The sequence below is a fragment of the Pipistrellus hanaki genome, assembly GCF_964339955.1.
Source record: "Pipistrellus hanaki genome assembly, chromosome: 1".
Taxonomy (NCBI): Eukaryota; Metazoa; Chordata; class Mammalia; order Chiroptera; family Vespertilionidae; genus Pipistrellus; species Pipistrellus hanaki.
In genome coordinates, this window is record NC_140503.1 from 98,563,227 (window position 1) to 98,633,142 (window position 69,916).

The 69,916-nt window shown below is 49.3% G+C and overlaps 2 protein-coding genes across 3 annotated transcripts; both read left to right on the plus strand.

Annotated features, from left to right (window-relative positions):
* The first annotated feature begins 695 nt into the window (after window positions 1-695).
* On the plus strand, window positions 696-16,389 carry UBL7 (ubiquitin like 7). Of its 2 annotated transcripts, none has more exons than XM_084906164.1 (11): window positions 696-809; window positions 2,406-2,618; window positions 4,148-4,267; window positions 8,444-8,526; window positions 9,800-9,884; window positions 10,668-10,725; window positions 11,444-11,577; window positions 11,833-11,882; window positions 12,096-12,263; window positions 12,806-12,928; window positions 16,148-16,389. In XM_084906164.1, exons 2-11 carry the CDS (start codon window positions 2,435-2,437, stop codon window positions 16,283-16,285), a joined length of 1,143 nt encoding a protein of 380 aa, XP_084762290.1. In that variant the 5' UTR covers window positions 696-809; window positions 2,406-2,434; the 3' UTR covers window positions 16,286-16,389. The 2 variants fall into 2 exon arrangements, with proteins under 2 accessions (XP_084762290.1, XP_084762291.1); XM_084906165.1 differs by having other exon boundaries at window positions 787-1,036.
* A 7,101-nt stretch (window positions 16,390-23,490) lies between these two features.
* Window positions 23,491-52,148, plus strand: SEMA7A (semaphorin 7A (JohnMiltonHagen blood group)). Its single transcript, XM_084905770.1, has 14 exons — window positions 23,491-28,742; window positions 42,003-42,154; window positions 42,656-42,697; window positions 43,049-43,141; window positions 43,340-43,424; window positions 43,536-43,646; window positions 44,266-44,405; window positions 45,035-45,219; window positions 46,085-46,193; window positions 46,276-46,474; window positions 49,494-49,621; window positions 49,836-49,990; window positions 50,207-50,268; window positions 50,559-52,148. The coding sequence occupies exons 1-14, from the start codon at window positions 28,394-28,396 to the stop codon at window positions 50,918-50,920; spliced, it is 2,172 nt and encodes a 723-aa protein (XP_084761896.1). The 5' UTR covers window positions 23,491-28,393; the 3' UTR covers window positions 50,921-52,148.
* Window positions 52,149-69,916: the final 17,768 nt, after the last annotated feature.

Genomic DNA, 69,916 nt, shown 5'->3' on the forward strand with positions numbered 1-69,916 from the left:
GAATATATCCTAAGAAACTGAAAACACTAATAAGAAAGAATATATGCACCCCTATGTTCATAGTAGTACAATTTACAATAAGATTTTTTAAAATATGCATTTTATTGATTTTGTACAGAGAGGAAGGGAGAGAGATAGAGTTAGAAACATCGATGAGAGAGTCATCGATCAGCTGCCTCTTGCACACCCCCTACTGGGGATGTGCCCGCAACCAAGGTACATGCCCTAGTCCGGAATCCAACTTGGGTCCCTTTAGTTTAGTCCCCAAGCCAACGCTCTATCCATTGAGCCAAACCGGTTTCGGCGAGGGCACCCGATTTTAAAGTGAGGATTGCAAAGTACCGTTGTGGGGTGTCCGAAGAAGCCCCTAGGGGAAAGGTTCTCATGGGTCTAAGGGGATTGGGACCCGCCGTCTGGGCTAGGTTCCCATCTGCGGCGCCGTAACCACCGGCGCGACCGACCGGCCGGCTCCGCAGGCTTCCCAAGCCGGCACGGCGGCCGCGGGGCTGTGCCCGCCACCCAGGCGGCTCGCTCGCGACTCGGGCCTGGAACAGGACAAGAAATGGGAGCAGCGGCTAAATCGTCTTGAAAGCCCAGCGAGGAGACGATTCCTAACCGCCCAGAAGCCACGCCCTCCCCGGAACCGGACGTTTGCAGCCAGCACCACTTGTTGGTCTATTAATAAGGGGCGGGGATCAGAGGAAACTGCAACTCCCAGCATGCAGCGCGGAGCTTCCGGTTTCCGGCGGGAGAACCGTAGTGACTGTTTACACCGGCGGCCGTGCGGCCGGGTTCTTTCCGCGGGACGGGTGAGGGCACTGGGCCCCGGGCCGCGTGGGCCTGACTTATGTGACAAGTTAGCTGGTCCCATGGGAGCGGTGGGGTCGTAGCCAAAGAGAGTGTCTTCCCCACTACTAGCTGCTGGTGACCTTGTGCCAGTGAATTTCTGGGTCTTGGTTGCCTGGTCTGTAATAGGTGGACGAGAATGCCTGCCTCAGGGAACGATTGTGAGGATTAAATGAGCTAATACGGTAGGGTATGTAAAAAAATATATTTCCTCCCTGTCATGAATCTGGGGATGGAAGGTACCTTGAGGATGGCTTGGGGCCTGTTGAGCAGCCTGCCAATTTCACAACCTTTTCTTTCCTCTTCCCTACTAGAGCCTTTTGAAGCAATAATCATTATAACAAGGGCCTTTCTTGCCCTACAAGATTATTCCACCCTCAGAATTTCTTTTTAAAAAAATATATTTTATTGATTTTTTACAGAGAGGAAGAGAGAGAGATAGTTAGAAACATCGATGAGAGAGAATCATCGATCAGCTGCCTCTTGCACACCCCTTACTGGGGATGTGCCCACAACCAAGGTACATGCCCTTGGCCGGAATCGAATCTGGGACCTTTCAGTCCGCAGGTCGACGCTCTATCCACTGAGCCAAACCGGTTTCGGCCACCCTCAGAATTTCTGATACATTTTTTTAATACCTATATGTGCCAGGCACTGGGACAGTAATGGAAAAAAAAAAAAAAAATCTAATCTTTGCTTTCAAGGGCCTCCAAGAATGGGTTGGGGTGGTGTGAGATTGGGAAGTAAATAGATATAACTCTTTGCCCTGAAAGAATGTGGGGACAGCGAAGGAAAGGCAGTGAGGATAGAAGAGGTGGTATTTGTATTGGTTTTTATAGGAGTTTGCTGTTTTGCTAAGAGGACAAAGAGAATAGGAATTACAAGGAGAGTTAACAGATGAGTGGGAGTTGTAAAGTGAGGAGTTTTGTTTTGAATGGGGAGTTAGTGGGAGTCGGACAAGGTTCTGTTGGCAGGAAGGCTGGCAGAGGGAATAGATATGATTGTTTTTGTAATGTAAGCCAGGCTGTGGAGTTTAGTCTTATTCATAAAGGTGATTTTGAGTCATTGGAGGATTTCTAAGCAAAGGAGTAACTTGATCAGATCTATGTTTTTAAATGTGTTGGGTGGCAGCATGGATGTTTGATAGCAAGAGGCAAGAGTCAGAGAACTTGTTAAAAAGCTCTTGCAATAGTTCAAGCAAGAGATGTGATGAAAATCAGAGGTGAGGAGTGCACATAAAGGAGAGAAGGTTGGGTGATCTCATTTGAACCTCACACTATTCCTATTAGGTGGGCTAGTGTTTTTTTGTTTTGTTTTGTTTTGTTTTTGTCTACTTTAAAGATGGAGAAACTGAGGCCTAGAGAGCTGAAGTTCCTTGCTGTCCATCATAGAATGAGTAAAGAGAGGGACCCCAGATTCTAGTTCTGGTTTGATGCTGCATCCTGTGCTTTTTCAGCAGTGTCACACTGAATTATCTCTCATTCAGCCTTTAGGTGGGGTGTGGGTGGGGTAGGGTGGTGATCTGTCCTTTAACCACTAAGGGCTCATTTTCTTTACAGGGAGAAAGAGAGAGCGTGAAAGAGAGAGGATGTCTCTCTCAGATTGGCACCTGGCGGTGAAACTGGCTGACCAACCACTTGCCCCAAAGTCTATTCTTCGGTTGCCAGAGACAGAACTGGGAGAATACTCACTGGGGGGCTATAGTATTTCATTTCTGAAGCAGCTTATTGCTGGCAAACTCCAGGAGTCCGTTCCAGATCCTGAGCTGATTGGTGAGTCTTGGTGAACTAGGGATGGGCTGCTGCTTTGATCTCTTTTTGGGGAGGATACTTGTGGAATTACAAGGGTAAATTAAGAATTTGGAATTTGTTGCCTCATAATGTTAATACTTCTGAAAAGTGAATTTTGGGTGAAAAGAAGCACAAATCAAATAATAAAACTAGCCCTGGCCAGTTTTGCTCAGTGGTTAGCATGTTGGCCTAGGGACTAAAGGGTCACAGGTTTGACTCCTGGTCAAAGGCACATGCCTCAGTTGCAGGTTCAACCCCCAGCCCTGGTTGGGGCAAAGGTGCGAGGCAACCAATTGATTTTACTCTCTCATGTGGATGCTTCTCTCTCTCTCTCACCCTCCTGCTTCCCTTCCACTCTGTTAAAAAATCAATGGGAAAAGTACTCCGGTAAGGTTTTAAAAATAAATAAAACTATTGGTTGCCATTTTAGTTGTGTTATTATACTGAACTACTTTATCACAAAGTTTTTGTTTGTTTGTTTTAAAAAATATATATTTTATTGATTTTTTACAGAGAGGAAGAGAGAGGGATAGAGAGTTAGAAACATCAATGAGAGAGAATCATCATCAATCAGCTGCCTCTTGCATACCCCCCACTGGGGATTTGCCTACAACTAAGGTACATGCCCTTGACTGGAATTGAACTTGGGACCTTTTAGTCCGCAGGCCAACGCTCTATCCACTGAGCCAAACCAGTTTTGGCTATCTAATCATGATGTAGAATTCTTTCTCTGAAAGAGCAAGAATTTGGAGTGGGAAAAGGAAGGAGGAGATGGTCAGGGAAAGCCATCAAACGACATTTTGAGTTTGGGCCTAAGGAATTATGAAAAAGATTTTTTGGTTGATTAGTTAGAGGGAAAGCAATAAAAAAGGAAAGGAAGATGGCAAGGCCATTCTAGGTGGAGGAAGAAGGAATTAAATATAACAACTAAATTATATTATAAAAATATATAATCGCTAAGAGATCCAACAGACAAAAAGTGTGTTTTTAGTCATAAAAACACTGGGTTCAGCCCAGCCAGTGTTGCTCAGTGGTTGAGGGTTGGTCCATGAACCAAGAGGTCACAGTTCGCTTCCCGGTAAGGGCACAGGCTTGTGTTGCAGCCAGGCTCAATCCCCAATGCATGCAGGAGGCAGGTGATCCATGATTCCCGCTCATTGATGTTCTTATTTCTCTCCCTCTCCCTTCCACTATGAAATTAATAAAAAAAAACATTTAAAAAGCAAAATACTGGGTTTATCCTTTTTTGTTGTTACATTTTCCCATTTATTAGTATTTAAGTTGAGCAGTCTCCACAATGTTAAGCCCTATAGCTTTCTTGTACATAGAACCTGTATTTTTTGAGTTTGTATTTGCTAACAATTGTTATTAAAATGTATTTATTAAGACTACTTTGTAAGCATTTATCATTCTCCAGCTATTTGTCTAATCAAAATAAGGTTCTTGGGGGACAGAAAACACATAAATTGTTTTGAGGGGCAAAGTATAAATGGACAGTTCTTTTTTTTTAGATCTAATCTACTGTGGCCGGAAGCTAAAAGATGACCAAACCCTTGACTTCTATGGCATTCAACCTGGGTCCACAATCCATGTTCTTCGCAAGTCTTGGCCAGAGCCTGATCAGAAACCAGGTGACTGGCAGTTGGCCCTTAGACAGGCAGAGCTTCCGTAGTATCAAGGGAAGGGTCTAGGTTTTTGAGGCACAGGTCTGGGTGGACAGCCAGGTTGTGTCTCCTTGCTTTTTTATTTCATAATTATTGAAATGGTAATAGAGGATATCTTTATTACCTATTGGGTTGGATGGCATTAATAAAACAAAATGCAGTTTTGATCTTGTGGCCAACACTAACAGATGGGAATTTTGTTTCTCTACTTTTTAAGTTCATCATCCACTGTTTTAATGGGGTGGGAAGTGTGTGCATATTTAAACTACTTTAGGTTAATAGTTTATTTCTTGATGAATTTTGTATCTTTTTGTTATTGTTCTTACTAGAAAAAAGCTGGGGCCCTGGTCAAGGTTTCGGGTTTGATCCCAGGTCAGGGGACATACAAGAATCAATCAAGGAATACATAAATAAGTGGGACAAATTGATGTTTCTCTCTTCCTCTCCCTCTCTCAAACCAATAAATAAAAAAGAGAAAAAGAAAAAAGCTGGGAAATCCTGGCATTCCTCTAATGCAGCAATTTTCAACCAATGTGCCACAAGAATTTTTTAAACATGCAATACCTGACTGACTTCTTTTCTCTTAGATTATCAAATAAAAAAATGACAATAGCTAATACAATAGCCATACAGTTACATGGATCAGTTACACAGGAGTGGGCAAAAGTGGGTTTACAGTTTTCGTGGGGAAAAATATATAGAAATATATAACACAACTGCAAATCTACTTTTGTCCATCTCATACTTTTTTTCCGGATTAGCACAAATACATTTTTGGTGTGCCGCAGAATTTTAGTTTGTGTGCCATCAGATGACACAGGTTGAAAATTGCTGCTCCAAGCCGTAGTTCTCTTGTTGGCAAATTTTCCAGCAAACTGCCTCAGGCAGTGACTTGTTTAGTCAGCTCATTTCCACCTGCTATAGTGGGAATGTATCTTTCTGAAACTTGAAAATATTCTAATAGTATTAAAGAGCTCTTAGAGAAAACATACAGAATCTCTAATGTATTTTGGACTTATTAATAAAAGGTGCTGCTTGGAATTTATAATGTAAATTTTGCATCTGTGTTTTAAAAGCCTCCCCAACAATAAAGCTAGGTTATATAAACTGTTACACTGTCAGTTTGATATTTTTATAATGTTTATGATTGCTATGACTAGTTATCAGCTGAGAATTTACCCTTTTCAATTCTAAACATAAAGGAGAAAGATCTTTTGCAAACTGATGGGAAGTGAGAAAGAGAAAGGTAGTCTTTGATATCCAGAGGTTGGCCTGATCCTCAGTTAGGCCTTGGGACATTAACCATTTCAAATCACCAATATCTACAAGGCCACTCAGGGACCATAGTGGGTCAAGAAAAAAACAACAAATAACATTGTACAGATCACAAAATTACAAAATATCCCTGTATTCTGGCTATTATGAATGATTACTGCTTCTTCCCAATTATACTTTTGCCTTGTTCTAGTTTTCCTTCTAGGTGAGAATTAAGATACCCAATCATAAAATCACCCTATTTCCTGACCGCATCCAATTTAAAGCAAAACCCCACTTCCTTAGTCTTCCCCCAGGGAATCCAAGAGCATTCTCCTCTGTAAGGAGCAGTAAGTTCAATTTGTGCAATTGCAAGTGAGCCCCTCTGGTCTTTGGCGAGAAGGCATTGCCAGAAGGAAAGTAACATTTGTTGCTTCTTCCAGCCAGATTGTGTCTCCTTGCTTTTTCATTTCATAATTACAGTGGCCCTGCAGGATAGGTAACAAAATTAGCATTTTATAGATGAGCAAAAAGAGGATTAAAAGGGCATTTATTCAAGGTCACCTACTTAGAAAATTAATGCAAAGCTGGGATGTTCATGCAGGTTTTCCTGGCTCAAGAGGTCGTGTTCTTTTTACTGGGCTGGCTGCCTCCCACTTCCAAAAAGTGAGATTAGCTCAGAGATGTCATAGAAACAACCATGACTCTTAACCAATTATTGGTTTAAGATATTAAGAGTCCTTTTTCTCTCCCCTCTTCCTGGAGATTTATTTTGGAAACAAGTGGACTTTTTATTAGGAAGTTAACATATACTTTTAGATCTGGAAAAGAAACATTTTAGATACTGTATCTTTGAGTACTTTTCCAAAAGGAAGCACATTTTGTTTCCCTGCCAGATTAGCACCTGTAAGAGGAGAATCTGTCAAACCTTCCTTTCCCTCCTGGATCCCTGGAAGGTTACAAATCTCTTCAGGATCTTCATTAGCTTCCTATTTGAGCAGGGATGTGTACCCCAAGCTCCAGCCACAACAAAAGACTCTGTTTCTTCAGGGCACCTCATATTATTTCTCCATGCCTTCACACATGTTCTTGCTTAAACGTGGACTACCTTCTCTCACTAACAAACATCAGCTCTACCTTAAATACCCTCTCAAATGGTCTCTTCTGGGGAACAACTCTGTCCTAGCTGTCCCTCTCAGTAATGGCTATCTGCCTCCTGTTCCTAGTGCTGGGGACCGCATCTCTGCTGCGGTCCTCAGCATGGTATTTTGTAATAGTGTGGTTTTTGTTTGATCTAGTCTTTCTCCTGCTGTCCTAAGAGTCCACGATGTCAAGGACTCTTATTTTTTACATTCTTGTGCCTTGGCCAAAACCAAGCATGGAGTAAATGCTTAGTATATATTTGTTAAATAAATAAATTAGGTAATTTACTTAAGATAAATATTTTCAGGAGAAATAATTCTCACAATTAGAACTACAGGTAAAGATGTGGTTCTACATGGTGATGCCCTGGCGTTTGACAGTCTACAGTCTACACAGTCACTAGTATCTATCCCAGGTGAGGGTAACCACATTTCTAAAAGTGTGACCCAGAGTGAACTTTTTACATACTCCCCCTTTTTACCTACATTTCTACGCTTATGAAATGGGCTGATGTCCTAGAGCAACCAACTAAAACTAAGACAGCTGCTAAACTTTCCCTTATATATGAACTTTGAGTCCCAGTGAAACATGTGATATCAAGCATGTGATGAAAGTTTGTTAAGAATCCTAGAAGTACAGTGTATATTCTTTGTTCCTCTTGTATTTTTTAAAAAATTCAAAATATTAAGGAAGCCTGAAAGAATATATCAAAGAGAAAACAATATTTTTTTAAACATATTGTGTCAGTGTAGCTCAAGCATGTCAAACTCGCAGTCTGCGGGCCTCAATGAATATTTTTGTGGCCCAGCCAATATAACAGAATGTAAGAAACATTTTAATAAGAATATTGTAACTTAATTTTTACGATATCCTATTATACATAATTATTAATAACAAACTACAACATTTGCTAATGACTGATTACTATAATCGTGCTGCATTTATTTCCCTTATGTGCCTTATGGGCAGGTGCACCATTTCTCCACTAATACTGGCAGCGAATTTTTTAACAGCCTATTGCCATGCCATTGCCTTTGCACTGACTTGTTTGGTGTGCACAACAGGAAATATTTCACTTTCTGAGGACAAAAAAAATAGGTTTATTTGCATTATGCTTATTAATTTGGGCAGTTATTCAGTGTCTGGTAAGTTAATGTTCAAGAAAAAAATTAATTTTTATTAAAAGTTTCTATTATTATATGTTAACAATGACTCATTTAATTCAGCCCTTTTTTTCAGCATGTCTGTATTGAAATAAACCTACATTTCTATGAAAATTGAAGCTTTTGTGTGTTTTTTTTGTTTTTTGTTTTTTTGTGACCCACATAAACTTGAACCTTGTTTATTTGGCCCGTGTTAGCCTTTGAGTTTGACATGCTTTGGTGAAGCTCTGTATTGTTCAAATGACTTGCAGCACTTAGTGTTTTAAAGCATTGTGTAAACTACTGAGTTGGTTATACCTGTGTAAGAAGTCTAGAATTTCTGCAGTGTGGTGTTGATCAGAACAGTTTCTTTCATGTGATAAGATTTCCCTCTCCTGAAACTTGGACTAATTATCAATGACGATGCTTAAAAGGGCAGTTTTTACATTTGTGTCATAAATGGGTTTTCTTGAATGGACATTCACATTCTTAGTGGGATGATGAGGGAGGGAACCTGCAGACCAGGCTGTACCTGGACACGTGTTCTGTGTCTGCAGCACTGGCAGGGCTTGGGCTGTTGGGTAATTGTGTGTCTTATCCACAGAACCTGTGGACAAAGTGGCTGCCCTGCGGGAGTTCCGGGTGCTGCACACTGCCTTGCAAAGCAGCTCTTCCTACAGGGAGGCGGTGAGTTTGCTACAGCCTCCTGCCTGAGATTTGCCAGGCCTGCAAGAGAGAGTGTGAATGCTGTAGACTGGTGTAGAGTGGGAGCTGGGAGCCCGTTGCCATGGCTACAAAGATTTCCTTGAGGAGTTTTTGCCATGTCTGTGGGTCTCTGTAGAGTCCCCCTAACCCTCTTCTTCCCCCAAAGAGGCTGTATCAGCTAGGTATTGTTGATTGCCATCTAATGAAAATGATACAACTTCTGATACTGGCTTCACAGAATGAATATGATTACAGCCAAAGAATCTGCATATGGTTTCTGCTGGGCCTCATTCTTGGAAATAGTCTGAACTGCCTGCCCACTGCTCCTTACCTGGATTTCCTTACTGGGAAATACACTTATGTCTTTCTATACGAGAGTTGATAAGCAAAAAAGTAGTACAGCTGAAACTTCCCAATATATGAATATGAAATGATAACTCTGCAGTGATTAAAAAGAACTTTGGCCCTAGATGGTTTGGCTCAGTGGATAGAGCATTGGCAACCAATTGATGTGTCTTTCTCACATCAATGTTTATCTCTGTCTCTACCCTTCCTTTCCACTCTCAAAAATTAATGGAAAAATATCCTGGGTGAAGATTAACCAAAAAGAAGAAGAAAGCACATACACACACACACACACACACACACACACACACACACACAAAAAAAAAAAAAAAACAAAAAAAAAAACAACAACAACAAAAAAACTTGGGATCAAAGGAAGCTTTGTTATTGGCTTGTAATGAGAACTTTTAATTTTGGAAGCTTTAAAAGTATAGATGGGGGGGCCAAAACTGGTTTGGCCCAGTGGATAGAGCGTCGGCCTGCGGTCGATTCCTAGGTTCGAAAGGTCCCAGGTTCAATTCCAGGCAAGGGCATGTGCCCAGTAGGGGGTGTGCAAGAGACAGCTGATCGATGATTCTCTCTCATCAATGTTTCTAACTCTCTATCCCTCTCTCTTTCTCTCTGTGAAAAATCAATAAAATATACTAAAAAAAAAAAAAAAAAAAAAAAAAAAAGAAGAAGTATAGATGGGGGAAGGACTAGAGATGGAAGGTTTACTGTGATACTGCCTTTAAAAAAAAATGGTTTCCCCTCCAGTAAGCCAAAATCTCAGAGAAGAGGTTCATCTGTTTCCTGAACTGTTGTTTTACTGTGGTGGTGTATGTGCAGCACTTAGAGGGAGGGAGCACTTCAGCGGAGTGTGGGAATTTGCTGAGTGGATTAAGCTCAGTCCTCCCCATTTCTCCTGCAGGTCTTCAAGATGCTCAGCAATAAGGAATCTCTGGATCAGATCATTGTGGCCACCCCAGGCCTCAGCAGTGACCCCATTGCTCTTGGTAAGTACAGAACTGAATTTGAGGCAATAGGAGTTGTTGGAGAAACAGAAACTAGAAGGTGGCAATTGCCCTAAAAAGACTCTGACCATCTTTTGAGGAATCACTGGTCTTGTTGAAGGAGGGGAGAACCAAGATGTGATACATATACCGAGCCTTCCAAGAGCTGTCAGCCCCTCAGAGAAATCATGGCCTGACCAACATCATAAATCATGGCCTGACTAACATCATAAAATAGCCGAAACCGGTTTGGCTCAGTAGATAGAGCATCCGCCTGCAGACTGAAAGGTTCAATTCCGGTCAAGGGCATGGACCTTGGTTGCGGGCACATCCCCGGTGGGGGGGTGTGCAGGAGAAAGCTGGTCGATGATTCTCTCTCATCGATGTTTCTAGCTCTCTATCCCTCTTCCTTCCTCTCTGTAAAAAATTAATAAAAAACATATTTAAAAAAAAATCAGACTCTAAGGATGTCAGATGAGGGCAGCAGTTGGCCCAAACCACAGTAATCAGGGAAGGCTTCCTGCACACACTCCTTGATGGATAAGGAAGAACCCAGAGATATGGGGAAAAGAAGCTGGCATTCAGCACACAGTCTGTGACTTAAGTGCAGGGAGGTAGCAGGCAGGGAACAAGATGGAGACCACTCAGTCGTGCTGCTTGATGTTTTGTTTCTTCCACTTCTTACATGGGTGCTTTGTGTCTCCTTGGAGCCAGTTGCTCTGAGGCTCTTCTCCCTCCTGGATCTGGCTAAGTTTCAGTCTCTGAGATGAACCCTATTCTCCTTAGGGGTTCTCCAGGACAAAGACCTTTTCTCTGTCTTTGCTGATCCCAACATGCTTGATACGTAAGTATACCCTTCTTACTAAAGAGTTCCCTGTTTCTCCTCAAATGGTTGCACCAGAGCCTGATTATTGCCCTGGATTCTGCTCATGGAGCCCAGTCCCTGTCTACCCCTAAACCTACTTTCTAAATATGTCAGGAGGTGAAAAGAGCAGGAATGCTATGTGGGAACCTGTTGTTGTGGAGATGAAGCAGGGTTTGAGGGAGGTGGCCTTGTGGGCTAGGCTCAGATTAGCTCTCACTTAGTAGCTATGAAAGATTCTTTAAAGCACAGGAAGCTGGGAAAGGAAGCAGGTGCATCAATCCTTATTGTTTTAGAGCTGGAAGGGCCGGCAGAGGTTATGTCTCTATTTTGCAAGTGAATAAAACAGCTCTCCCTCTCCTACTCCCCAAGAGAAAAGAAGGGACCTATCAAAGGTTGCCCAGGGAAGTAGTACTAGGGTCGAGACCAGAAACTGACCACTGAGCCTCTCAGGCTGTCCTATCCTATCCTGCCCAAGGGAATGTGAGGCATCTAAAGTGGATCCCAGGACTGAAGGCCTTGCCATTGTTGCTAGGGACAGAGCAGAAGAGGACAAAGTGAACTGAAAGGAGGTGCTGAAGACTGAGAAATTTAGGGGCAGACACAGGCGGCATGATAGTTATGAGGGCCACCCAGACTTTTGTCAAGGCGAGGGTGCCCTCCTTATTCACCCTTGGGTTTCTTCTTGCTCCTGTTCCAGGTTGGTACCTGCTCACCCAGCCCTAGTCAATGCCATTGTCCTGGTTCTGCACTCGGTGGCAGGCAGCACGCCGCTACCGGGGGCGGACTCCTCTTCCCGGAGCACACCCTCCAGCTCTTACCGGGACATGCCAGGTGAGTCAGGAGAGTGTTGTGCAGGCCCCCTCAGGAGCCAGCAGTATCTCAGGAAAATGCTTTAATCAGCAGCTATGTATAGCGCTGGCAGAGGGTGTTCCGTGGGGATTCTCGGTTTGAGTCCGGGAGTGCATCTGTCCTGTCATTTTCCAAGGAGAGAGATGAAAATATGAATTCGGAGAGTATCTGAACTGAGATTCTGGAGCTATGCCCGTGCCTTTCTGTTCTTCCTGAAATCTGTTCTCCCTCTTCCAGGTGGTTTCCTGTTTGAGGGGCTTTCTGATGATGAGGACGACTTTCACCCAGTAAGTCGCCTGGCTGCCTGCCCTTTGGGGAACCTGGTGCCAGGGATGCTCTCCTCCCTGGGACCCAGAGCCCAAGCTGTGAGGTAGTCATAGGCCCTTTAGTGGCCAAGTCTGTGTCATACTATTGCTTCTGAACTTGGCAGCAGGGGTTGAGAGGGTATCTGTGATTGTCACAGGACCACTTTCCTGATTCTGTGTGCCTGTCTTCTCCAGAGAGCCAGGTCCATGCCCTCTAGCAGCGCACCCAGCTCCCGCCCAGCTTCCTTGGGGTACAGTGGAGCTGCCGGACCCCGACCCATCACCCAGAGTGAGCTGGCCACTGCACTGGCCCTGGCCAGCACTCCAGAGAGCAGCTCTCACACGCCGACTCCTGGCACCCAGGTATGGAGAGAGGATCGGAAGATAGGGGCTGGGCCCCAGGAGAGAAGTTCTCCAGTGGCAGAATGGATTTGCCCTTGCTGAACCTGGTGCTAGATCTGGTTTGAGCTGAACTCTGCCTGGACCCTCATTTCTCACTGTGAGACCTTTTTCTCCCTTGCCTTTAGGTGTGGCACAGTCCTGATTGATTCTTCCTCTTAGTAGTTTAGGAAAACCTCTCTCACATAAAGTGCGCTTCCCTATCCCTGACAGGGACCAGCCCTCAATGGCCTAATATTCCTAATGATAGTTACTACAGCTTCCAGTGCTTGGATCCTAGGCTGTTGGGGGCTCAGTTTCATTCCTTAGAGCGGAAAAGAATGGAGCTCTTTCTGCCCATCTTATGAGCCTTTAGGTACCTCTGTGTGGTTTTGTCTTGCAGGCCCCTGTGGGGAGGCAATAGTTGGGCACCCCAGGAGCACTATGAGGTGATGTGACAGTAGTAGGTATGTGCTGGGAGATTGAGATGGTTCAGAGGGTGGCCTTGACCACTGGTTTGTTTCTAGGGCCATTCCTCCGGGACCTCACCAATGTCCTCTGGTGTCCAGTCAGGGACGCCCATCACCAATGATCTCTTCAGCCAAGCCCTACAGCATGCCCTGCAGGCCTCTGGGCAGCCCAACCTTCAGGTCAGTCTTCCTACTCCTGGTGCCCATGCGGCTTTCCTGGTTACTTTGGCTACCAGGTTTTTTTCTGCTCTCTGGGGGGCCTTCCCATTTGACATGTTTCACTCCAGGTACAGCCCAGGCATGGTAGCATAGCGGGAAGATACTCCAAGTAGGGGCGATTGTCCCTGTGACTTCCACTCCTGTACCCAGTGACCATGGCCTGACTCCACTGATCACCTGGCTTGGATACTTATGGTAGTTTTGGTCAGTTCTGTCATTCCGTGAGCATTGCCTGAGCACTGAGCATGTAAATACTGAGCCTGGGCCCCGGGTCCTGTTCCGAGATAGAGATGAGCTGTCCTCATTCCTGCCACAGAGGAGCATTAGGTAGTTAGGTACTGAGCTTGATGAGCAACAGGGTGAGAAGCCTGCCCCAGGCTTGAAGTGATAGTCAGACAAAACTTGTCTGAAGAAGGGGTGTTTAAACTGTTTGTCAAAGAACTAGTTAGAGTTTAGCCAGGCAGGGAAGTGGGTGTTTGGGGTGGAGGGATCATGTCCAGGCATGTGTGGAACAGGGACATGTGACAAACTCAGAACTACAAGGCCCTACGCAATGTCCTTGTGGAGAAGATCCTGAGATAATAGTTAGAGAAAAGGAGATCAGGCGCCTGCCTGAGCGTGAGATCCAGAGTGCCTGGTAGGGTAACTAGGCTTGATCCAGTAATCACTAGAGGGCCGAGGGGGTTTTAAGCAGAGTGACACCATCTGCTGTGCTTCATGGCATGGTCACCTTAGCAGCTAACTGGAAGATTGGGTTTTATTGCATGTTTTCGTGCACAGCTGTCTGCTTCACAGTTTTCTTTGCTGCTCACAGTAAGTGTTGGGATGAACATCATTTCTGGAACATGTCAGGGTCAATAAGCCAGGAAGTGGTAGAGACCAGGTTCAAGCCATGTGGTTTTGTCTATCCCATGCAGCCCAGGCGGACGGTGAGGGGAATGGGAGCTTGTCTTTTCAATTTATTATTATTTTAAAATACATTTTTATTGATTTCAGAGAGAAAGGGAGAGGGAGAGAGAGGGAGAAACATCAGTGATAATAGAGAATCATCAATTGAATGCCTTCTGCAGGCCTCTTACTGGGGATTGAGCCCACAACTCAAGCATGTGCTCTGACTTGGTTGTGGGCACATCTTCAGGAGGCAGCTGATCAATGTTACTAACACTCTATCCCTCTCTCTTCCTCTATGTAAAATATCAATAAAATATTTAAAAAAAATAGTCAAACAGCAAATTGGAAGGAAATCCAGTGGCGGGGGGGGGGGGGGGGGGGAATCCCTGATACATAGAGGGTCCAGTAAATTAGGACCAACAACTACATGTTGACTATTTTTGGAAGTGCAGTGTAGACGGCATCTTCAGGATATGCCTAAGGCTGGAGCAAGGCTGCCACCCTGTCTACATGAAAAGGAAGAGACCATGAATAGACTACAGTTAAGCCATGCAATTCCTCGCAGTCTCACTTCTCAGAATTTATTTGGAGATGTATATACGTGAAGAAGACATTTGTACAGAATCAGCCACTGCCATTGTCCCTTCAATGGCAAAGGGTTGGAAATAGTCCAGTTACCGTACGTTTCAGGACATCCATGGGTTAGAGTATTGTATGGTTTCTAGAGACCCGGTGCATGAGTTTGTGCATGAGTGGGGTCCCTTGGGGTGGCCTGTGGGGATTGGGCCCCATCTCATGCCCCTAGCCTTGCAGCCCTGCAGCCCTGCCTAGCACCCGACAGTGGCCTGACGCCGCCCTTTCACCTGCTCCACCATCCCACCTGTGGAGCCATCAATTGGGGCCGGGTCCCCTGCCCAGCTCCCTCAGTGCCTGGGAGCCAAGTGGCAGCCCCGCACCCCGCTGCTGCTGCTGGTTGCCATTGGCTGGGTGATCAGGCTCCTACTCAAACCCACCTTGGCCTGATGCCGCCCACTCACCTGCTCGACCATCTAGCCATAGTCCTGCTGTGGTCGGGGTCCACCCTGGCCAGCAAGCAGCACCTCCACTGTCACCTGCTGCTAGCACCACGTGGCTGAAGCCTGCCATGTTCTGTGCTGCCCTCTGGTGATCAGCACATGTCATAGTAAACAGTTGAACTATAGGTTGAACAATTTGCATATTGAACTTTTATCATATAGTATTAAAAAGTTCTTTATGTCCTTGGCTGGGTGGCTTGATTGGTTGGAGTATTGTCCTGTGACCAAAGCGTTGCTGTTCTATTCCCAGTCAGGGCACATACCTATTGTGGGTTTGTTCCCAGGTCAGGGTGCATATTTGGTAAGCAACTGATCAAAGTTTCTCTCTCTCTCCTCCTCCCTCTCTTCCTCTCTCTCTCTCTCTCTCTCCCTCTGTCTCTTTCTCTCTCTCTCTCTCTCTCTCTCTCTCTCTCTCTCTCCCTCTCCCTCTCCCTCTCCCTCTCCCTCTCCCTCTCCCTCTCCCTCTCTCTCTCTCTCTCTCTCTCTCCTCTCTGTCCTCTTCCTCTCTCCCTCTCCTCCTGTCCCCCTCCCCCTCCCTCTCCCCCTCCCTCCTTTCTTCCCTCCCTCCTTCTCTCCTTCTCTTCCTACCCCTTTCCCTTCCTTCCCTCTCTCGTCCTCTCTCCTTCCCTCTCCCTTTCCTTTCTCTAAAAAAAGGAAAGAAAAAAAGTTCTTTATTTTCTGGCATAAAGAGATGTCCAGGATACATTGAGAATGTTAAAAAGAGGGGTATAGATATAGAAGAGGAACATAAGAAAAGTATAAATACAGGAATATATATTTGTCTTCTCAAAATATAATTGGTTATCAGTTATGAGGTTGTGAGTGGATGAGAGTAAGACTTCACTATTTATTATGCTAGAACAAAATTTTTAAAATTTACCCTCCTCACTCCTCATGCATGTGCACGTTTGTGTCTGTTTATACATAGAGTAAGGAGAAAGAAAGTAATCTTTTGAACTTCAAACATTAAGTAATTTATGCTTTTGATCCTTAAGTTAAAATTTTCCTTTTTTTTATTGGATAAACTTTTAATTTGTTCTCTGAATCCACAGCCTCTCACGTAGTCTTATTAGATACCCTGTGTACTATGGAACTTCAAATCATTGAGTTTGCAATAGGAACCCACCCTTTCCTCTTCCCTCAAAGGATAGACCTAAGTGAATCTCCGTAGGATCCCAGCTAACAGTTTTTCCCTCTTCCTGTCTTTCTGCAGAGCCAGTGGCAGCCCCAGCTGCAGCAGCTGCGCGACATGGGCATTCAGGATGATGAGCTGAGCCTGCGGGCCCTACAGGCCACTGGGGGGGACATCCAAGCAGCTCTGGAGCTCATCTTTGCCGGAGGAGCCCCATAAACTCCTCCTTAACCCCAACAAACTACTAAGGTGGCTGCCCATGGGAGGCATTCCTGGAGGTGCCCCATCTGTCCTCTCCTTAATACACCTGATGGTTGACCTTTGCTTTGTCCAGTGCTTGGCCTTTCTGGCTGATCCATGTTGGTGGAAACAGTGGGGCAAGCGTGATGTGTGGGTCTTGGTGCTGCAATATTAGGGAGCAGAGCTGGCCCCTTCTGGGCCCTGGGTGGAGATTTTCAGTTCCATGTCATGGGATTCTGTTTGATGCCCACATTCTCTTTCTGGAGAAGTTTCTGGCGATAGTCCCCAAACCCTTTGGTACTCTGGGCTGTGGCATCCTCAGGAAGTGCCTAAGGCTGGAGCAAGGCTGCTGTTCAGTTTCCAGAGTGTCTGCTGTATTACTGCTGTGGCCAGAAGAAGTTTATGTTTCTGAGATGACTACAGTCTAGGCAGGGGCCAGGTATACTTTCAGAGAAGCAGGTAGGGGCAGCTTACCCTCCACAGCAATTCCTCTCTCAGAGGCTTCTAAAAAATTCCTTGTCTCCCATCCTAGTCTCACCAGGCACTCTTTTTAAAAAATGCTTTTTCTCACTTTTTTTGTTTTTGTTCATTAATCCTGACCTAGGGATATTTCCCCATTGATTTTTAGAAAGAGTGGAAGGGAGAGAGACAGAAATATCAATTTGAGAGAGACATCGATTGGTTGCCTTCGCACATCTCCAACTAGGTACATGCCCTTGACTGGAATTGAACCCGGGACCCATCAGTTCACAAGATGATACTCTACACTGAGCCTAACCAGATAGGGCTCACCGGGCATTCTTTGATGCCTGTTCTATAATGATGCCAGGATACAGGCTTCAGAACTGTGCCAGGAGGCAAGTACTCTTCTCTGTCCTGAAGGTGTAAATACAAGAGCACTTACATAACAATACTACACAGCAATACAACAGGCATAGGTCTTAGCTTTTATATTGCAGAGAGGGCACCAACCCCAAGCTGCTGTCTCATCTACCCGAGCTCTCGTTCCCCTTGGCACTGCATTCCTTGCCGCACTGCAAACATGCCCCAGTTGAATGAGTGGGTTTCATGTGCTTTGACTACTTGGTCAGGAGAAAAATTCTTCCCTTCAGATTGTGTTTCAGTAGGAAATTGCTCAGTGGACTGCTCTTGCCTGGTGCCTTTGGCAGGTGTTTGTTCCATTCATAGAATCACAACTATGGTTAGTTGGCTTCTGCTTGTCACCTGGGACCAAAGGTTTGACACTTATAGGCTGTCTACTGTGAGCTTTGTTCCCAGTCTTTACCTCTCAGCCCCCTTTCTGCTCCCTCTGCTAACTAGCATGGCTTCCATCAAGGAGACTAGTGCGATTCACTTGCTCCTTGATCTCCAGTGTTGGTCCTCAGCACATTCTGTTCTTCTCTTTGGATGACCTCCAGTGTGTCAGTGATATTCCTAAAGGGACATACTCAGGAGGATGCACTATTCCAGAAATAGCCCAAATGCCATAGTGTTCTTTCCTTCCTCCAGAAAATGTGAAGTCTCTCCGCATTCCCCTCTCAATCCTAGAATTAATGTTGAGAGGTGTTTGCATTGGCTGAGAAGACGGAATAAACCCACCAGGGCCCAGACCCATTTGTGCCTCAGTGGATTGCCTAGAGTCCAACTGCCTCTTGTGGTTGGGACAGAAACCAGGAAGACCTGTCTTTGAATCCAATGTCTCTTGCTGGTTTGTGGTAGAAACAAAGGCCAGTTTCATCTTCATGGCCTGTCTTGGTTAAATGGGGCTGACACAGCCCACTTGTCTCCATGGTACAGCTGACCTAGTGCTTGTTTCCTTTCTGTGGCATCTCATCCTCTGCCCTCAAGGGACTGCCTTCAAAGACACCAGGGCTCCTTAATTTCCTGCCCTATTATGCTGTGGAACATTGGGTAACCCTGCCCTGTCCCTAAAACCAACTCCTAAATACCAGTTATAGTATTTCATATTATTCCCAGAACTGAGCATCCCCACTACTTCCTTTTCCCCTCTTTGCCAGCTTTTTCCTCCAGGGTCTTGGCAAGTTGGCATTGCTTCCTGTTGCCAAGTTTTAAATATGTTGAGTTTGCTAAGGGCCCCTACTGAGCCTGTGCTTTCCATGGGTGAAGGACTTTTTCCTCACTGTTGTCCCCTTCACCCTATCAATAAATATTCAGCCTCTATTTTGTGCCAAGTGAGAAAGATGGGATCTTTGTTCTATCAGAAGCAGGTCAATGGTTAAACAGACAAACAGTTCATGGCTAATATCTGATGAGAACCAAACTAGGCTGGTCCAGTGGGTATGGGACTCATGATAGGGGAGCTAACTTGGGTTAGGGTTAGGAGCTCAGTATGTGATGGATAGTTTCATGGAGAAAGTGACATCTAAGCTGAGACCCAGAGAGTGAGGAGGAATTGAGTGGGAAGGTGTATATGCTGTGTGGGCTGGTAGTGCAGGAATAGGAGGTGGTGCAGAGTCTGATCAGGCTGAGAAGCTTGAGTTTAGTCTTGAGGGAAAAGAGCACCCTGTGGACTGCTTTAGGAAGGGCAGTGGGAGACCGGATGTTTATATGAGATAATCTGACAGCTGTGTGGAGGCTGGATTTTGGGGAAATGAGGCTGGGATTGGGAGACCAACTAGGAGATTCCAGCTGAAACATGGTAGGTCCTAGACTAGAGCTATAGCAGGGGAGCTGGGAGGAGAGGAGGGATGTGAGATGTGAAAAATTAGATGCAGGGAGAGGGGAAGGGAGAGAGAGAAGGCAGGCAGGATGTGAGTGTAGCTGGTAGTGCAACAAGAACAAATGGTTGGGGTTGGAATTTGGAATGCAAGTCCAATTTTGGACAAGTTAAGCTTGAGGTGCTATGGACAGCCATGTGGTGATGTCTCGTAGACAATTGGGTGTTTCTAGGATGTAGATAGTGATCAGGAAGTTGTAAGTTGAAAACTGGGCCTGTGTCGTGTGAGAAGAGTATTCAACTTTTTAGGCAAAGAGAGTAGGCATACACACTTTATAATAAATGGTGACTAATGGACATGGGACATGGAAGGGGCCAGGACCTGCTGCTTTTGAAAAGGTGAGAGCAGGAGTCATTTAAGCTTATGGAATGGAAGGACTGAACCGAGAAGGCTTGGCCAGTGGTGTGAGATGCCACAGAGAAACCTAGTAACAAAAGGGCTAACCTTGGATTTGCTGACTTGAGCCATGGTGACCTTGGGGAGATGTCACAGTGGAACTGGAGTCCAGTTGCAGGAGTTGAGGTCTGAATTGGGCAGGGCGGGGGTGGGGGGGGGGGTGGGGAGAAGTGGGGGCGGGCAGTGGAAGCTGGGAGGGCTGAGAACTCTAGTTGGTAGTTTGAGGGGAGAGGGGACTGAGTGAGCTTTTGCGGTTCAGCAGAGATGAAATTGGAATTGATCACAAAAACTTTTCTAGGAAGCGAAGGGGTGGGGGGTAAGAGACCCCGAAATAGAATATGCAAATATCTAGAGATGGGTGAGTTTCTGAACAGATCCCTTCTCCTAATATAACTCAAATTTGGGCTGGCACAGCTTGTTGGGCACATGGGCCCTGGTTCTGCTCCTCTTCTCAGCCCCATCTGGCCTGGGCCCCAGATCAAGCTTTCAGAGCCCTTCCCTGAGGTGGCCACATTGCCTCTGCCACAGGCCTTGGCAGTAAATGTTTGGTGAAGGATGAGTGTGGTGGCGGTTATTTAGGCCTCCCTCTATCTGCTTACCCAGCCTGCCCAAGCCCTTCTGGCTCTGGGCTGGGGTTAGGTCACTTTGGCTGTGCCCCTCATTTCCTTGGACCTGTCTCTGTGTGGCTCCTGTAGGCTCTGCAGTAACAGGATTTAGCTTCCTCCATACTTGAGACCAGTCACTGCCCTACTCTACCTTGGCAAAAATGGCTAACAACAATGGGGTACAATAGTGCTCATTTATCACGTATCCTCTCTGTGCCAGCCATTGAACTAAGTACTCACATATGCCATCTTAGTTGATCCTGAGAAGTAGGTATTATTTCCATTTACAGATAAGTGCTTCCTGTTAATGGGATGTGACTCTGCTGGGAAACTGGCCTTTCCAGAGCTTGGGTGGGATTGTATCAGTGCAGTCCCATCAATGTACCCACCTGGGGCATTGTGCCTGGCAGTCCTGGTAGCCACTCAAAGGAGTGAAGGATCTGTTCACCACTCATCCATCCTGGAAGTGCAGCTTGAATTTTGGAGAGAAATCAGGCTTCTAAGTCAGACCCACTGGGTTATGATCTCTTCCACAGACACCCTAACCTCTTGGAGCCTCAGTTGTGCCCTATTTTACAATTTCCTCAATTTATATGAGTGAATATTGACCATTTTTATATCAGTGATGCCAGGACACTCAGCTGGCCAGGTGAATAGATGACTTACAGAGTCAGGATCCTAACAACGAGGCAATCCTAACAAGAGGGACAGGAACAAGAACAATCTAGGGTCCTGTGATGGGGACTAGAAAACCAATTGCCTCATGGAGTATGGGGTCTCATTTATTCTCCTTGGCTCAGATTCAAACTCAATCTTTTTCACTGGGTTTCAGAAAGCTACTACTGGATGGGAATTGGCCAAGGATGACCCTGGGCTAAGATCAATAGGATTTTAACAGCCTGGTGTCTCATCTCATAAGGCAATGCCTTTGTAATCAGAAGGGACGAGGTCAGTCTTTCCAGCCCCTCTTAGTTGCTCAGTTTCCTCTAGCTGCGGCATTCTGGTTCAACATTAGATCGTTGAAGGAGGTGGGCACAAACTGGGCTGCTTAGCATCTAGGAGAGTCTCAGAAGAAATTTTTGTTAAATGACTGACTGATACCTTAGGAAACAAGCAGGATAGAGAGACCAAGCAAAGCCTCATGAAAGACATAGTTGGAACTGGGATTATTTACCCTGAATAAAGTAGATTTAGAAGGATATGGCTTCTGTGTTGAAATCCCCAAAGGGCTCTATTCCAGGAAGACAGATTAGACATGGTCTGTGTGGCCTTGGAGGGCAGAGTTAGGACCACTGCGAGAAGGAGGTATCTTTCTGGAGAGAAGGCTTTGTGTCAGAGCTAAACAAGATGGGCCAGGCTGCCGTGGGGATAAGTTCATTGTCACTGGATGGATGAAAGTAGTGGCTGCATGACCATAAAGGCTGTTGTAAGGCACTACCAGGTTGGTCTGAATGATAGCTGAGAATTCTAATCTCAAGAATTGGGCTTCTTAGATCACTATCCCAATATATAAAAAACCAGGGACTGTCACGATTGAAACGACCAGATGGACAACCGAACAGCAGGCTGTGTGGTGCAACCAGGCTGGCAGGGAGGCAGTAAGGGGTGACCAGGCCAGTGGGGTGGCGGGGGGGGGGGGGGGGGGGCGCAGTTGGGAGCGTCAGGCCAGCAGGCAGAGGCGGTTAGGGGTGATCAGCCTGGCAGGAGGTCAGTTAGGGGAGATCAGGCAGCCAGGCAGGTGAGCAGTTGGGAGCCAATGGTCCTGGATTATTATGAGAGGGATATCCGACTGCCAGTTTAGGTCAAGGATCAGGCCTAAACTGGCAGTTAGACATCCCCCGAGGGGTCCCAGATTGGAGGGTGCAGGCTGGCTGAGGGGACTCCCCCTCCCGTGCATGGATTTCGTGCATCATGCCTCTAGTATTTATGAACTGTTTGTGGGAGATCACATGTCTGCATGCATTTCTTTTCCTCACGTTTCAGATGTCCCAGGCAGGCCCAAGTATCACATCAGAGCTGAGAGGGTTTGGGGATACCTTCTATCCTGCAGGGTTAATTTAAAAAGCATATTTATTTCAACCTACAAACCAGAAGGCAGTGTAGAAGAAGAAGAAAACTTTATCTATCTCTGGCCTAGATAAGAGATAGCCTAGAGGAAGAACTGCTATTTTAGCTCCTCTTCTCAGTTTGTAAACAAAGATATAGAGGCCTGGGCTAGGGCAGAACCTTGCTTAACTTTGGTCGGTGGCCAAGCTGGGACTTTGTTTTTGGCCTCCCAGCCATATCTAAGTGTCAGGAGACTGTTCGCCTAGATGGCTTCCACATGGTTCCCACGAGATCCTGCTCTGCCTCTGGTCTTGGGCACTGAGAAAGGAGACTTAGAGATGGATTGTGGAGAGGGAGGAGTTTGTCTCCAGAAAGACATGGTCATGTACCCAAGGTATGTCTATCTGCACTCTGCTAAATTGCCGCTCTATATGGAGTGGCCACCAGATGGCGCGCCTGTCACAAGCTCAATGCCACGTGGGCTGGAACAGAGTAGCAACTGCCCTGTAGACAGGAGGGCATGTGCCCTCTCAGGGTTCCCAGCCCCACCTGACCTGCTTCACTATTTTCAGGATCTCCCTGGTTTCTCCCCCCTGCAATGAGTGGGGTTGGGGGCAGTAAGAATTGCTGTTGATAGTAGTAGCCAGAAGGCATAGGTGGACACAAGCTCTGAGATCTCATAGCAGGGATGGATCTAGCAGGAAGAGGTTTGTGGGCTTGAGTTCCTTATATCTCCATCTTTAACTTCCCACAGGCCTCTTGTTAGGGTTGAGTTACTCCTTTGAAATCAAATGTAGCCATGAATCAGAGTTGAGGAGGGGGTCAGAGGAAGCTTGGAGAGTGGAGGAATACTCTAAATAGGACTGTGAAAGGCTTTGCTTGAAAGGCTGAGGAAGGCTTCCAGGACCTCTGGTGCTTCAGGCCTGTGATTCTCAGGGCTTTGTGTGTCGTCGTTGTCGTTGTCGTCTTCTTCAAATAAATCTTTATTGTTCAGATTATTACAGTTGTTCCTCTCCCCCCCATAGCTCCCCTCCACCTGATTCCCTACCCCACCCCATGCCCTTACCTCCCACCTCTGTCCTCAACCATAGGTATTTGATTTTTGTCCAATCTCTTCCTGCACCCCTCACATCCCCTTCCCCTTGAGAATTGTCAGTCCACTCCCTTTCCATGTCCCCAATTCTATTATATTCATCAGTCCATTCTGTTCATCAGATTTTTCATTAACTCAATTTTCAGATTCACTTGGTAGGTATGTATTTGATGTCATTTTGTTGTTCATAATTTTTATCTTTTTTTTTTTTTTTTTAAATATATTTTATTGATTTTTTACACAGAGGAAGGGAGAGAGATAGAGAGCTAGAAACGTTGATGAGAGAGAAACATCGACCAGTTGTCTCTTGCACACCCCCTATCGGGGATGTGCCCACAACCAAGGTACATGCCCTTGACCGGAATCGAACCCGGGACCTTTCAGTCCGCAGACCGACGCTCTACCACTGAGCCAAACCAGTTTTGGCCATAATTTTTATCTTTACCTTTTCTTCTTCCTACTTTCCTTCCTACTTTACCTTTCCTCTTTCTACTTTCTTAAAGCATATCCTTCTGCATTTCATGTAATCCTGGTTTGGTGGTGGTGAACTCCTTTAGCTTTTTCTTGTCTATGAAGCTCTTTATCTGACCTGCAATTCTGAATGATAGCTTTGCTGGATAGAGTAATCTTGGTTGTAGGTTCTTACTGTCCATCACTTTGAATATTTCTTGCAACTCCCTTCTGGCCTGCATAGTTTCTGTTGAGAAATCAGCTGACAGTCGTAGGGGTACTCCCTGGTAGGTAACTAATTGTTTTTCTCTTGCTGCTTGTAAGATTTTCTCTCTGTCTTTTGTTCTTGGCATTTTAATTATGATGTGTCTTGGTGTGTTCCTCGTTGGATTCCTCCTGTTTGGGGTCCTGTGCGCTTCCTGAAGGTGTAGGTCTATTTCTTTCACCAGGTAGGGAAAGTTTTCTGTCATTATTTCTTCCATTAAGCCTTCAATATTCTGTTCGCTCTTTTCTTTTGGCACCCCCAAAATCCGGATGTTGGTATGCTTTAAGCCGTCCCGGAGGCTCCTTACATTATTCTCACACTTTTGGATTCTTCTTTCTTTTTGCCTCTCTGGTTGGGTGATTTTTGCTTTCTTATATTCCAGATCTTTGGTTTGATTCTTGGAGCATGTTGATCTATAGTTGAGCTTCTGTATATTCTTTATTTCAGACAGTGTATGCTTAATTTCTGGCTGGTCCTTTTCCATTTTTTTTTTTATTTTTTTTTTTGCATTCTCATTAAGGTCTTTGAAGGTCTCGCTAAGCTCCACGAAGGTCTCATCAAGTTTCTCAGCAGTTTTTAGAAGATTCTTGAGTAACCTTATAAATGTGGTTTTGAACTCTTATGTTGTCCAGTAGCTTGCTTTCCTCCATTTCTTTCATTCGTTACATGTTTCTTTGACTCCACATTCTGCCTGCTTCCCTGTGTTGATGGAGTGGCTTTGTGTGGTAGGTGACCTATAGGGGCCAGTAGCTCAGCCTCCCCAATCATCTGGGGTGGATGCTCTTGGTACACCCCTTTGTGGGCTGAGTGCAAAGTCTTGGTGTAGTTAAGCTTTGCTTGCTGTTGGTACACTTGAAGGAATTGACCTCCAGGCCAATTGGCTGTGAGAACTCGCTGTTTCTACAATATAATGGAAGAACTGCTGCACTGGAGACACACTTATGGGGCAGGACTTGTTTCAGTGGGGCTTTGGTGCTCACTGAGTCTGCCCCTTGAATGTGTCACTTATGAATGTGAGGAGTTGAAATCTGGTGTCTTACACTGACCACTAGGTACACTGGCTTCTGGATCTCCAATAGGTTGCTGGTCAGCTACTATCTGAGGCCACCTAGCAGGAGCTACAGCAAGAACTACAGTTTTCTCCTCTTTGCTTGGGGTTTGGAGGTTTTGGAGCTGACTCTCAGGAGCTGCAGTTTATTTGGTTATGCTGTGATAGGGCAAGCCATTCTTATGCAAAAGCCACTGCTTGGAGCTTGGGTGGGTATGTAGATTGTGCGGGGTGGAGTCTTAGGGAGTCACTAGGCTAGGGCATGGCAAACAGCGATGGCTGCCAGTCAGCTGTCTCTGCGTCTCTGATCACGTCCCCACGTCTCGCACCCCAGAACAGTAAATAATTATTCCTGCGTACACCTCTGCAAGCAAGCCACCATCATTTTCCGACCTGATGGCAAACAGTCCAGCTTCTCCCCATAGGACCCATAGTTTGGGTCCCCTGTGTCTCCTCAGAAACTGGATTTCAGAGTAATTGGGAGCTTGTCTCCCTTTGGTTGAACAAAACAATGCCCGCCGCAAGCCCTGATCAAGTGCCTACGTACCTCAGCTTTTCAGCGTTTGTGCACATCTCGATGCTCTTTTCTCTTTCCTTCTAGTTGTAGAACTTCCACTTACCCAGCTTTCCCATGGTTCTGGGTGATAGATGTTTTGTCTTTTAGTGGTAGTTTTGAAATTGTTGTGCAAGGCAGTAATTTAGGTGCTTACCTACACCGCCATCTTGGATCCTCTCTTCTATGTCTATTTCCCTGATTCCCCAATGAGCCTTTTTGGATTTGACTGTGTCTTAGCTGCCATTCTGGGAAGACCCTGTCATGGTTTGTATTTTTTTCCTAGATAGGAACCCCCACATCTTTTCTTCTTCTTGGTTTCCTTTCTGCAATCCCTCATATTTGGAGTCATGGGGAAGAGGAGGACAGGAATGGCCTCTGCCTCACACCTGTCAGCATCCACATCTGTTGATTCCTTTGCTGATCCATTTCCCATCATTGTCTGGGAGTTTGGGTTGTGCCCCTGTTCTTGTTTAAGGCTCCTGTCATCACCTGTTTCATTCTTATTTTATTTCCTTATGCTGCCTCAGGCAGGGAGGCCACACACAAACTCTAGTTCTGTGCTTTCCCCACCCCTAGAGGGGTATCCGCTCTCCTCTATGTCCATAGTCTAGTTGCCCTCTCCTTCTGTTGGCCTGGCTCTCACCTCCCCTGGCTGTTTGTAGCCAAGTAGGAGTGGTTTGCCATCTGGCCCTGGCCCTTTGCCCCTAGATTGGCTGGCTCAGGGATACCCACTGGTGGTAAAGCAGGTGCTGAGCTGGTCATGGAGGAGCCCAGCCAGAGGCCCACCCTGAGACATGAGGTGGGATGATCTTTAGCACTACCCCCCCTCACCCCTTGCCCAGCTGGAAAAAACAAAACAAAACAAAACAAAACAAAAAAACAAACAAAAACAAAACAACAACCCTTAGCATCTGCCCCAGTTTCCATCTGCTTCCTTATGGCTTGGAATGCTGAGCCTAGACCTTAGCCTACCCTCCTGCCTAGCATCTGGTAACCTGGGACCTGTCTGGGCTTTTTTAAGGATCATTCAGATCCAGAATGCAGCCTAACACAAGAGGCATTAGCAAAAGGGTGCATTGCATTAAGAGCTTTATGATGTAGAAGAGTGTCAGCCCCAGAGAGACTGCCTGAGGCATTAATCTCAGCCCTTCTCTAACTGTGACCTTGGGGATATCACATTCTCTCTCTTTTCCTTGGTTTACTTGCTGGCAAAAGGAGCCAAATACTAGCACCCATCTCATAAGATTGTGAAGATGAAATAAGGTAAAATGAAGCTAAGAAACACACAAAGAACAGAGCAACCTCAGTGTTAGCTATTACCATTGGAGTCAGAAAACCCAGGTTTCCATCTTGGTTCCACTAGCTGACCTTGAGCAGGTCCCTTTCCCTCTCTGTGCCTCAGTTTCCTTCTCTAATATGGAATTATGCTCTCTCACTGCGGCGAGAATATAGGATTGCAGGGAGAAGGTAGGTGGAAGTGTGTTGTGTGTTGTGAGTTGTGCACATGAGTAGTGTTATCATTAATTCTTAATTTGCTTACTTTTGCAGAGAGGGCAGACACTAGGCCATACAGCTCAGCAGATAAGGCCCTGGGCTGGAAACAGAGTGTCATTCTTGAAGGCTAGCCTGGGCCAGGACATGCTGCTGGCTTCCGGGCCTGGGGAGGGGCTCTTGAACCATCCTCTCTATGGGGCGGTGTGCGACCCTACCCAGTCTACCAGGAACCATTATCTCTGGAGGCATCTTGATTTAACCTTTTGACTTGTTGGGTTATCTTGGGGCCCCTGAGAAAGATGGAGGTGATAGCTGGAAACAAAATTTGGAATGGTAAAGCAAAACTTCCTGGTAACAATACTTTCCTTGCTGTAGATCAGAGCAGAGGGCTGGAGCTGAGGTTGGGATGAGGATCTCTTGCTCCCTGTCTTAGCTGGTGTCTGCAGTGTGTGAATCAGGTCCAGAGAGGTGTGTGGGTCCTGGAAGCTCACAGGCATCACTGCTATCTCCTCCTCACCCTGTGTCCTCTCAGTGCAGTCCACCTGGGGAGAGATATCTCTTAAGCATTGGATAAGTGGATTTCCCATCCAAACTCCTTCAGGCACAAGCCAAGGTAAAGGGTCTGGTCCTCTTTGGGCAGAACTGATGGGAGAATTGCCTGGTGACTGCAGAGGGACAGGACCTACACCCTGCAGGAGGTCACCAGGTTGTCTTCAGTAGCTCAGCCCTATGTAGCTGGGGAGCGGAGAAACCCCAAGCTTGTCTGCCTCTGCCTCCTCACAGTGAGTCCTAAGAATGCAGTATGTTCCCTCTCTGAATTGGGTAAGGGGCCTTGTTGATTATATCCCCCTGCACACACATGGAAATGAGTTTAGATTTTCTGAGCACACACCAGCTGGCTGGGGGGAGGCATCCCAGAAGGCTGCTGGCTAGGGAATGGGGAGAGGAGGGAAAGGAGGAGAGGGAGCCAGGCCAAGATGAAAATTTCACCTCATAGCAGAGCAAAAAGGGCTGCTGAGTGCTCCCCGCAGCTCATCAACCCTCCCCCCTTCTTCCCTCTCTCCCACCGACTCACCTACCTTCGGTGCTTATAGGCTCAGAAGGAGCCATGTCCACTCAGGCCAGCCTATCCTCTGAGAAACACGGTCTTCAGGGTGCAAAACACTGAGCTGGCCGTTAGCGAGGTTGCCTGGTGGTAGACTTGTCTGTACCCTCAGAGAGGTCCTCCCCCTCTTCTAGGCCAACCCTTTCATTGGCTTGGGGGGTGGGGTGGGGGCGGGGAGGGGCGTGGATCTGAGGCCCTAAGAGGGAACCAAAACTACCTCAGATCACAGAAGATCCAAGTCTGTCTTGTCCCAGTCCACTCAGGTTCTCCTGTGGAACTGCCCGGGAAGGAATGACTAAGGTTCCACAGGCGGTGGGCACTGTGCCCCACTTGGGTAGCCTGGAGGCAAGAAAGGCTGCGAGGGGCGGGGGAGGGGTGGGGTGGGGTCAGGCATTTGACTCCGCCTCTTCATGCTGGTATCGGTCTGTGCTCGGGTGCTGGCTCAGTCTCCGCAGCCAAGTCCACGAGATGACACCGCCTCCGCCCAGATGCACCTCTCTCCGCGTCCCGCGCTGCCGCATTCCCGGCCCACAGGCTCGGTCCGGACTCTCGCTGCAGTTGCTACTGCTGCTGCTCTGGGCGGCCGCCGACACCCAAGGCCACCCGAAGAGTGGACCCCGCATCTCTGTTGTCTGGAAAGGTAGGTGGCATGCAGTGGGGTGGGGGGGACGGGACGGAGCCCGAGATATGATTCCTCTCGGGTGGGTGCAGAGTGTGCGGCACTGGAGAGGGTGCGTGTGCGAGGCTCTGTGGGTCCCGGGTGCTACTCTCCGGGAGAGGATGGGTCTGGATGAGTGTGAGTGTGCGCTGGCACACTGGAGCCGCTGGAACACAGGGGAAGTGGGTGGTGGGGCCGGAACCCAGGCTAAGACTCTCCAAGTCCTCCCGCAGCTGGGAGCCGCAGCGCCGGGGCACCGGGGAAGGGAGCGGGGCCCCTCTCTCCGCCCAGAGGCGCTCTCTGTCCTCCAGCACAGGGCCTCTGTGCAAGGCTCTCCTGGGCTGGGACCTCCCCCAAGTCCTTCCTGAGCTGCGGGCTCCGCTGTCGCAAGGAGCCCTGGCTGGGCCAGAGACGGGGACTCGGACTCCTTGCTGCCGCTGCTCCGCTCTGGCTGTGGGAACAAAGACCCTGCTGCCTGCCCTCGCCCGGGACCCAGGACCCAGGCCGGTTAAGGGGTGGGCACCCTGTAGCGTGCTGGGACTTGGTGTGGTGCTGTGGAGGCTGGGCACCAGGGCGCTACCTCTGCAATGCCGGCACCAGCACCGGCGATCGGCGCCCCCCCCACCCCCCCCAGTCCGCACGTGGCAGTTGTTACCAGGAATAGGTGCCAGCGTTGTGGGCACAGCATAGGGTGGGGTGCGGCCGTTGGGACCCCACGCAGCGGATCTGGGACAGGGGTGTAGCTTTTAGGCTACGGTGGATATACGAGTCTGAAGGACAGGAGTCTCCCTCAGGGGTGCCTTAGTTAAACAATGGGTACGAAAGCCGGTTAGGTGGGGTTTGAGGTTTTATGCCATGAGGGATTGAGCTCCCCTCTTCTGCATTGCACGTAAATGCTTCTCACCCCCAGGACAACTGGGTTCTGTCCCCTAATTTGGTGGTTCTTTGACCCCCTGTGGTGGAGGTGGACTCAGGGTGGGGGTTGGAGAAGCCGCCTGGTCTGGCCCTGACAGGGCCCTTTGATGACTGAGGCGGTTTGCAGGGATTGCCAGAGCCTGAACATTATCTGGGGCAGGTATTCTTAGCAGAGAGAGAAAACCCCACACAAAACCAATGGCATGAACTGCAGCTGCAGCAGAGAGAATGTGACTTGCACAAGGTCACTGGAAAAAGTGCAGACAGGGCTCTGATCTGGCATAGGACCAGTGCTAGCACTGGGTTAGGGAGGGGAGAAGGATTTAGGCCACACAAAGGAGGGACTAAGGGGGCCAGCTCTGTAACCCAGCCCGAGGTATTCTGGAGGGAGTGTAGCAGAGTGGGTGGACCTCTGGTGTTTACTCATGATAGACACCTCCAGCCCAGGCTTCCTCTGCCTTCCCAGCATCTTGGCTTTGGGTCAAACCCTTTGGCTGTCCTGGACAGCCCAGCATTTGGGCCCTCTCAAGGGGATAAACGGCCATTTCTAAGTGTTCTAGCACTCCCCCCCCCCCCCCCCCCCGCCAACCCCCTTGCATTTGGCTCTGCTTGCCTCCACTCCCCAAGACTTCTGAAGATCCTTCCCCCCACATATATAATGCACACCAATTTCTTAGTACTTAGTACTCCATCTCAGGCATTTCATCTTTCCACCCTGAGCTATTTGAAGCTGCTTTCAGTTCTTTTGCCCACTTTTCAAAGCTCCCAAAGCACCTTTCCCTTCCATGCAGTTCACTATAATAGCCACTCTGGCTGTGCCCTCTGCTTGGTAATACACTAATGTCCCCCGCTGGGATCTGCCAACCCCTCACTTGTCTCGTTCTAGGGCAGCCTGTAGTCTCCTTCCTCAGTGCCAGGCACCCCACTGGCCAGACAGACCCTACCATTTGCCTGTCCCTCAAGACCACCAGCTGGTGATGGTATGCCTGGCTGACAGCTGCCTTCCATTTCCTGTGGGGTGACACATGGACAGAAATGGGCCTGGGCAGGGCAACCGCAGAAGTGGGGTGAGAGGAGGATCCCCTTGGCTTTGCTGTAGTAGAGGCCTAAGTTCCTGTTTACTTGGGGTAGGTGGAGGGCAGCCTCCAGGAACAATCAGATGTAGGATAATGGTGGTCCTGAAGCCACTTCTCTATGAGGTATAGGTTGGCATTAAGTTTTAAGTCAAGACAGGTGTGGGACTGGGTATGGAGCTCCGGCTCTTCTTTGTAATCTATTTTTTGCTACATGGACCCCTACATCCTAGGGAAAGATTAGATTAGGAAGTTCTGGGAGGTCCCAAACTACACTTGCCAGATGTTGAGAACTCTTCAAAATATTGAGCCCTGGTCCAGCAATTCTGGGCAGAGAGGGATGTGCTAGCACTAACCTGCTAGGTGTTCTTGAGCACCACACTGTCTCTGACCCTCAGAACACACCAGAGCAGGAAGGGCTCTGAGATTGTCCCCTGAGGACTGTCACTGATGCACGGGCCAGTCAGAGATACGACTGTTTGGGCCTGCCCTTCCTGCAAGCAGGGGCTGGAGAGGAATGGGTGTAGGTGAGTGTGGGAGATTGGCTTGCCTGTGGAAGCTCTGCACCCCTCCTCATTTCATCCCCAGTTAGAGGAGATGGAGAAGCTCAGGAAGGTCCTGACCCCCAAGGTCAGAGATGAGCCAACCTGCCCCCAAGGAGAAACAGAGCTACCTGCCCAGCTGGTTCTGCCTCTCCCTTGTCCAATTAAACAACAGGATGTTATTATTGACTTGAGGCTGCTGGGGAGCCATTATGAAGCTGCTCCCCAGGGCAGGGGTTGTTGTCACCCCCTTTAGGGGATGAGGTCACAGCTGGGGCTCCCTAAGCATCAGCATTTTCAGTGGAAATCCTTGCCCCATTGGGGACTTAGATGTGCTCTTCACCTTCAGGGTGAACCCCCTGCAGAACAGAGAGGAGGCAATTCCCAGGAGGAGATGGGGGTGGTCCAAAGCTGGGAGAGAGATGCTCGGTGATGCCTCTAGGAGCTTCCTGCCAAGGTCTGTGGCCCTCTGTCCTGAACAGTGAAGGTTCTGAGAGCAGGCTGGAGTGAGTGATGGCATGGGCTCAAGATGACCGTGGTGTCAGGGGAAGAGATCCCAGCTCTGGCCTGATTTTCTGTGTGACTCTAGGCAAGGGTTTGCTTTTTTTATGAGCCTCAGTTTCCTCTAATGTCCAAAGTGAATGGAGGGAGGAGTTATACTTATGAGAGCACTAATTTCCTGCGACCCCTACCTCTCTGGTGGTAGGCCCATTCAGATCTTAGCTGTAAGGAGAAATTGAAACCTGGGAAATCACGGGAAATCCTTGAGTTTCATGTTCTTTTCTTTTTCTCTCATGATCTCTGAGAATCAGCTGGAGGAAGTGGCATATTGGTTTGTGGCCTGAAAGGTAGATGGTATTTCAGCATTTTTGACATTTGCTGGGGCCAACCTGTGATGGTCTTGGGGCTGTGCTGGGGGCTCCAGGATGAGAAACTAGACAAGTCTGAAGACTTCTCAGTGTAGGTGGAGAAATAGGAGGTCAACTTGCAGTTACAATGAAATGTGGCAGAGGGCAGCTGTGGGGGTTGAGGAAGTACATAATCCAGTATCCCCAATTAGGTAAGACTTCCTGAAAGAGGTGTTCTGCCATGATGGCAGGAGGAGTAGGAGACAGTGGGGGATGGGAGGGACAGGAGAGAGCACTTGGCATGACAAGATTTCTGACCCTAAAACTTACAACTAGGACCAGGGAGAGGAAGAGGCAGTGAGTGGGAGATATTGAGTCAGGCTTGGCCTCCAGGTTTTGGGAAGGTTTCTTGCAGGAGGTGACACGTGAGCTCAGCCACCTGACTTCCAGAACCAGCCCTGTGTGGGGAGGACCATGGCTGTCTGGAAGTCCTCCCTAGAGTCACAGCTTGCTGATGGGAAGCTGGGGCTGGGTCCTGGGAGACCAGAATTTTCCCCCAGCACCAGCCAGGCCCTGCGGAGGGAAGAGGGGGAGGCAGATGACCTTCCTCTGACCTCCCAGGAACTTTCACCTTCTTAAGGGGGGTCAGAGGAGGGGGGTGTAGGTCACTCCCCGGGGTGGGAGACAGGGAGAGCTGGACATTCTTCTATGAGGAGGGCCAGGCTCAGCCCAGGGAATAGGGTCCAGTTGCCTGCAGGGGGCAGTGGTGGGAGTGGGTGGCCCTTGTGGTGATAGCTGGGGCCCCATCTGATATCCTGTCCTCTTCCCCCGGCCCCATGTCACTCATTTCAGCCACTATAGGGCCTGTGTCGCAGGAGACTGACCACACTTCCCCTGCTTTGGGGCTAGAAACTTCCTCTTCTCTTGGTTTCCTTTTTTGGCAAGGCCTGGCTGCCCCGGAAACCTCCTCTCTCTCAGGGCAGGGGAAGAAGGGGTCCTCTACAGCAAGGAGGACTCGTTGGTCCTAGCAAAATGGGCTTCCACCTTCTCTAGCCGGCCCAAACCACAAGAGACCAGGAGATCCATCCCCTCCCTGCCTCTATGGGGGAGGGGAGTGGTTCTCCACCTCCAAGCCCTTTGCTTCCCAGCCTTGGCCTGTGTCCTGCTGTGTTTCCAGAACTGTGCCCTGGCCTCTGCAAGGCCTCTCCATCCCTCTGGGACATTGTGCTGAGAGTTTTTCCTGGGACACACAGAGACAGAGCCGCCACTTCCCCAGTCCTACCTGGTAGCCTGGCCCCATTCCCACCTTATCTTCCCTCACCACTCTCCAATTCCCACATTTTCTTGCCTCAGGGCTGTTTCCCTGCACCCCATTCACTCTTTTCTTCCTTTCTGCCCGTGCTACCTCACTTCCTCCGAGGAGCCTTCAGCCCACACAACCTGACTGGACAGAGTTTAGGACGTCAGAAAAAAAATCAGATCTGCTGAGCTAACCACAAGTTCCACAGATGGGGAAATTGAAGACAATGATGACAGAGACTTGCCCAAGGTCACCTAGTGATACCGGCATAGCTGGGACCAGGGCTGTGTCTTCTGCTCCTGGCCTCAGTTCTTGGCTTCCCAACATTTGCCTGTCTGCCTTCATGCTCTGTCCCAGGCTTAGAGTTCCCTGAGTCCCTTTCCTCCTTGGCTGGCTCAGCTTGAGCCCAGCTCTTACTGCCCCAGCACTATCTGCTGACATGAGCCCTACTGTCATGACCTTCCTCCATTCGGGATCTTAGATTTGGGCCTGCTCAATGCACCTCTTCTGCTTTTTCCTCAGGGCAGCTGGGCCTCAGAGGGTCTTTGCAAGGGCAGGTTGAACTGTGTCATGATTTGGGCTAATCTGGGTTTAGCCTTCACAGCATCCTGGGATTAGGCTGATCTTGAGTATCTCCTGCACACCCTGCTTCCAATCAGGGCTCTGTGCCAGCAGCCCCACGCAGTCCTTATTGTAGAGGGCAGCTACCCCCTGCCCCATGCCTAGGTCTGGGGAGAGAGGAGGAGAAGCCCTGGGCAGCACCCAGGTGCCCAGAGAGCAAAGCCTGCTGCCGGTAACTAGGGAAGGCATCTGGAGATATCAGGAAGGACCAGTAGAGGAATTGGGCCCTGCTGGAATGGGCAGTGGGTAGACATGGTGGGTTCTTGAACTGAGGAGCCAGGGGTAGAGGTGAGTATTTTTATAATTTAATTTTAAAATATTTCTCAATTACAGTTGTAATTCAATATTATATTAGTTTCAGGTGTACAGCATAGTGATTAGACATTTATATATCTTATGAAGTGATCACCTAAGTCTAGTACCCACCTGGCACCGAACAATATTATTGACTATATTCCCTATGTCAGTGGTCGGCAAACTCATTAGTCAACAGAGCCAAATATGAATAGTACAACGATTGAAATTTCTTTTGAGAGCCAATTTTTTTAAACCTAAACTTCTTCTAATGTCACTTCTTCAAAATAGACTCGCCCACGCCATGGTATTTTGTGGAAGGACCACACTCAAGAGGCCTAAGAGAGAGCCACAATTTGCTGACCACAGCCCTATGTTGTACTTCATAGCCCTTAACTGTTTTGTAACTATCAATTCGTTCTTCTTAATCCCTTCACCTTTTTCACCCAGATCCCAAGCCCCCTCTCCTCTGGTAACCATCAGTTTGTTTCCTATATTTATGAATTTGTTTCTGTTTTGTTTGTTCATTTATTTTTTTTTTCTTTTACTTTGTACATATAAGCGAAATAATATGGTATTTGTCTTCCTCATTTCACCTAGTGTAATACTCTCTAGATCCATCCATGTTGTGGCATATGTTAAGATTTTATTCTTGTTTATGGCCGAGTAATGAGCCAGTGTGTATATGTACCACATCCTCTTTATTTAATGGTCCACTGATGGGCACTTAGGTTGCTTCCATATTTTGGCTAATGTAAACAATGCTGCAGTGAACATAGAGGTGCATATATCTTTTTGAAATAGTGATTTGTGTTTCTTTGGATAAATACCCAGAGGTGGAATTGTTGGGTCATATGGTAGTTATATTTTTAAGTTTTTGAGGAACCTCCATACTGTTTTCAATGGTGGTTGCACCCATCTACATTCCAACCAATAATTCATGAGGGTTCCCCTTTCTCTATACCCAAGTGGGGAATGTTTTTGGCAAGTGCTTCCTGGCATGTGTAAAAGAAGGGTTTGTGAGTATACCCTGCACTTCGCTGTAGAATATGTTCTATTTCTGGGTAGAGATCTCAGAAAACTTATCTTCTCAGTTAGACTTGCTGGTCATCACTCAGTGCTGTGCTGCAGCCCTACACCCACCACACCATCCATCAGCCTGTAGACCCACGCTCACTTAAACACGCTCTCCTGAGGGCATCGTGAGCCAAGAGGCATCTGAGCAGGCTCTACCCTCACTGGGCCTTAGTCTTCTTATCTGTATGGAAGAGGCTGGCCTGGAAGCTTCCAAGGGCCCATTTATGAAGCACAGAATTATAAGCACAGATTCCAGAGTCAGTCTGCCTGAGTTTTAAACCTTCTCTCCACCTTAATAGCTGTGTGATCCTGAGCAAGTTATTCAACTTTTTTGTGTCTCGGTGCCCTCATCTGTAAAATGGGGATAATAAAAGAACCCACATAAGAGTTCAGTATTATTAAATAAATTAATATATCCCCAAATCACTTAGAACAGTGCCTAGCACATGGTGAATGCTATGGAGTGGTTAGGTGTTAGGTAGGGGTATCACTATCTTCATTGTCATCATTTTCCTCCTTTGGCATCTCTCCTTTGGTTTCTGATGAAATAAGGCTCTGGCAGCCCAGCCCCCACCAGCTCTCCCTGGCTGCCCTTCTACTGCTCTCCCACCCACCCATTGCTGGCCCAGGCTATGCTGACCTGGGAACCTTCTTTTTCTCAACAGTCTTCCCATCCTGCCTACCTGCCTCCACTAACCATCTTCTGCCCTCTCTGCCACCCTTGCCCTGGATCTGGGCCCAAGGGCAGGCCCTTCAGCTTTATTCATTGTTTCCTTTGAAGGAGTCACCAGCTGACCTTGGCCTCACTTTGGGGCTTTTAGAACCTGCTGAGCTGAAGAACAAGTGAAGCTCCCTAGCCAGTTTAGCTCGGTGGATAGAGTATCGGCCTGCGAACTGAAAGGTCCCAGGTTCGATTCCGGTCAAGGGCACATGCCCACTTTTTCAGGAGGCAGTTGATCCATGATTCTCTCTCATCATGGATGCTTCTCTCTCTCTCTCCCTCTTCCTTCCTCTCAGAAATCAATAAAAATATATTTAAAAAAACACACACAAAACTAAACAGGTGAAGGTAGTTGGGTCATGGTGTTCGTGCTGGGCTTCCTGCCTTCCCTGGGTGTGTTGTTTCCTCTGCTCCAGTTGGGTCTCGGTGCTAACCTCCCGCCCTGAGCCCCTGAATATGGCTCAGCTTAGCTCCCCCACAGCTTGCTTTTAACTGTCCCATTCCCTCCAAACCTTTGCCCCAGCTGGTCTCATCACCAGCCAAGCCTCCTGTCCTTTGAGCACAGTGGCTCAGAGCTGGCTTGAAGAGTCTTAGTTTTCCTGTCTATAAGATGGGCATGCACCCCTTGTCTTGCCTTTTCTGCAGGGTGGTTGGGGAATTTGGTGGGCTGGTCAGTGGAGGCAGATGAGGATGTGGCTTCTGCTGACTCACCTCCAGAAAGTTGTCTCTCACTTTGCCAAAAGTGACCCATGACCTAACTAACCTTGATTGTTTTGTGATTTTTCAAGGTTGATGGTGGGTCATAAAACCTAGACCTTAGCAAGTATTAGCTGTTCCAATCCATAGAGGAGGAAAGTAAAGTCAGGAAGGTCTGGCCCCTGGTCATGGTCATACCCAACCAGCCACCTGGCTGCCAAAGGGAGAACATGGCTTCTTGGAATCAGGGCTGAGTTAACTCATATATGCGCCCCTCCCACCCACAGCTGACCTTGGTGGGCAGAGGAAACACCCCTTAGCCCAGCCCTGTTCCCTGGCTGATAAAGAGCGGCAGACCTCTCATTTCCCATGACTAAGAACCTTATCAAGAGCCTGCTACCTGTCTAGTGCTTGGCTCTGCCCCTGCCAGACAGTTGGCTGGAACCTTGTCCTGCCAAATATTGAATGTTACCAGCACCCCAGTAACAACCATAGTTCCTCCTTAGCATGAGTCAGTGCCACCCTGGAAATGGGGCTTCTGGGTATGAAGAGTAGCTTCTCACACCCTCATCCCGGGCCATATCAGGAGAGACAAAACCAATGCAACATTTGCCCCTTTGATTCCATTCATCCCAGTGGAATAGTTTCCCTCCACTGCTCTGACCCAGTGCTGCATTCTACCTCTGTCACTTATTGGAGTTTAAGGCTTTGGTTGCTAAAAGTCGTTGGAGATCAGGACCCCACCTGAAAGGCAGGTGTGTGGGTAATTCCTGTCAGTTATCAGGTTAGTGCCTTCTCAACGAATAGGGCGGAGAGGGTGGAGAGCAGGAGATGACTCAGGGAAGTGGAGAAAAGATGATATACAGCTTTTTGTAAATCCTGAGGCTCTCAAGAAAGTTCAGGATGTGGTTCCAGAGGACTAAGTTGTGTGCTGGGTACCAGAAACCCTGGGCTGTGACCTTGCCCTGCCCCTAGTTCCTTTGCTATGTGCCTTGGGCCATTGATACAGCCTCTCTGGTCTCTATGCCCCCTCAGCCCAATGACTGTTCCGATTTCCTCCCTTCCACCTTGTGACCCATAGGGTGTGGGTTTCAAAGGGTGGAGAGGCTGCCAGCTAATTCCTGGACTCCAGGTGGGCCTTTCCTCTTCTCTCTGCCAGCTGTGTGTTAGGCAAGGGTGTGAAGTGGGTGGGGGTGGGGCGTAGCTCCTGCCACCTGTTATTGGGTCCCAGTTGGAGGTTGGCCTGGTTTTTGCTGGGTGTCTGAATTCCTACCATTCTCAGAGTCAACCTCAATACCCACTTTCAAATGACTCCTTGAGTTTAGCATTCAAGACCTGTTGGGTCAATGGGTCAGGTTGAAAGGCTGTCCCTGCCCAGACCAGACTGTGGGGCCTGTCCCTTGTTGCTCCCTTCAGGGACAACAATACCCCCTTCCCATTCCAGCTCTTTCCCCTCCCCTTGGGCTATCCTCTCACAAGCAAAGAGGAAATGGGGACAGCACCCAGAGAATATGAGAGAAGGAATGGTGTTCCACCTGGCAGGCCTGCTTTACAGAAGTACAGACTTACCCCAGCCAACTGGCTGCTGGGACAGTGGTGGGAAGGTGGCAAGCATGAGAGGAATCAGCTCTGACTGGTTTCCACAGGATCAGGCTTTAGGGACAACCCAACTTGGGGGGCTATGGCTGAGGGAGATTGCCTCCCACACCCAGCCATCTTCTTGACCCTTGTTTTGGTCTGGGCTGGGCCTGGGCCTTGCCTGTCCTGACACTGTGAGGAGGTGGGGTCTCAAGGAGGCCCATGGAGACATGCTGGGTACAGGGCAGCCTGAGTATGCTCTTCCTTGATCCAGAAGAAGTAAGGGTTGGAATCACATAGGGTTGGAGGAGGGGGTCTTGTACCAGGCTGCCTCTGGGGCTATGCCCACCCTGTGTTCCCCTAGCCCCCCTCTCCTGCCTGAACTCCTGGTTATTCTGGGAGCTTTTAGCTACCACTTAGTCAGCCACTAATGCATCAGGCTGGAGAGTGAGGGGCGAGACACGGTGGTGCCAGACGGTGCTTCTTTTAGATATCCAGGGTGGGAAGCAGAGGGGGCTGTGCAGGCAAGGGAGCACAGAGGTGGGGTGCTAGAAGAGGGGTGGCTTTTGGGACACTGACCCTGCTCCTAGAAAGGAGGGAAAGCACCAGAGACTGCTGGGCAGTGGATTGGTATATCCTTGGGGGGCTGCAGCACCTTCTCTCCCCATCACACAGGTCCTTAGCCCGCCTTCCTGATCTTCTCTGGTTAGTTCTCTGTACTCACCATGCAGTCAGCTTCCCTGCTTTGCCTGGCCTGTTTCCCCTGCCGAAGTCAATTCTTTTTCTGCCTGTTCTTGATCCATCTAGCTTGAATCTGCCTTCCTCATCTCTTGGGTTTCATAAAGAAGCAAAAAACAAAACAAAACAAACAAACAAACAAAAACAAACGTGTTTAAGGATGTGACAATTGTTCCCTTGGCTGGGCCTTTTTAGGGGCAGTCCCAGCCTTGCTCTGCATGGGCAGAGCATTGAAGGCTGACCCCTCCCTGGCCCCAAAGGCCTGGTGCTGCCTTCACTTCCAGGCAGCCCTACTGCCCCTGAGCCCCCAGCCCCCGCTCCTGCCAACCTGAACAAAGCGTCCTTGTCCTTTCATGTATTCATTGAGCTTCCCCAGCACAATCAGACCCTTAGAGGGCTTTGGGCTGTGCAGGAGCAGGTGTGGGGCTGGGGTGGAGAATGGGCCAAGTCCAGGTCCTGGTGCCGGACTGGTGCCATCCCCTCCAGCATACCACCAGGCGCAGAGCAGTGAGAGGCGGGAGCCTGGGGGTCAGTGGAGGCAATGTTCCTAGGCTCCTGTTTGTTCTTCTGCAAAATGGGGCCAATAATCCCTGCCTTCCCTGCACCCCAGAGCCTGCAGCCAGGTTTGAGAGGAATAGGGCTCAGGCTTGCAATTCTGTGCAGGATTGCCCTGGCCCCGATGCTGCAGTCCCTCGCATGGAGCTGCAGCAGCTCTCACCCGCCCTCTGTGTCCTCAGAAATTCTTTGTGAGCAGCACCTAGACAGTTTTGCGTGAGCATTATGGGGGCTTGCTTTGATGTGGTGACTCCCCCCAACTGAATTCCAGGTTAGGGCCAGTTTCCCTGCAGACCTTGCTCTTCAGGACCAGGCTACTGCCTTTCCCATCAGACTCCACTTCCCCGGCAGGACTTCAGACGCCCAGACAAGGGCTCCTTCAGGGCCTCCTCTGGTGCTTCTTTCCAGGGGTGAGAGCTGTGTCTTGATTGTGGCCTTGTTGCTGGTGCAAGCTGAGGTGACTGGTAGAGATGGCCAGTATGGCCCAAGGGTTGGGGCTCTTCCCCTTTAGCCTTGGGGTGAGGGGTTCAGAGCTTCTGTCCCAGTCCAACATCTCTAGACACATAGCTTCTCCTGGCCCCTGGCCCGGGGTCCCTGGCCCCTGGCCCCTGGCCCCTGGCCATCTGGGGATGTGGGAGGGGAGCTGGGACTGCTGACTGTCTGGATCCCGGGCTGAGCTCTGGGCTCTGGGCTGTGGGATGGTGGCTGCTGCTCAGGCTGCAGGTGCAAGGGGAGCTGTGGGAGCTGAGTCAGGAAGGCCTTGTATCTTCTGGCTGCTGACCCCAGCACTCTAATTTTATCTCAGCTGGAAAGGAGCCCTGCATAGCTGGGACTGATGGGGAGTGGGCCTCACAGTTCAGGGAGGCTGCTTGGGCTGTTTGTGGAGTGCCCAAGGAAAGCCAGGTGAACCAGAGGCAGTAAGTTCAGCACTTCTCTGTGGCTCACAATGCTGCACTTCCTAAACGCTCCTGACAACCAGTACTCAGTGATAAACTAGGCAGTCTGTCCTGCCGCCTAGTGTGACATTGGGCTGGCGTGTCCCCAAGGAGCCCTCAGTTTCCATCTCCGCAGTGAGCCAGGCTACAGCTGAGGTGGAGAGTGTGTTACCCCACCTCCAGAGTGACTTGGCCACACAGGCATGCATCTTCAGGAATGAAGGAGTGTTGCACTCCTTGCCCCGTTGAATGCAGAATCAGTTGGAATGGCTCAAATGGCAGCAAGAAGAAAAGGGAAGTTCTTTTCTGTCCGGGCTGGAGTGTATCTTCCTTGCGTATCACTGCTAAGCTGGCTACCCCGGGAGTTTGCTGTAGCTGAATACACAGTGGTCAGGCCCCATTCCGGCATGAGGCCTCAGGGTGGTCGGAGGTGGGAAGATGTGAGCTGTCCAAACCCTGGAATTTAGTTCTGCAACCAGGACAATCTCAGCAATGTCGCTGGAGATGACATCTCCCCCGAGGCAGTATCTGCAGAGAGTTTCCTTTTTGGGCAAAATTGCCCAGATCAGCCCTCCTGTTTAAAGGCCCAGGCTATGCTCTGTGAAGGACATCCTATCCCAGAGTTGCTGGGGAGGGAGGTGGAACTTGACCCCTGGGGTGAGCTGGCACCTCCATGAAACCAGGCCAGAGTGGGCCAGGCCAGTGTCTAGCTGTGGGCAGGAGCTTGGCTTTCGTTAAGGCACTGCTACTGACTTTACAACCTTGTGCTATACCTGCTCTGGGCCCCTGTTTTTTCATTGTGAAATGGGAGGGAATGGACATTTAGATTTATTTCCATCTCTGATGTGAGCTGACCTATTCACTGAAGGCCTGGGCTGGGCCAGGAAGAGTTGGAGAAGGCTTCTTGAAGGAGGGGATAGGGTGCTGAACAAAGTGATTCTAGGGAACCTGGACTCTAAGTGGGGTGCTTAGAGCCCTGCTACCTGCAGGGGGTGGAGATGGCTGCTTGCTGTGTTGTGGGTTGCAGAGCCACGGAGGCCCTGGTCCCTCTTGCCTAAGTCCAGCCTGTTGGAAATAGCCAAGTGTGTGGGTGGGCAGTGGTGGGTGAGGAAGCCTGCTCTCCTAGTCCCTACTCTGAGGTCACATATTATAGGGTAGGGGCCATGGCTTTGGGGTGAGGACCCTACCAAGGTACCCTTACTTCTTCCACTTGTGGCTCTGAGTCCTGGTGCTGCCCCAGCCCAGACTCAAGCACTAGTTGCCAGGGAGGTGCCGGGTGCCTGAGAGGGATGATAGAGTCTCCTGCCCGTGGCCCAGCCTCAAGTTTTTGCCAATTACCTCCTCCTCAGGCCGCATAGGGAAGGACAGGGTGGATTTTGGCTCAGCGGAGCCACACACCGTGCTTTTCCATGAGCCAGGCAGCGATTCTGTGTGGATGGGTGGACGTGGCAAGGTCTACCTCTTCAACTTCCCTGAGGGCAAGAACGCCTCTATACACACGGTGAGCTTGGGGCCCTTACTGCCCCTTTCCCCCAATTCTCCCCTTATTTCCCTCTGTCCTTGGTGAGGGGGCTCAGGGAATTAGGGGTTGGGAGATGGCATCTTCTCCTAAACTGGTCCACCTCCCGTTTTATCCCATAAACGGTCCCTGGGGGAGGCTCCCTAAAGGTAGTCCAGGTGGGAGTGGGTGTTGGTCAGTGTGGAGAAAAGCCCAGAGCTTACCCACCTGGTCAGGTGGGCTGCACTGATGGGGGAGGCCTGGGCTGGAAACTGAGCTCCACAACCCCATCGCCCCTGGCTTCTGAGATCCCTCGACTGGCACTCTGGGCTTGGCTCAGCATCGGACAGAGCAGCCTGTGTGACCTTGGTGAATCACACCCTGTCAGAGTCCTAGTTGCTCACCTATGCTATAAAATGAACTTGTCCTGAGGGCACATGGACAGTGCTTGCAGGGCAACTGACCCCTCCAGGGTAGACTAATGCTTCCTCACCTCTCCCCCAGGTGAACATTGGCTCCACCAAGGGATCCTGCCTGGGCAAGCAGGTGAGTGGAGGAGAGGGAGTGTAGAGGGGAGGCTGGCGCCTTGGAAAAGGGATGAGAGTCCCTGGGAATCTGAGGAAGGAGGCACGACCCTGCCTTGGGTGCCCCAGTCTGAGAGGAAAGAGGCAGCCCTGTCTTAGGGTTCCCAGTCTGAATGGGAGACACAGTCCTTCTCCAAGGTCCCTGTGTTCTTCCTCTGCTCTCAGGGGAGTTGGGATCAGCTGCATCCCCTCTAGGCTCTCCTTGGAGTCTGCCTCCATGCTCCTTCTGATTCTGTCTTCTCCAAAACTAAGGGTTCTGGTTCAAGTTCTGTCAAGGCATCTGACCTACCTCTCTTCTTCCCCTTCTTGGCAGGACTGTGAGAACTATATAACACTCCTGGAGAGACAGGGTGAGGGGTTGCTGGCCTGCGGAACCAATGCCCGGCACCCCAGCTGCTGGAGCCTGGTGAGAAGGCCCTTACCCATATGCCTTGTCAGCTTGCCCTTGCATGGGTGGGCTTCTGCCTCCCAAAGTGGGAAGGAGGAGGGAGACTCAGAGGCTGGCTCACCTTGTATAGAATGTTTGGGAGGAGGGGAAGCTGGCACCCATGGGAAGCAGTAGCCATGGGATTGTGTGGCTGTCTAACCCCTTTGTCTCCTCCAGGTGAATGGCACTGTGGAGTCACTTGGTGAGAGGAGAGGTTATGCCCCCTTCAGCCCGGATGAGAACTCCCTGGTTCTGTTTGACGGTAGGACTGCTGCCCTTGCCTGGGGGAGGGTGATCAAATCAGTGCCCATGCCCAGGGGAGGAACTTCTAAGAACTGTCTGCCCTTTCCCACACCCCTTCCACCATGACCAGGGGATGAGGTGTACTCTACAATCCGGAAGCAGGAATACAATGGGAAGATCCCTCGGTTCCGCCGCATCCAGGGCGAGATTGAGCTGTACACCAGTGACACCGTCATGCAGAGTGAGTCAGACTCCAGCTGGGCTGGGGTAGACCAGGATGTGAAGGCCCACGGCGGCTCATGGGATCCTCATGTCCCTTGCGGGGGCTCCCCAAGGGCGACTGGGGCCACAGGCCAGTCAGGAAAGTGGGAGTTTAGGACAGGCCTGAATAGCCAGAGCTGAGGACGTTGGCCTGGCAGGGAGCGGGGGAACAGCAGAGGCAGATGGGCCCTACACACTGTGGTAACAAAACAGAGGAGCCGCAGACCCAGAGTGGGGTCCCTGGGAGCCATAGTATATCCCTCTGCTGAGCTCATGTGGGGGCAACTCTCCTTCCCTCCTCATTAGGGCTCTGCCAATTAGGCAGAAGTGACATAAAGGCCCAGGGACCTTCCTAGTCCCCAGGCATGAAGTCATTGCTCCTGGGCTGATGACATCTTTGTAAGGGGAGAGCAGAACAGATGTGGGATGGAGGTGCTGAGTCTCAGACCCTTGGGGTATTGGGCCTGATGTTCTGAGTTTTATTCCAGGTCTGATTTGCTCCAGGTTTGTTTGTGCAGAGTTGGGGGGTGTGATGCAGGGTTGGAATGGGTCTCCCGAGCAGGTTCCCCCTGACATCAATTCACATGTATCACTGGTAGATCCACAGTTCATTAAGGCCACCATCGTGCACCAAGACCAGGCCTATGATGACAAAATCTACTACTTCTTCCGGGAGGACAACCCTGACAAAAATCCCGAGGCTCCTCTCAATGTGTCCCGCGTGGCCCAGCTTTGCAGGGTGAGTGGGTGGCTCAATGGGCAAGAGTGTGTGTCTATGTGTGAATAGGTATGAGTGTGTGAGTGCCTGTTTGTCTGAAGGAGTGTGTGAAATGTATAAGTCTGCGTGTGGGATGTATATGCACAAGAGTGTCTGTGCATCTGTGAGTGGGTAAAGATGGTTGAGCTCATGTGCATGTGTGGCAATGTGCAAGTGAGTGTAGTCATCTAAGAGTGTGTATGAGTGGGAGTGGGAGTATGGAAGTGTGTTTACATGTGCGTTTCAACAGTGTGAAGGTGCTGGGATATTCGAGTGTGTCACCTGTGTGTGAGTGTGTCATCTCTGTATGAGTGTGCATGTGTGAGAATGGACAAATGTGTGTCTGAGTCCATCTGCTCTGTAGGGACAGACCTAACACCCTCACCCTGCAGGTCCCCACTGATGGCCCTGTGCCCTCAGTCAGCCAGGCCTTCTAGCTGGAGCCTGGCTCAGGAACCTGGCCTGAGTCATGGGGCACCTCTCCCTGGTCCCCTGGCAGGTCCCTGCCCCTTTCAGAGCCTACCTTCCTCCTCTGAAGTCTGGTGCTGACATTCCTGACATCAGGTGCCCAGGGGGTACTGAGGGGCCTCCTTTTCCCTCCACCCTTTCAGGGGGACCAGGGTGGTGAGAGTTCGCTGTCGGTCTCCAAGTGGAATACCTTCCTGAAGGCCATGCTGGTGTGCAGCGACCCCCTCACCAACAAGAACTTCAACAGGCTACAGGATGTCTTCCTACTCCCTGACCCTAATGGCCAGTGGAGGGACACTAGGGTCTATGGTGTTTTCTCCAACCCTTGGTGAGTGACCCTTGTCCTGGGGCTGAGTCTGGCATTAGTTACGTGTCTAGTAGGGATTAGAGGGCTTGGGCCCACCTGAGGGGGTAGCTGATGATGAGCAGGGATGCCAGGGGGCAGGGTTGTTGCCGGGCCTGGAGTGGACACAGTCAGCGTTTGGAGAGATTTTTGTGCTGGTATGTTTCTGAGTTTGTACAACTAGTGTACATGCATGTACTGTATACATGTTCATGGCAGTGCCTGTGTGTCTACCAGCTGCGTGCCCAGAGTGGGTGGTGGGCCCTGGAAAAAGGCTGCTGAGGCTTCATAGGGTGCTCTCACACCATTCAGACACTGCCTGCACCTGGTAATTCACATCTCTTAACCACTCCCATTGATTGAAAATAAGGCAGGCAAACGTGTTGGGTGTGGGGGGAGTTGGGAGAGGGTAGGGAAGCCAACACCCTGCTCTGTGGCTCCCATGTGGGTGGACCCACCTGGCGGGGAGGGTGTGTGGTGTGGCCGTGGGCGTCAGCATCCTGCAGCTGTGTCCAGAGAGGCAGGGGAGCTGCCCGCGGGATGCACACGGGGACCCTTCTGCTCTGGCGCTGGCCCCTGAGTCCTGTGGTCCCGTCAGGTTGTGGTTTTAGATCGCAGCAGAAAGAATTAGGTGGAATTTCTCTTTCTCCTTTCTGCCTTCAATGGTGGCTGATGACTCTTAGGCATTGGTCTTGGCCCCTAGGGTAGTCCCTGTCTTCATGGAGCTCGTAGGCTGGGGAGCTTAGTTAGAATGCTTTAGTTGTGCCCTGTATGGTGCTGAGCTGGCCTGAGTGAATGGAGGTGGGTGAGTACTGGGCCCCTCACTGAGGTAGTCTTTGTGTCCCTCCAGGAACTACTCAGCTGTCTGTGTATATTCCCTTGGTGACATTGACAAGGTCTTCCGTACTTCCTCACTCAAAGGCTACCACACAGGCCTTCCCACCCCTCGGCCTGGCAAGGTGAGCACTGACATCTGCCATGACCCAGGCCCCACCCCACTTCCCAGCCACCCACTGACCTGGGCCTACTCTTCTTGTCCAGTGCCTCCCAGGCCGGAAGCCGATACCCACAGAGACCTTCCAGGTGGCCGACAGTCACCCTGAAGTAGCACAGAGGGTGGAGCCCATGGGGCCTCTGAAGACACCACTGTTTCACTCTAAGTACCACTACCAGAAAGTAGTTGTCCACCGCATGCACGCCAGCAACGGGGAGACCTTTCATGTGCTTTACCTAACTACAGGTGAGAGACTACCCCATGACCCCTAGTCGGCCTTGTGAAAATGGGTGTGAAAAGTATAAATAATAACGTAATTAACATGTGGTTGGATCGTTATACCTGGAAGGAAGAATTGAATGAGAGCTGTCAGGAGTTAGTATGTTTGGCTGTGGAAGAATCAGGCAGGAAGGGCTTTCTAGAGGAGGTGGGGGCAGAGGCGAAGAGGGGAAGGCATCCTTGGGTGGGAGGAGAGCAGGTTCCAGGATTCCAAGGGCAGAAAGGTGGCCAGTCTGAGCAAAGCCAGGTGCAGGTTTGGTTCTGATATCTGATTCATGAAGCTGGGAGGAAGAGATGTGGAAAGCCAGGAGGAAGGATCTGGTCACTGGGTATCCTGTGGGCACCTACTAGACAGAATGAGGAAATCAAACCCTGTTCCCTGTCTTTGGGATTATGCAGGTTAGAGGAAACATTTGATGTGGGATGCACAGTATTTAATGAGACATGAGGAAGGGTTTCCAGGAAGCAGAGCCTTTGCAGTCTTGCAGAGACTCCTCTTCCCAAGGAGAGCAGTGTCTGGCTGAGCCCTGAGCTGGGTGGAATGCCCTGGGAGATACACCTGCATTCCAAGAAGCCACTGGCCATGGAAGAGCCAGCCCTGAGCAGGTTTATGGCAGCTTCCTGGTCCCAGTTGTGGGCAAAGGGGACTCCTGAGAGTGAACATGGAGATCAGTGTAGAGAGGCTACAGCATTTCTTTGAGACCAGGTGAGCAGTGATGCCATCAAAAAGGGCAGTGTTTCCCCAGGATGCTAGCACCTGGGCTCCAGGACTCAGCCCCGACCCCTCCTGTGTGATTTCTGCTGTTGCTTCATCTTGGGATCTTCTCAGGGCCACAGTGGCCACATCAGTTCCCATGGGGCAGGGTCTGGTTTCCAGGTCCTGAGATCACACCTCTTTGTTCCTCCATTCATCTTGGCTGTATCGATGGGCTCTTGTCCTTGCTCTGCTCCAGTAGTGGCTGACCTAGCTGCTGCAGTCAGACAAGGCACTGGGGTACAGCAGAGGAGAGGTCAAACAATGGGGAACTAGGAACAGGAACCAAGGACAGAAGGGTGGGGCCTAGGCCAAGGGAACCGTGGATTCTTTTCCTGCAGACTTGGGAGGTGAGCACACTTGAATGATGAGGGTACTTATCTTGGTTCTCCCTGAGGGCTGTAGGAGAGGTGCCATTTGGAACCTTTAGCAGGAAGAATCGGAGCCAGATAAGAAATAGAGTTTTCTGAGCCCTCTGAAGGGCACAAGAGGCTCTCACAGCTGGGAGAAACTATGGGAGGCTCTCACTGGGCTGTTGTGGAAGTAAGTGAAGGGCTGTGAGTGGGCTGGGAGCTTGTCAGGCCAAAGAAGCATTGGGCCACATCCCAGATCCTACAAGAGGCATCACAGAACTAAAAGACATGTCTTAGGCAAGCAACCATCTTTGTATCTGACTGTTGTTTTGGAACAAACAATGCCCTGGGGAATTGAGAGGAAGGGAGGCTATTCTAGAAACTGGGACTGAAGGTGGTGTGGGATTGGAAGGATCCAGGGGTCAGGATGCCCATTAGACCCCCAACAGTTGTGAATGAATAGAGCACTGACCTTGGAGGCAGGCAGCTATTATGTGACCTTGGAATCCCTGTCCAGAATCTAAGATTCTTTTTAGATTTTATAAAAATTTCATAAGACTAAATACAATGTAGAGTCCTGGATTGGATCCTGAAACAAAACAAAAACATTAAATCCCAGTAAAGTCTGTAGTTGAGTTAATAATACTATACTGCTCAGTTGTGATGAATGTGCCATACATATACATATATATATATATATATATATATATATATATATATATATATATGCCCAGTGATTGGAACGGTGGAACAACCAATGGCTATGGCGCACACTGAGGCAGCCAACCAGCCTGATTTGGGCCCCAATTGGGCCCCAAGTCCTGACCAGGGGCATGGCAGGCCAGCCAACCGCCATGGCCCCTCCCCGCTGCCAGCCCGGCCCAATCAGGGTGGGCCAGCTGAACCCCACCTGTGTATGAATTCATGCCCAGGCCTCTAGTCTATACTAATAAAATGGTAATGTGCTAATTAGTCCAGATGTCCTTCTAGACAAAGCCATGGTGGCAGGAGCCAAGACAGAGGCAATTAGGAACAATCAGGCCTGCAGGGGAGGGCAGTTAGGGGTGACCAGGCTGGCAGGGGAGCAGTTAGGGGCATCAGGGCAGCAGGCAGAGGCAGTTAGAGGCGATCAGGCAGGTAGGTAAGTGGTTAGGAGCCAGCGGTCCCGGATTGTGAGAGGGATTCCAGATTGGACAGGGTGCAAACAGGGCTGAGGGACAGGTACCCCCACACCCCAGCTTTCCTCCCTACCATGCATGAAATCTGTGCACCAGGCCTCTAGTAGTTATATAAGATGGTAGCATCAAGGGAAATTGGGTGGATGGTATATAGCAAATCTCTGTGCTATCTTTGCATTTTTCATGTAAATCTGAAATTACTTCAAAATAAAAGGTGTATTTAAAGAAAAACACATCCTTAAGTTGTCCAGGAGGCAGGGCAGTTATAGAAAAAGCTGAGGGGTGAGATTCTGATATCTCTGTGTTGTAGTCACAGCTGTGTGATCAAGTTGCTTAGACTTTCTGAGCCTCATTGCCTTATCTGGGAAGTGGGGAAGATAATACCCGCAAGCAGAGATGTGGAGGAAAGAAGTAATGAAGGGTCAGCATTTTAATTGGGTGTGCAGGACTGCTGGTTCTGTTCTTCATGCTCCAGCTTGCCCAGGTCCTCCCGGAGCTCTGGGCCAGCCTTGGAAACTTCCTGGGCTGCCCTCTGACTCCCGAGTCCCTCACACTCACCTTACCTAGTCTAGTGACCCTTGCCTGAGCCATGACTTCCCAGGCCTCCCCACCCGTGTCTTCTCTGGTTGGTCCTATGTAGAGGGAGGCTGCTTGTCTCAGGTGGGATGCCCATCTGTTGACCCTCTGCCCACCACCCACAGACAGAGGTACCATCCACAAGGTGGTGAAGTCAGAGGAGTGGGAACGCAGCCTCGTCTTCAACATCATGGAGATCCAGCCCTTCCGCCGTGCGGCAGCCATCCAGGCCATGTCACTGGACCCTGACCGGGTGAGCCTCCACCCTGACCGGGTGAGCCTCCACACTCCCTGCCCTGCCCTATGAGGCCACCCTGTGATGGCCAGCTAAGGACAGAGCTCTTTTGCATGCAATTCACATGTCCTTTTCAAAGCTTCTGGGCTGTAGGGTAGACGGCCATGGCCTGGGAGTTTAAAACTCAGTGTTGGAGGTGGGGGCCCTGGTCTGACTTAGTCTCTCATTTCAGCGGAAACTGTATGTAAGCTCCCAATGGGAGGTGAGCCAGGTGCCCCTGGACCTGTGTGACATCTATGGTGGGGGCTGCCATGGCTGCCTCATGGCCCGAGACCCATACTGTGGCTGGGACCAGGGCCACTGTGTCTCCATCTTTAGCTCCCAAAGGTATGTTGGCTGGGACCCCTTCTCCCTGGGAGAAGATAGACACATGGGTGGGGGTGGTGAAAACAGGCTGCAGGAGGCATCAGTGCTGGGTACTGAGCCATTCTGGCCGGACCCTCCTCTTGGTAGGCACTGTGGCAGATACTGGGTGAGGGATGAGGACAGGAAAGGGCAAGGTGTAACCTCCTGTCTATTTAGCCTCTCTCTTCCCAACTCCAGGTCAGTGCTGCAGTCTATTAATCCAGATGAGCCACACAAGGAGTGCCCCAACCCAAAGCCAGGTACCTGATTTAGCCCTGCCTAGGACCCCAGTCCAATGAGGGTGGTACAGCCTTGCCTCGATTTCTCTGTCTGAGGGAAAGCTGGCCTATTCTTGGGGGGCCCCAGATAGTCCTTGGTGTGGGGGTGGTATAAGAAGGGTGGGGTGAGGGAGGCAGGGGAGAATAAGGAGAGTGGGTGCTTAGATTCTTGTGTTCATTTAGAAGCTTTGACCTTAGAGGCCTCGGGGAGGACAAAGCCTGTCCTGGGAGCTCTCAGCCCCTCCTCACAGTTGCGTATCCATCCCTCCCAGATGAGGCCCCACCTCAGAAGGTCTCCTTAGCCCGGAACTCTCGCTACTACCTGAGCTGCCCCATGGAGTCCCGCCATGCCACCTACTGGTGGCGCCACGGAGAGAAGGTGGAGCAGAGCTGCGAGCCTGGCCACCAGAGTCCCAACTGCATCCTGTTTATTGAGAACCTCACGGATGGTCACTATGGTCACTACTACTGTGAGGCCCAGGAGGGCTCCTACATCCGCAAGGCCCAGCACTGGCAGCTGCTGTCTGAGGACGAGGCCAAGGCCCAGCATCTGCTGGGCTGTGCCCATGCCCTTTTGGCCTCCCTCTGGCTGGGGGTCCTGCCAACACTCATTCTTGGCCTACTGGTTCATTAGGGCCTCCTGGGGCTGGGCATGTTGTAGGCTTCTGCAGTCCAGGGGCACTAGAAAAGTCTCACGCCCTGAGCCACCTGGCTGGGAGCTCCTTGCCCACCAAGGTTCCAGGGGGACTGCATAGCTTGACAGGGGACACCAGCCACAGGCAGCTGCTGGGTGGTGGGGGCTGGAGAATGAAGGCACTGGCTATGAAGCTGGGGCATTGATGGCCCAAGACTTTGTCTTCTGGAGACTATTTTTCAAAAATTCTTCCTCAAACTGGCCCGAATTCAGTGATGCTTCTGGCCCAAGAGCCTGTGGGCCAGAGAGGGGTTGGGAAAGGGGAGCTGGGATCCCATTTCTGGACCTTCAAGCTCTATATACTCAAACTGGCCCCTCATCCTCCCTCCTGCCACTGCAGGGCTGGTTGGTGTTCCTGCAGGCCCAGGCTGCCCTCTGTGGCCCTCACCAGCCCTGGGTTCCACTAAAGCAGCCTCCTTGCATGTTTATTGAAGGATGTTTGCTTTCCGGACGTGAGGACGGAAAGGGCTCTATTTTTATCTTAGGCTTATTTCATGTACTGCTACTTACGACTGCATCTGTATGAAAATACCAAAACTACATGCCCGGGGTGGGTGGGAAAGGGAGGGGCAGGAAAGGGATGGGGTGGGGGGTGGGGGGTCCCAGCCTGAGGCTCTTGGGCATGGGATAAGAGTCCAGGGACATGGTGGCATGGGTTCAAGGAGATGGCATGAGCTGGCTCTGCCCTGGAAGCCCAGGCTGAGGGGTACATTGTCCAAGTCCCCCTGTTGGTTATGAGAGGGGGTGGGGTGAGGGAGACGGGAGAATGAAGGAGAAAACTGAGCCCTAGGTTCACACGTTCATATAGGAATCAGGTCCTCTGGGGGAGGTTCCAGGACTCTGCCCTTGGCATTGGGGGTTGGGGCGCGGGCCCCCTTCCTCAGGGGCTGTGCTTCCATGCTCCTAGCCTCCCACCTTCAGCTCAGGACATGCTATAACTAAGGCTAAACTGTGAATTCCAGTGGGGACAGCCTGGGCCAAGCTCTCCAGGTGGGTAGCTCTGCCCCAACCCTGTCCCTGGATTTCAGCAGAGAGCTGGACCTTCTCTGGTGTCTGGCCAGCCCCGGGCAGGGCCTGGGGCTGGCGACCTTCCAGCTTTGGTCACTGCATCTCTTTTCAATGCACTTTAACGATGTAACATATTACTAATAAACAAGCTATTTATTTACCTGTGCCTGCTCCTTCCCTTCAAAGTCATTCTGGTGGGGGGGGGTAAGGGTGAGGGTGAGGGCTCTTGTTTGTAACTCCACCTCCTGCCTGTGTGATCATCACCTCAACCCCCTACTAGTGCTCTCTATAGAACCTTGGAGGGGAGGACACCCTAAGCAGGGCTCCCAGCTAGTGAGAGGCAGGAGCAGGATCTGAATCCAATGCTCCTGAGCAGTGCAATGCCTGCCAAGCCATTGACCCTGGAGCCCAGACAACTCCTGCACTCCACCTCCTCTCACCTTTCCCCCTTCCCAACCTCCCTCCCATACTTGTCAGGCAGGCCTGGCCTTTCCTGGCCATGCGAAACAGCCTCAGGCCTCCCTGCCTTCTAGGTTCCCATTCTAGGGAGTAAGCTAGAGTCCATGGGATAACTTGTGACGATAGAAGGCTAGAGGGCAGCTGTAGGGTGTGTCTAAGCGGTGAGGTACTCCAGGCTCTGCCCAACAGGCAGGGTAGGTGTTGGTCTGCATGCAGAGGGGAAAGAGGGATAGTAGACAGGGTTTGTTTGCTAGCCTGGAGCTTGACCTTTCAACCCCAAGGCAGTGACAGGGCTGGGGTGAGATTTGAAACATAGATGCTCTTGAATTTTCTCAAAGGTAAAGCAAATAGATTTTAGAACCCAGAAGGATGTGTGAAAAATGGCCCCTGAAGTTGGGGTGAGAGGTGGGGAAGCTGTCCAGGGGTATGAGTGGGCAGGTCCAGGGATGAGGGGTAGATGAGTGGGAGATTCGAAGAGAAACCTGGATGTCCTTCAGGGGCCTCCCTCCATTTTTATCTCAACTCTCCTTCATTCCCTTCTCACCTAACTCTTGTGGCAGGGACTGTGCCTTTTGGGCTTTGCTGGGAGTTTTCCTGAGCAGTAACTATGGGCGGGGGGTATGGAACTTGAGACAGCTCTCTCTGAGTCTGAGCCCAGCTTCCCGGCAGCTCTGACAGACCCCACGGGGCTGGAATTGCCCCCACCTACTGCACTGCCCTGTGATCTGGGCCAGCCTGGTTCTTTCCTCTCACACACCCAAGCTGGCAGCCGGTGCTGGAGCCAGGAGTCCAGGAGTTTGAGGGACCAGAGACTCTGGGCTGCTGTCACCTTTCATGATCCCAGGCAGACATTGCCTTTCCTAAGCCTCATTCTCCTTATGTAAGAAGTAAGGGCAGGACCAGGGCTTCTGGGGCCCCTCTGACACACTGTTCTGGGTTCTAAGACCAATTTACTTTGTCTTGGAAGGAGTTCAGAGTCTCTATCTTGGTCTCTTCTCTCTGTTTTCCCAGCTCAGCCATGCAACACCAGCACAGGGGCTTCCTGTGCTCTCCCCACCCCCAAGCGAGTCTCTAAACGAGTGGTTCTCAACCTTTCTAATGCTGCGACCCTTTAACACAGCTCCTCATGTTGTGGTGACCCCCAACCATAAAATTATTTTTGTTGCTACTTCATAACTGTAATTTTGCTACTGTTATGAATTGTACGTAATGTAAATATCTGTTTTCTGATGGTCTTAGGCTCTACAGCAGCAGTTCAACCCACAGGTTGAGAACCGCTAGCAGGGTCAAGGAAAGGGGGCCAGGAAGCCGAGTGCGTGAAGGCATGGAATGAGTCCTTATAAATCCATGTGAATGAGCCAGCGAAGTGGCCAAGCACAAACCTTCCTCCCTCTGGCTTTCACATGACACACAAGCACCCCAGTGGACCTGGGGCACAGTGGGTGCCAGGCCATTAGGCTGGGATTGGGGGCACAGAGATCCACACAGTATGGCAACAATATTGGGTTCTTAGGGGCCAGGCTAGGGCCAGGACACAGGCCCAGACTTCTGCACTCGGTCTTGTGCATCTTCTGCAGTCCCCCTCCCCGCCAAACCAGGGAGAAGTGGAGATGCAGAAGAGGGAGCAGGACTGAAAAACCAAAGCTCAGCTTTCCTGAGCAAGCCAGAGGGAATGGGAAACTGTCTCCCTTACTTCATAAATCTCAAGGGCCACTAAGGCTTACCTCGAGTAGGTCCATGTCTTGCCAACCTATTTCTCTTGGGGGAAGGCCAGTGCTTGCTCTTCCTGCCATTGAAAGCTGTTAACATTCCCTTCCATGTGCAGATCTGATGTCTGTCATAGCCCTGTGCATCCCCTGTCTTCTCCGTCCTGTCTTCCCTCAGTCCTCCACCGCCTATGCTGGAAGCACTCTGTGCCATTGCTCCTGTGAGGCTTTCCCCTGGGGTGCCAGGAGTAGGATGATCCCAGGCAGAGGGCATTCTTCAGAAGCATCCTGGACCCCCCATGCCTCTCCTGCTCAGTCCTGAGTTGGGGTTAGGGAATGGAGCCTTGGGGCCGGTGCATCTCGAATCAGGTCCTGGGGTACAGCCCCTTCCCTCAAGACCCTCACAGCCTGGTAGGGGAGGCAGATATGTATGTGGAACTGGATGATGATCATCTGTGTGATGATCCCAGGTGGTACCCAACCCATGGGCAGATCAGGGTAAGGTGGGCGTTAGGGGCTGAGTCCCCCAGGTAGGGAAGTTACTAAAGAAGTGAAGAGGGAACAGCCTTTGCCAAGGCCTGGGAGTGTGCAAGGGCTTGGAGCGTTATGGGCTTGGCTGGAGTAATATGAGCTCCAAGAAGACAGAGAGACTTCTCAGTTTGGTCACAGCTGCAACTCTATCACTGAGAATAGTGCCCATATAGCCCACCCCTCCATTCTGTTAATTTTGTTTCTGTAGAAAGTGTTTTTGTAAAAGGCGAGTTGTTAACTAATATGTAACCATAAATAAACAGCATATTTGTGTAAGAGTTCAAAGGAAGCTGACTCCAGTATCTGGATGTTCTGGCTCTAGGAGACTTGTTGATGGTCATTCATAAAAACTGGACCAATTTCGAGGTAATCATCAGGACTGTGCTGACTTACACATAAAAAATGTTCAACTCCCTTTTCCCCTGATTTTTTTGTTCTGCTTTCCCTATCTCCTAATAAAAACCTCCATCTGCACTGAAACGTGAAGATGGTCTTTTTTTTCGTTGTTAATCCTCACCCAGGGATATTTTTTTACTATATATAAAGAGAGAGTTGAAGGGAGGGAGGAAGGGAAGAAGAGAGGAAGAGAGAGAGAGAGAGAGAGAGAGAGAGAGAGAGAGAGAGAGAGAGTGAGTCATCAATGTGAGAGATAGACATCAATTGGTTGCCTCCTGCATGCTCCTTTTCCCAGTATGTGCCTTTGACCAGAAATCAAACCACAGACCCTTTGGTGTGCTCTAACCATTGAGCACACCTGACAGGGCTGAAGATCTTTAGGACAGGAGTCTGCCATCTTCTCAGGCTGCCAGCATTTGAATAAACTATCTTTCCGTATATAAGCACCGGTGTCTCAAGTATTGGCTTTTAAAGCTGTAGGTAGCCGAACCTGAGTTTGGTATCATCTGGAATACATTCTTTTTTTCTTTTCTTTCTTTCTTTCTTTCTTTCTTTCTTTCTTTCTTTCTTTCTTTCTTTCTTTCTTTTTAAAAAAATATATTTTATTGATTTTTTACAGAGAGGAAGAGAGAGAGGGATAGAGAGTTAGAAACATCGATGGAAGAGAATCATCGATCAGCTGCGTCTTGCACACACCCCCACTGGGGATGTGCCTGCAACCAAGGTACGCGCCCTTGACCTGAATTGAACACGGGACCCTTCAGTCCGCAGGCTGACGCTCTATCCACTGAGCCAAATCGGTTTTGGCTGGAATACATTCTTATTGAATGAATGAATAAGATGAAAGAGGGAAGAGTATCTGGGAGTGAGATTGAATAAGTTTGTTCCAGCTCTTGGGAGCTAAGGCCCTAGATCTTTATCCTGCCATTTAAAGGGAGCAATTAAAGAGTTTTGAGCAGCGGGTGGGTGGATGATGATGACAATGCTAATATGGATGATGGGGCCTGGGATCCAATTTTTCTCACACCTCATCCTTTCCTGCCTCACTGCAAGCTCACCCCTCCCCCATTCCAAGCCTTTCCGGCTGCCTACACAGTCCAATTTTAGCCTCATTGTCTGGAAAAGCAAATGAAGAATCTGGGTTGGGCCATTCCAGTAAGGGTTCTGGCCAGGAGGTTTGCAGATGTGGGTTGATGAAATGGGGCTGGAATGGCTAACTTAGGCTCAGGAAACACTTTTATGTTGGTATTGGTTAACATTGTGAAAAAGGCCTTGGGGAAAAAACAAAAACAAAACGAAACCCACATTCCCAGAGTGAAGGAAGGAACATGGGACCGCACCCAGGAGGCACTTGCCCTCTTAGTGTGGTGGTGACTTTCTGGAGGATGGTGCCCATGCCAGAACTCATTCAAGTCCCAGAAGGCAGACTGGCAGTTTTTTCACATTGGGCAAAATGAATGGGCTCAAAAGGGCTGTAGAGACTCTCCTGATACCCAGGAGAGGGTAGCTGGAGGAAGAAAACACATGCTTGGGGTCAGGCTTATAACACAGGGGCAAGCACATGGCCTGCAACTTTACCCAGCTCCCAGACATGTCCATGCTCATAGCAGACATCACTAATCAATCGTCCTTTCTCCAGTAAGTGATGTCCTCTGAAACTGCATTCTCCAAGGTCTACTGATTGAGATTTGAAGACATAATATGAAAAAAAGTTTATCTTATTAATAAATGGTTATATTGATTACACAGACATTAAAATGTTTTAGATATATTGTGGTAAGTAAACTATTGTAATTGTTAATCTTATTTGTTTCTTTTCATTTCTTTTCTTTTTTTAAATAAATCTTTATTGTTCAGATTATTACAGCTGTTCCTATTCCCCCCGCCCCCATAGCTTCCCTCCAACCGGTTCCCACTCTACCCTCTGCCCTTACCCCACCTCCACTGTCCTCGTCCATAGGTGTATGATTTTTGTCCTGTCTCTTCCTGAACTCCCTACACCCCCTGCCCCCCAAGAATTGTCAGTCCACTCCCTTTCTATGCCCCTGATTCTATTATATTCACCAGTTTATTCTGTTTCTCAGATTTTTTTATTCACTTTATTTTTAGATTCACTTGTTGATAGATATGTATTTGTTGTCACTTTGTTGTTCATAATTTTTATCTTTACCTTTTTCTTCTTCTTCCTCTTCATAATGAATACCTTTCATCATTTCATATAATCCTGATTTGGTGGTGATGAACTCCTTTCGCTTTTTCTTATCTGTGAAGCTCTTTATCTGGCCTTCAATTCTAAATGATAGCTTTGCTGGGTAGAGTAATCTTGGTTGTAGGTTCTTGCTATTCATCACTTTGAATATTTATTGCGACTCCCTTCTGGCCTGCATAGTTTCTGTTGAGAAATCAGCTGACAATCGTATGGGTGCTCCCTTGTAGGTAATTAACTGTTTTTCTCTTTCTGCTTTTAATATTCTCTCTTTGTCTTTTGCCCTTGGCATTTTAATTATGATATGTCTTGGTATGGTCCTTTTTGGATTACTTTTGTTTGGGGTTCTCTGTGCTTCCTGGACTTGTAAGTCTATTTCTTTCACCAGGTGGGAGAAATTTTCTGTCATTATTTCATCAAATAGGTTTTCAGTATCTTGCTCTCCCTTCTTCTGGTACCCCCATAATTCTGATGTTGGTATACTTGATGTTGTTCCAGAGGTTCCTTACACTATCTTCATATTTTTTTATTCTTTTTGCTTTTTGCCTTTACAGTTGGGTGTTCTGTGCTTCTTCATATTTCAAATCTTTGACTTGATTCTTATGATTCTCTAGTCTGCTGTTGGATTTCTGTATATTATTCTTTATTTCAGTCAGTGTATGCTTAATTTCTAATTGGTCCTTTTTCATATCCTTGAGGGTCTCACTATATTTCTCGGAGGTTTCTAAAAGATTCTTGAGTAACATATAACCGTAGTTTTAAACTCTATATCCAGTAGTTTGCTTTCCTCCATTTCTTTCATTTGTGACATGTTTCTTTGTCTCTGCATTTTGGCTGCTTCCCTGTGTTGATAGAGTGGCTTTGTGTGCTAGGTGTCCTGTAGGGCTCAGTGGCTCAGCCTTCTTAATTACCTGTGGTAGACAACTCTTGGTGCACCTCTTTGTGGGCTGTGTGCACAGTCTTGTTGTAGTTAAGCCTTGATTGTTATTGGCATCACTGGGAGCAATTTTCCTCCAGGCCAATTGGCTGTGAGGATCAGCTGTGTCTATGATGGAAGAACTTCTGTGCTGGAGACACCCTTATGGAGCAGGACTTGCTTTAGTGGCACTTTGGTGCTCACTGAATCTGCCCCCTGAGTGAGTCGCTATGGATCTGAGTAGTTGTAATCTGGATGATTCTACTCTGACCCCTGGGTACACTGGCTCTTGAATCTCCAAGGAGGTGCAAAGTCAGCCACTGCCTGAGGCCACCCAGCAGAAGCAACAGACAGATCTGTAGATTCCTCTTCTTTGTTTGGGGTTTGGAGGTGCCTAGATGAGGACTTGCTGTGAAGCATGCAAACTGCTGTGGAGCCTTGGGCCTTCTTTTGGAAGCACTGGGGCTCTTTGACCCAGTTGCAGTTTGTTAGGTAATTTTGAGTTGCAAAAGGTCAGGCCATTCATATGCAAAAACCTCTGTGCACAGCTTGGGTGGGGTTGTAAATTGGGTGGGGTGGGGTCTCAGGGACTCACCAGGGCAAAGCAAACAGCAATGGCTGCCCATCAGCCCTGCCCCGAAGAGGCCCCCAGGTCTCTGTATCCTGTGGCACATTGCAGGAACAATGATCTGCTGCAAGCACCTCTGAGAGAAAGCCACCCTCACATTCTGGCCTGATGCCAGACAGTCAGTTTCTGTTTGAGTCTGGGTCCCCAGAATCTCACCTGGAACTGGGCTTCAGAGCAGTTGGGAGCTTATATATCTCTCCTGATTGAAAAAGACATGGCTAGCCCCTTTCGTGTGTGCCTCTGTAACTCTAGACTTTCACACCTCTGGACCTCCTACCAGACTCAATGTGCTTTTCTCTTCCCTTCTAGTTGTAGAATTTCCACTCAGCCAGCCTTCCTGTGTTTCCGGATGATATTCGTTTTGTCTTTTAGTTGTAGTTTTGATATAGTTGTACTCGAGAGCAAGTTCAGGTGTTTACCCATGCCGCCATCTTGGTTGTCTGTTTCTTTTCATTTCTATTTCATGTGGCTGCTAGAACATTTAAAAGTATCTGTGTGGCTCATATATCTTTCTCCCACCAGGGCAGAAAATTTTGTCCTTTTTTTATTCACAGCTAAATCTACATCTAAATAGTGTCTGGAACATAGTAGATGCTCAGTAATTATTTGTATAATGAATGAATGAATCCTCATAAACATTGCTTTTCAGGGTCCCCCAGATGGACTGTATTTGCTACTCTGAGCCTATGTAGTAGTTCCAGCATCATGCAAAAATCCCCTGTGTGTGCTTTCTGATTTTAGAGCTGGTATCACCCTCTGGGGACTCTCCTGATACCCAGGAGATGGTAGCTGGAGATGGACTCTGCTGAATACACTGCTCCCTAGAGGGTCCTCTGAAAGGGGACTTTCTGTTTCTTCTCATGAGGAAGCAGGGCAGCCTGGAAATGATATGGAAATCACCTCTCAAGTGCATTTGCATGCCTGAGGGTTGCTGAGGATGCTTCCTGTTCACATTCTGACCCTAACCCTTAACCCTAGGGACAAAACAGTAAGCTCTGGAGACCTTAAGTTCCTGGGAAAAGCAAGACTACCTTAAGTCTTTCCCCATTGAGCAAGGCTGTAGCCCATAGCATCCTTGTCTCACCCATCCAGCAGGAGCCTAAAAAATACTCTGCAGTTCCAGCCTCCCCCACAGCTGCCCTCTTTGAGATGGGCCCTATGCCTGCCAGCTCCTCCAAAGCCCAGCCTGTCTGCATAGTCCTGTCTCAACCACCAACCCTGACTGGCCCCTTGGGATCCTGAACTCAGTGCTCCCACTGTAAGGTCTGCTGAAAGTCTGCCTATTGCCCTGCCCTCCTAAGCAGAGTGGACTCTGATCCCCTGGACCACCAAATCCCAGGCTCTATCCACTATCCTGCTCTTGATGGGATGGATATTAGCCAGATGTAGAGGTGGGGTGAGGGAGTTCCAGGCAGAGAGCCAAGGCAAGCAAAATAGGGAAACTGATACAGATAGCTGAACTAATTGGCTGAGCAATTTACAGCAGATACAGAAGTCCACCTCCCTAGAGATACCATCTAGGCCTCAGTTGTATTTCTGAGGCCCAGAAAAGCAGTATAACCAGGTGAGTGAAGCCGGGACCAGCTGCAATAACTAATGACTCCCTGCCCTGGAATTGATCCATCAGTGGAGACCATGACCCTCAAAGGAGCCACCTGGAAAGCTATTGAGATCCTCCCCTGGGACCTCCCCTAAGATTCCAACCCTTAAAAGCTTTTAGGCTCTGCTTGGTGTGGTTCAGTTGTACACCAAAAGGTGGCAGATTAGATTCCTGGTCAGGGCACATACCCAGGTTGTGGGTTCAATCCCCAGTCGGAGCTTGTGTGGAAGGAAACTGGTAGTGTTCCTCTCTCTAAAAATCAATAAAACTTAAAAAAGAAAAAGGCTTTTAGGATGGAAGACCCAGCGTCTCTCCCTCTGTGGAGCACTCTTGCTCCATTCACTTCCCCTTCTTCTTCCCCCACTTCTCCCACCACAGGCCTACATCTCCTAAATTCTAAAGGTCCTCATGAGATTTGCAACCAGAGCAGCAAGCTTGTCCCAGGGCCAAACCCCAGAACCTATCCCTAAGGCCCCTTTTTTCTGACTTCCTAGCCAGCTAAGTAGGGCAGCCCAGCCTAGGCTCTCCTGTTACTTCTATGCGAAGCCCTTCCTTGCTTTACTGTTCCCAGCTTTAATAAATGTACCCATAGTCACCTGGACTTGTGTTGTGAAATCTTTCCTACATGAAGTCAAGAATCTTCATACTGCTGAAACCAGTTTGGCTCAGTGGTAGAGCGTCAGTCTGCGGACTGAAAGGTCCCAGGTTTGATTCCGGTCAAGGGCATGTGCATTGGTAGGGGGTGTGCAAGAGGCAGTTGGTTGATGTTTCTCTCTCATCGACGTTTCTAGCTCTCTATCCCTCTCTCCTCCTCTCTGTAAAAAAATCAATATAAACAATTAGTCAATATAAACAATTAAAAAAAAAAAAGAATCTCCATACTATTGGCCGGACCTAGACACATCTGCTCAGAGCTAGGTCCCTTGTCGGGTAACAGAACCAGCATACACAAAACCAAGTGGACAGACCATGGCAGTTGGCTAGTCCTTTGGAAGGGCTTGTTGAACAGGATGGAGTGGTGGGACCAGGCACAGGTTGGAAGGCACTAGGGCAGGTCTGCTGGCACATGCATGGGTCTTCTGGACATATTTGTTGTGCTTCACAGGAAGGGAACTGCCATTCTCATTCAGATCTGATCCTTCCTCTCCCCTCCCCTCAAGGTTGAACTATTGCTGTTCTGTCCATACCACCTATAGAACCAATGGGAACTCTCAGTGCCAGGGCTCCTCACTTTGGACCTTCTACACCTCTGATTTGTGGGCAGCCCTGGTGCCTTCCAGATCTGAGCTTTGGGACTTCCTGTCTGCTCATCAGGGCTGTGGGTGGGCAAGCAGGCCTACTCACCGGGCCCTTAGAAAGAATGTCCTCAAGGCAACATGGAGCATCTGGCAGAGCTGGGGCCAGAGCCTCCAAATCCTGATACCCAGCTGGGACCCAGCTCCTCATCCTGAGGTCGGGCCATCACTGTTGGAGGCACATCCTGGTCTGAGTGAAGCAGGGAGTTGGGGCCACTCTATGGAGCGCTTCCTGGTGGCAAGCATGAATGTACAGGTGACAGTTAACCCATGACAATTTCTCCACTCCGAACTGATCAGGGTCCCAGCTGCAGGAAGTGAGGACATCGGAAATCATACTTTCCTCTTCTGGGTGGTTACTTTGTAGGAAACACTGAGTTCATAGGGTGGTTATTTCCACAGCTGGTGCTGGGGGTTCTATTACCAAAGCCCCTTCTAGCCCCAGCATCTCCTGGTAGGCTGACCACAACCCTTGGTGGCAGAGTGCCAGTTTGAGCATTATTGTTCCCAATTTCCCCAGTAGACAGATGGGGAATGAGGCCAGAGGAAGGGAGCTTCTTGCCCAGAGCTATCTGGTCCATCAGAATCTGGCCTAGAACCCAGGATTCTTGCCTCTTTCTGTCTCCACACAGCACCCTCCCCCAAGGAAGAAGGAGTGGGTGTGAACTAGATGCTTCTTGGCTAAAATGTAGGTGTTTGGGAGGTTTTCAGATTCTTGAGTTTTTCTCATCCACTAGACCCCTCATTTCTAAGCACATATGAGCCCTCCTCAGAGTGCACATTGGCCTACTGTGGAGAGTTAGACAATCTTAGGACATTTGGTTCTGGCTCTGGGGCCTGTCAGAGGTGGCTCCCCTCCCCCAGCCACCTCAAAGCTCAGAGACACCTGGAGCTCCTCTGTACCCTGGAGAGATCCTTGGGACCTGAGAGCCATTTCTCGGCATGAGAAAACTACAGCCCTTGGCTGTGTGAGTGGGGAGGTGTGGCATGTGACTTCCTGGACTTGATACAGCCTTTTCTGCTGCCTAACCACCTCCTCTGAGCCCACCTCAATCATGGACAGAAATACAGGTGTAATAGGAGGAGGGCTATTGGAATTGTGGGGTTCTCTATCTCTATCAATACTTTTGTCTCAGTCTGATTTCTTCTCTGTTGGTCTCTTTGTCTCTTCATGTCCCTCCCAATTCTCTCTGTGACTTGTTCTCTTGTGTTCACTCACATGGAACTATGGTAGACAGTTAGATAGACATGAGCAAAGCCAGGATGATAGACCAGGTTTGGAAGGTCACCAGGGTGGAAAGCCCCAGATGCCTGGCAAAGGACAATTGTAGGGTGAGGCCTCACCCCCAGGGTGACCTTTCCTTCTCTAGCAGATCACTGGTCATGGGGTTTGAACCCGCAGACCTTTCCTCCCTAGAGATAACATCTAGACCTCAGTAGTATGTCAACTTCAGGCCCAGAAAAGCAGCAAAACCAGACAAGTGACCCCCATGGCTGACCTCAGGGCATCAGATAATAATCTGCTGCCCTGACCACCAATCAATCAGTGGAGACCTAGACCCTGAAAGGACACTTGGAAAGCTGCTGAACATTCTATTGAGATTTTCCCCTGGGACCTCCCCTAAACTCTCCACCCTTAAAACCCTTACGACAGAAAACCCAGCACCCTCTCCCTCCTAGGAGAACACCTGTGCTTTTCCCCTCACCATTTCCTCAGGCCTGCATGACCTTTACCTTCCTCACTCCTAAACCCTAGGGCCCTTCCTTTACCTTTATTACTTGTTTCCTAAGCCCATTTCACCTACAAAATACTTTTATCTCTTTGATTTTCCAAATAAATGTTTTCTTATAGCTTGGTCTTGACTCTGAATTCTTTCCTAGCCAGAACTCAAGAACTCAGCTGACCCAGGTCCAGTCTGACCCCACTTAGCACCTGGTGCCTTTTCTGCCACCCACAACAGAACAAGCATGTATACACATAACATAGGGGACCACACACATGACCTGATCACACATACATACATGCAGACACGCACATCTGTGCACATGTGCACTTCCTACAGAGTTTTCACTCCTCAGGTCCTATCCACATACTCAGAGAAGGGAGGCTATGAAACGTTCTGTGTCCACAAGCTCATGGCAAACCCACAGCTGATGTCCAGGCTGTCCCTGCCTCCCTGGCACTGGCAACTGAGAACTTGAAGACCTAGGCTGAAACCCCCTCTGGTATCTGAGGAATCTAGTGGGGCCCCTGGGTAACAGGAACTGCAAGGGTGGGGGAGGGAGGGAGAAAGAGAGGGGAGAGAGAGAGAGAGAGAGAGAGAGAGAGAGAGAGAGAGAGAGAGAGAGAGAGAGAGGGAATCTCTTCAGGTGAACACAGATAATGGAACATGAAGATGTGATGTAGATTTAGTGATGAACTAGCCCAGGTCTCCAGCCCCTCCTCCATTTGATGCCCCTTCCCTGTGGTCCTGCTGAGATGCCTTATGACCCTCCTGGGTGCTGGGGACAGGGGATGACTAGACCACAGGAAGTTCTAGGGGAGGTGGCTGTAAGGGAGGAAGTGAGACTATTCCTAGGGAAGGTCATGGTCATAGTGGCAAGGTCTTTGTTCTTTTCCTTTCCTTTTAGGACAATGGGCCGGATAAGGCCCTGGCCAAGTACTTAAATTTCCTGGGCATGTAGGGGCTTTCCTGGAATGCCCAACTTTCCTAGTCTCTCCATGTCAAAACCATATAACACATATAACAGGGGTGCAGGGAAAGATGTTGTGCAAGCAGGAAGCCCCAGCATCTGGGCTGAAGCCTGCCTCCATCCATCACCCTCAACACATGGGCCTGTCTCTGTTAAGACTAGCCTTTTTCTGAGCACCTACCTCTTCAGTGCAGATTCTGAGTGTAGGAGGCTTGCACTCAGGAGGACTCATGGCTGGGCACTTGGAAAAGGGTACCTCTCACTGCTGCGGCAGAAGTCAAAGCCCCTCCAGGGACCGAGGCTAACCCAGCAGAAGCCCAGAGGTCTTTCTGAAAGATGTCACTATCTCCACACTCACATTGGCTTCAATGGGCAAGACCATAAAGACAATATCACAAATAGTGATGGTGGTGATGTATTATACAGCATATATCCTGTGAATGTCAGCACTGTTCTAAAAGTTTTACATGAATTATTTTAGTTAATTTTAGTTCATTTTCTCACCATCCCTATGAGGTTGATACCATTATTGTTTTCATTTTATACTTAATGGTATTGAGGTGCAGAGAGTGTAACCAGTTTGCCAACATTTCACAGCAAAAATGATTCTTCTAATCTTTGTCCTCAAGAAACTGGGGTTTGAGACAACTTTATCTGATCACATTCACTCATCTTACAGGTGTTTAAGCTCCTCTTCTTTGCTGGCTCATGGTTGACACAAGGGGATATATGGGGCAGAGGTAAGCAGACAATGGGGTCACTCTGATGCTTGGACCTCTGAAAAAGGTAATGGAAGCACCAGTTCCAAGAGGCTCAGACAGGAGAGGGCCACTTGCCAACTTGTCTGTCCTCTTAGTGATGAGAGGCAGTTTGGGTGGTGGCCCAGCCCCTCTGCTCTGGCTGGGGTGTGCCACCAGGGGTGGGGGTGGGGGGGTAAGGGGAGTGGGTAGTGAAAGGTTTGAGGTGCAGGAAACTGGAGTTGGAGACCAGCAAGACATATTAAAGGAAGGTTTATTCCCCAGTAACTAGCGGGACTCATTATGGAGGTAGAGAAATCAGGATTAAAGGAGGAGGGAGAGGAGAAAGGACCCAGCAGGGCTGACTCCACAGACAAAAATGGAGAGCACCAACACGTGGAGGGGTGAAGAGTATTTTGAGGGGAGGAACAGGAAAGGGTTGACCCAGGGCACTCAGCACGTGCTGATTGGTGGTTCAGTGTCTTGGGAATGTCTTGGTGGCAGATGCCAGTAATGTCATAACTCCGCCCCCCTGTTGGAGGGAGGATCTCACAGGTAGGAGGTTGAGGAGGGGACATCTTTCTCCTTTCACTGGTTACCACCAGAATCATTCAGGGAGCAACTGCTTTGGGGGTCCAAGGGAGCCCAGCTCCTGCTCCATCACTATGAAGTGAGCACCCAAGGACAGGGACCCCAACAGGGGCTGAATCAAGCTAACTCAGTGGAAACCTCTTCCCACTACTGTCTCCAAGCCAGATACCAAAGTTAGACCAAAGGATGAACTTTCCAATTGCTGGTCCATAGACTGCTGGAATGTTTGCACATGAGAGGCCTTTGGGAGGATACCATGCCCAGGTTCTGTCATACTCATCCTGCCCTGTGAGGCACACTGCTGATGGAGACACTGAGGGAGGGGCAGGCCCTGTGCCAGAGTTGACACCAGAGCCACACCTTGGTTTTACTTGTGGGAGAACCTGCTCTAAAGCTGAGGGTACAGAGAGGGTTTCATCCCATTACAATGCCCAAGGGTTTCTTTGGGGCTCTTCCCCTCCCACTACTCTTCACAGGCTACTCTGGAAACAGGACCGGGGTGGGAGTGGGACCTCCCCACGACAAAGAATGGCTCTGTGGGATGTTGTGTTCAGAGACAGAAATAGACAAGCAAACCAACAAGACAGACAAGTTTGGCCTTCTAGCTCTTCCCTAGAGAGAGGTAGTTTGCCTTTATTTATTTTATTTTATTGAGTTTTTTTTTTTCTTTTTAAATCACAATTTTAAAATGTACAATCCAGTCCTGGCCAGTATGATTAAGTAGTTAGAATGTTGAATCAAAGGGTCTTGGGTTTGATTTCTGGTCAAGGGCATGTACCTGGGTTGCAGGTTTGATCCCAGAGCAGTCAGGATGCCTTGGGAGGCAACCAATTAATGCATCTTTCTCACATTGAGGACGTGTGTGTGTGTGTGTGTGTGTGTGTGTGTGTGTGTGTATGTCTCACTCTCCCTGCTTTTCTCCCTCTCTCCCTCCGTTCCATTCTCTCTAATAATCAATGGGGAAAAAATTCTTGGGTGAGGATTAACAAAACAAAACCATACCTAAAATGTATTCAATACAATCCAATGGTTTCCATTTTATGCACATTCACCACTATCTACTTACAGAACAATTCATCACACAAAAGAAACTTTATACCTATTGCCCGTTCTTCCCTCTTCCCTCTGCCCCCACTAATTTATTCTGTCTCTGGATTTGGCCATTCTAGACATTTAACATGAGTGGAAACATACATACACTATGTGTTCTTTGTGTCTGGTTTTCTTTTACTTACCATAATGTTTTCAAGGTTCATCATGTTGTAGCATCATGTATCAGCACTTCCTGTCTTTTTATTGCTGAATAATATTCTATTGTATGGAATCAGTCACTGTTCATGGACCCTGGGGTTGTTTACATCGATTGGCTGTTATGAATGATGCTGTATGAACATTGGTGTCTGTGTTTTTGTGTAGGCATATTTTTTAAAATATATTTTATTGATTTTATACAGAGAGGAAGGGAGAGAGATAGAGAGTTAGAAACATCGATGAGAGAGAGTCATTGATCAGCTGCCTCTTGCACACCCCCCACTGGGGATATGCCCACAAGCAAGGTACATGCCCTTGACCAGAATCGAACCCGGGACCCTTCAGTCCCCAAGCCGACGCTCTATCCATTGAGCCAAATTGGTCCCAGTGGCATATTTTTTTAAAAAATTCTTTTTGGTCTATCTACCTAGGAGTGAAATCTATACTAATAAAAGGGTAATATGCTAATTAGACCTGGATACCTTCAGGACAAAGCCATGGTGGCAGGACCTAGGCAGAGGCCGTTAGGGGCGATCAGGCAGGTGGGTGTGGGGGGAGTTGGGAGTGATCAGGCTGGTGGGGGAGGAGGGAAGTTATGAGGGATCAGGCCTGAGGTCGATAAGGCTGGCAGGCAGGAGAGGGGTTAGGAGCCAGAGGTCCTGGATTGAGAGAGGGATGTCCGACTGCTGGTTTAGGAGGGATCGAGCCTAAATTGGCAGTCAGACATCCCCCGAAGGGTCCCAGATTGGAGAAAGTGCAGACCAGGCCGAGGGACCTCTTTCTCTCTCCCCCGCCCCCACGCCCTCTGCATGAATTTCATGCACTGGGCCACTAGTTGTGGAATAATATGGTAATTTTATGTTTAACTCTTGGGGAACTGCTTTCCCCAAGAGTTAAACATAAAATGTGGTCATACTGTGGTTTCAATTTCTCCATCTCCTCACCAACACTTATTTTCTGTGCCTTCATTCTTTTAATACACATTTTATAGAGAACCTACTTGGTGTGAAGCCTATGCTTGGGATGGGGATACAGAGGGACTGAGATTCAGGCTGCTCTGGAAGGGTCAGGGGCCATAGACAGGAAACAGTGGCTGCTGGTTATGAATGAAGTGAAGGATGGGAAATGGGCGCCTTATCCATGAGGAGGGTGTAGGGCAGACTTCAAAGGAGTCAATGGTTATGCTGTGCTCCCTGGTCCCTGCCATTGGGAGGGTTGGTGGCCAAGGTGCCAAATATTGCCATCTGAAAAGTCCCATCCTTTCCTGAAAACCACCCATTAGAGCCTGTTTCTTGTGTTGAAAAGATCATATGCCATTTGTAGCTTGTGTATTGGCAGAACCAGCTGCAGCTGAGTGCTGTGACCTGTTTTACCAATAAAGTACCTTGGAAATTGGGGGGGAAGGGGGAAAGATCATATACCAGCAACACAAACCAGATGAGGAAACTGAGGCTTAGAGGGGATGATCTGCCAAAGGTCACTTTAGAAGACCAGAGCTCTGATCTCTAGAACCCATCCTGGAGGCCTTTGAACTATGATGGGATGAACCACAGGTGGCTAGAATGAGGCTGGTGGTAGAAAAGGGGAGGCAGCAGAAGGCTTAAAGGAAGGGGGAGGGGAGGCCCAGGTATGAGGAAGTCAAGCTTCAAAGACTTTCCCAGGCTTGCAGGAAGGGGTTCTGGGCAGGGTGTGTGGGGAGAAGGGGTAAGCAATAGAGGCTCCTGTGGCCTGTTCTGTCCAGTTTCAGTTCTACCTCACTTGCTCTCTGAGGCCCCAGGGTTGGAGTGGGTTTGGGTATGAGGGATGGCTCTTAGTCAAACCCATCTTGGTCCCTAGCGGGTGGGAATGGAGGGATGAGCTCAATATTAGTCATCAGCCTGCCTTGTCTCTGACAGGTCTGAGGGAAGAGGCTGGAGGCCTGGTTGGGTTCCATCCTCACTGGGTTGGGGTGAGCTAGAGCTGGGTCTGGCTGGTCGACAATGTCAATGGCCTCTTCTATTTTGGAGCTTGAAGCATCCAGTGGGTGGTGACTGGCCCCAAAAGTAGACTTGGGAAATGTTTGTTCAATTAACTAATACTTATTATATATAATTGATTTCAGAGAGGAAGGGAGAGGGAGAGAGAGATAGAAACATCAATGATGAGAGAGAATTATCAGTTGACTGCTTCCTGCACCCTCCACACTGGGGATTGAGCCTGTGCCCTGACCAGGAATTAAACCATCACCTCCTGGTTCATAGGTTAATGCTCAACCACTGAGCCATGCCAGTGGGCAATGAATTAATACTTCATAGGACTAAGTTGAAATTTATTCACTCACTTACTCTTAGTGACTCACAGGTCCTCAGGGTATATCCCTGGCCACATCAGTTGCTGTGGGTATGTGGGGAAGGGGTGGGATATAGCCCCTGCCCTCCTGGACAGCAGAAGAGGTCCTGATCCTCCAGAGTGCTCAGTGGCAATGGCTCTGATGGGGTTGCAGATAGGAGGGATGGGCCTCACCTGGTGCTCAGGTGGGTGGGCTGGCAGCCCCAGGCCCTGCCTGATCCTGGAGGAAGACTTCCTATTCCACCATGGAGTGTGAGCTCAGAGATCATGCACCAGGTTTACCAAATATGGTGCCAATTAAAGGTCTTGTACAACCTTTGGGTGGCAGGGGTCTTTGAGGCCCTGTGAGGGAGGTGTCTGTGGCAACTTTCATATATTTGGTTCACTTGAGTCTCCAGGGTTGGGGTACATTCTTCAGGGGCTCTGGGCACTGACAGAGAGAGCTCAGGCCTTCCTCCTTTGGGGCTCAGCTCACTCAGGCTGACTTTATCTTTTTATCTTGTTCCCTGGTAGCCCCCAGGCCTGTCCCAGCAGCTGCTGTGAAGCATTATGAGTTAAATTGGAGTCATGGGGGAAGTCCAGATGATGAT

Bases quoted from the DNA above. Each gene is read 5' to 3' on its own strand.
- UBL7 (XM_084906164.1), top strand. From the start codon at position 2,435: ATGTCTCTCTCAGATTGGCACCTGGCGGTGAAACTGGCTGACCAACCA. The intron at 4,268-8,443 runs GTGACTGGCAGT...TCTTATCCACAG, and splicing joins AGAGCCTGATCAGAAACCAG to AACCTGTGGACAAAGTGGCT. The intron at 11,578-11,832 runs GTGAGTCAGGAG...TCCCTCTTCCAG, and splicing joins CTCTTACCGGGACATGCCAG to GTGGTTTCCTGTTTGAGGGG.
- SEMA7A (XM_084905770.1), top strand. From the start codon at position 28,394: ATGACTAAGGTTCCACAGGCGGTGGGCACTGTGCCCCACTTGGGTAGC. The intron at 45,220-46,084 runs GTGAGTGACCCT...GTGTCCCTCCAG, and splicing joins GGTGTTTTCTCCAACCCTTG to GAACTACTCAGCTGTCTGTG. The intron at 49,991-50,206 runs GTATGTTGGCTG...TCCCAACTCCAG, and splicing joins TCCATCTTTAGCTCCCAAAG to GTCAGTGCTGCAGTCTATTA.